Below are 72,089 nucleotides of genomic sequence, written 5' to 3' on the forward strand. Positions count from 1 at the left end.
TCCAAGAATATGTGTAAAATGGATTTAGCCGGACGGTAATCCGAATTAGGTTCAATTTAGCCTCGACCGGTAATTCGGATCCAAGCTCATTAGAGTAATTGTCGTTGTAGGGATTTAGCCTGACCGGTAGTCCCGACAATACTTACAAGTTTATATTACTGTGATTTAGCCTGACCGGTAATCCCATTGTAAGGATGAGGTTCATGGAGTGTGCTCTCTGATATGAAATGTGTAAGACCATGGCAACCTGTGTGTAAGACCATGGTTGAAAGATACCATGGCAACCTGATATGAGATGTGTAAGACCATGGTTGAAAGATACCATGGCAACCTAATATGAGATGTGTAAGACCATGGTTGAAAGATACCATGGCAACGTGACATGAAAAGAATAAGACTATGGTTGAAAGATACCATGGCAAAATGACAGAAAATGAGTAAGACCATAGTTGAAAGACACTATGGCATCACGTCAAAGATAAATAAGACCGTGGATGGGAGACGCTATAACATCTGTTGAACAATCAATATTCAGGTAAAATGTATCAGATGACGAATGGTTATATGAAATGGTTGTGTGAAATGTTTACAAGAACTGGTCATATGGAAATATATGTACAAAAGCGTTGTATGAAATAATTATGAAAATGGATAAACGAAATAAGTATAAGTACATGGAATATAATTTATGTTAAGTTTGATATAAGTTATTACCAGGATAAATATACATAAAATATATGGAAATGATGAAGCATAAAATATTGATATAATGAAATGAATGATATATGCTTGCGAAGAAACTGTAAGAGCGTGATATGTTTCATGACATGTACATATATGATTATCTTTGATATGTTGATACAAGGAATTTATGTAATTGAGACTATTATTAAACTCAAGTGCGACATGTCGAGAAAATAGATATATCAATGTTGAATTTATATGAGATATGTGCAAGTATACTAACAATGTTGTTGTTTGATGCTTATACAAGTGCCAAACTGTTGATTGAATGGTAATATATTTATTTTATATGATTCATTGAATCGGTAAGTATTTTAATTTTTTTTAGTGATCTGCAAATGGTAGTAATGGTCCGAAACCCTGTTCTGGCAGCGGATACGGGTTAGGGGTGTTACACACGCATTCATAGTCTATCATCTATTCAGAATTAAGGTATGCCACATTATGATTGACAGAAATTAATAAATTCATAAACAAATTTAGTCAATCACATCTATGTTTCTATCTTCTATGAGTCATCTATTTCGATACCCAACACAACGTATCTCCCCAATTAGACTTGATAGACGACATATTAGTTTTTTTGTCAAATTTTCAATCTCGATTTAACTGATGACATATTTAGATTATCTATTAATACAAGCAGTCTCTCCACATTACTATCCGACCACTTAATATTAGTTAAATGTTAGATAATCAGTAATTTAATCTTTGCTTTCATCTTGCTTTGTGTGCAAAAATCGTTGACGACAATATACAAATATACTAATGAAATTGATGCATATTTCATTAAACCAATTTATTCGAAAAACACAAATACATATGGACGAGAATACTACACCAAAGATATTAGATCCTAACAAGTGCAACGTGGTAGCGATCACTGCATTGTCTTAGATCCACAATTACGTGCAAGGTAAGCGTAATATACGCCACCAGGAGCGGCGGACCGTTTGGAATATGGAAGGAAATAAGCTTGCAAGTAGAGTTAGGGATATGATCATAATATGAAGGATCTCGAATTAGAAGTGTTGAATTTAATTACTGCTTGGTTTGGTGTGTTTTTTATCCAAATTTGCATGCATGCATCGTAAATAATATGTTTTTGCGGTTTATAATTTGTAACATTATATTCTCCTTTGTCTAGAGTGTAGTTCCACGGCCAGAGGCGGAGACTTGGTCCCGAATGATAAAATTTCAGTTTTAGTCCCTTTAAAATAATACAATTGTAACTGAAAATTTTAATGAAAATTTGTACTCTTAAATCCGATATAGAAAAAACAAATCATCCTATATTATCGAGTTGGATCTGCTAGGGTTATTTTACCATCCCATTCTCTCACCCTCCTTACAAGTTCTCAATTCCTCTTCCTCTTTCATTTTCTCACATTCTTTCCCATTTTTTTGTCGTTGATCGGACCAGACAATCAGAGCCGTTCATATTGTCAAATGATCGAAACAGACGCGAGACCATAACTCGGAAGCTCAACAACTCAGCTCCATCACCTCGCCAGACGGCCAAGTTTTTTACGGCAACCACACTGGGGGCAATGTTGCTTTTCTTGTCAGGGTTAACCTTTACTGGCACGGTTTTCGCTCTTGTCATGGCGACACCACTCATGGTGTTGTTCAGTCCGGTTCTCGTCCCAGCTGGGCTAGCCATCTTGCTTGTCACAACTGGGTTCTTGTTCTCAGGTGGGTGCGGCGTGGCGGCCATCACCGCGTTGTTGTGGATCCATAATTACGTTCAAGGTAAGCATAATACTCCGCCAGGAGCTGCGGACCATTTGGAATATGAAGGATCTCGATCTAAAAGTGTTGAATTTACTGTCTGGTTTGGTGTGTTTTTTTATCCAAATTTGCATGCATACACAGTAAATAATATGTTTATGGGGTTTATAATTTGTAACATTTCATGCTTTTCTCCGGTTCTCTTTTGTTGCTGATTAGATTCATTTTTGTTTTTATTTTTTTTAAATTACTACGTTTTGTCTTCCGCAACTGAGTGTAGTTCCACGTACACAGGCAGTGCCAGGAGCTTGGTCCAAATGGTAGAATTTCAGTTTTCGTTCCTTTACAAATAATATAATTATAAAATTATATTTTAGTCTCAGAATTCATATTTTAAGTCTTACCTCCTTAAAAAATATTGGTCAAATTCTACTATTATTCCCGTGTTATGCGTACATTATGAGTTTTATATTTTAATTTAGTCATTTTAGTTATTGTACTTTTTATTTGGTCAATTTTAGTTTTTATATTTTTAAATTTTGGAATTTTAGTCATGACCTAAATAGTAATAGTTGAATTCATTTGGCTAGATTTTATTATTAGTTCCTTACTATGTATAAAGTTATAAATTTAGTCAATGTTCTCTAATTTATATTTTTTAGAATTTTGAAAATTTAACCTTGATGTACATAAGGACCATTAAATTAATTAACTAATTTTTTCGTGAGTAATATATGGAAATAAAAAATTAGCATTACATTTTATGTGTGATAATATATCTGCCTGTTGCCATATAAGATTTTGAAAACAGAATTTAATAAATTTAACTGATAACATCTAGTTAGGATTTAAATTTCAGAACTTGAATAATCATATTAAATTATAGGGACTAAATCTACTAATATCATAGTTTAACCAAAAGTTCCCTGTAAACAGCTAAGTTCTACCGTCTACGAGCCAAAAACAAGGGGGGTTAGTTTCTACGGTCAACTTTCCAGCATTGAAGATCTAAAAGTTCGCTTTGGATACCGGTTCATGTTAAAACCGACACCAATCAAAATGCAGAAGTATAGGGTTGTGGACACGTGGACCACCTATTTGTTATTTTATTTTTGGACGGGAGGTTAGAGGTACTCATGGTATGATCCAATTGTAAAATATTTAGATGATTTTAAATTGGGTTCTATTTAAAAAGAAAATTTATTTTTTGTTCAAGTTTAATTTAATTTAAAAATAAATTTAACCCAACTTGACCCATTATTTATTTTATTTTTAGATTAATTTTATTTAAAAATAAATTTTAAAAATAAATATACTATAATAAATATTTTAGTATATTAAATATAAATTTTAAAAATATTTTGGATTAGATTATTTAATTTGATAATTTTTTTAGGTTTTAAATTATTAATTTAATTATTATTGAATTAATGATTTAATATAAATATTATTTAATATAAGTTTTATAACAAAATATATTGCTCAAACCAAAATAATATTATTCAAGGCCTGAAATTTTCGAAGGAGCCTTCCAACTTGAGGGGCGGATGGTTTGTTCCATCAGCAGTTATAGGTGAGGCCATCCGGCCCCTAAACCGCTGTTTGGTCAGAGATCTTTACTTCAATGAAATCTGGGCTTCAAAAGCCACACCCATTCGTGCACCACAACAGCTTTTTGAGTTTTTCTCAGTCTATTGCACCATTCATAGTCGTTGCAATTTGACATATTTCGTTTTTAAACAAATATATTTACAAATTAATTTATTATGTTGTGTATAATTCTGACAATGGAATAAAAAAGAATTATACTACTATCATGCGTTTGTTTTTGAGTTAATATTTGTTAGAGAATAAGGATAGATCTAACCTATTTAATTCTGTTTTTAAGTTTTTTTTCCCAACCCGGACAAAAGGTGATTCAGGATGACATTTAAATGGTCAAAACACACTAAATATTTATCGAAACCTTGATATTGATGTACATAACGATCAATATGATTCATATCGAAACTGTATCGACAATAATGATAAATATATTTATTTAATTTCAGTGCCGCAATAGCTATATTAATAAAAAAATATAATGATTTATTTGACTCTTTAATTTTATAATAGAAAAATATTTTTACCTCTATTTAAATTTTTTACCTTCAAAATGAATAAAAAATCAACATTTGTTAAAAAATATATTTAATTTTAACAAAATTAATTACTTACATGCATACAAATAGTCTACCACGTAGATGCTACATCAATAAAGTTAATAAAAGTTGTGATGATTTAATAAATAATGCAAGTTTAAGAGCTAAAACAAACAAAAAAATTAAATGGAAGGCTAAAATAATTCTTTTATAAAGTTAGAGGATCAAATAAATCATTATGCCTAAAAAAATTGCTTAAAAAACTTTACCTCAAAAATTATACTACATTTTATATACACAAACAAACCCTGGAGGCTATTTTACTAAATTGACCTAAAAAATTTTGATATTTATAAAAATGACCTAAGTTCAAAAACAATCACCAAAATAACCTGAAATGAATAGTAGAATGTGGTTTTGGCCTGTCAATGGCCGACACCAGGGTTTTTTTTTAAAAATCGTATCATACTGGTATACAAAAACACCAGTATTTAAAAAAAAAATTGGTGTTGGCCTGTCAATGGCCGGCACTAGTATTTAAAAAAAATTTTAAATTTTTTTTGGTGCTGGCCTGTCAATAGCTAGCACCAGAATACAAGTTTTTAAAAAATAAATTTTTGGTGCTGGCCTGTCAATGGCCTGCACCAGTATTAAAAAAAATTTCAAATTTTTTTGATGCTGGCCTATCAATGGCTGTCACCAGAATACAAGTTTTAAAAAATTTGGTCTTGCTACCAATTGCCAAAGACCAAAATACGAAGTTTTAAAAAAATTAGTCTTGGCTCACAATGGCCAAGACCAATATAAAAAAAATTCAAAATTTTTTTGTGCTGGTCTGTCAATGGCAGACACCAGAATATGAATTTAAAAAAAAAATTGGTGCTGGTCAATCAATGACCGACACCAGTATTAAAAAAAATTCAAAATTTTTTGGTGCTAGCCTATCAATGGCCATCACCAGAATACGAGTTTTAAAAAAAAATTGGTGCTAGCCTGACAATATACGGCACCAATATTAAAAAAAATTAATTTTTTTGTGCTGGTATGTCAATGGCCGGCACCAGAATACGAGTTTTTAAAAAGAAAATTTGGTGCTGGCCGTCAATGGCCGGCACCAGTATTAAAAAAAAGAATTCAATTTTTTTTTGTGCTGGCTTGTCAATGGCCGGCACCAGAATACGAGTTTTTTTAAAAAAAAAATTTGGTGCTGGCCTATCAATGATTCTTTGATGTTGACGGGAGGGTTCGGGATAGGTGTGTGCAACCGAACTGCCTCAAAACCCGACTTCCATCGTGCCACTCCACCATATGGAAATGAATCAACGGCAAATTTGACACGAACAACTGTTGCTGCTCGGTAACCCATGATGGTATGAGTGCCGCGATATGTTACTCATTATATGACATCCATATGAACTGCATAATATAAAGAACACGTTATATTTAATTTTTTCTTGTGCAATTATTGTATTTAAAAAAAAATTTTGGAATCGTATTTTACAGCATCCCCAGAATGAGTCTCTATCATCATACGGTACATAAGTACCGTGAATGATCGGTCGATTCCCGGTACAGCTGCCCATCTAAAAAAAAAAGAAGAAAATATTGTATTATTTTCAATATGAAAAAAACGAGTATACTAGAGTATACAATTAAAAAATAGATGGAAAATTTGAACTATATATTTACCTATTAACAAGTGGCCAGACATACAGTTGGTGGCTTACTGATGCTAGAAATGGCATTCGATATAATGCCCAAGACTGCAGTAGAAGGCAGCGACCGCCCATTGTTTTTTTAGACGGTTCTGTTGCTCAACAAAGCTCGCGGTATAAGCATGCCAACACTGCAGAGCCCCAATTAAATCTTCCGGCAAGCTCCAGATCTTCTAGTAAGGGGAGATACATTATTGAGACTTTATTTTTATTTACGCCCGGCATTAGTATCCCACCTATAAGTTGAAGAATAAACGCTCTCGCAACGTAAATAATGTCCATCTGTGTTGGACTGCTCGGAATATGTCAGAAGTTTTGTTTTAACCAAGTAAATTTAATATGTGTTAATCGTCATTCTTCGTCGTCCGGGGCACCCTTCCAAGTAACCGCTCGCAAGTGCCCCATGGATCGGGCACTCTTCCAAGCCCAGTCACTGTATTGCCGTTTACAGATAGCCCTTGTAACGCCTCCATGCCCGAAACCGTCACCGGAGTCAAGCTTGAGGTGTTACTAAACTTATCTTACCTTTTAAACAACTCTAAATCACTTATTTTAATTTTCGGAATAAACTGTTTTCTGCGTCATGGTTACTTAAAAATTCATTTCTCGAGTTTCAAAACTCGAAATTAAGATTCGTAAATTTTTCCTGAAACTAGACTCATATATATATCTATTAATTTTTTTCTAGAATTTTTTACTTAGCCAATTAGTACAGTTTATTAGTTAAAGTTATCCCTATTTTAGAATTTGACTACACTGGCCTCTACTTACTACGAACCACTTTTCTCTCTGTACAAAATTCATATGACTATACCGCTTGTTTCCATTAAAACTAGATTCAATAAGGATTCTAAACATATAAAGTACACCACCTAATTATTTTTGTAAAATTTATGGTGAATTTCTAAAGTTGGAACAGGGGATCCAGAAATCGCTCTGGTCCAGCATTATGAGACGATTGAACGGAAACATAGACACAATGTGGGCATGTTGATCGGTTGTGTCTGGTTGTTCGACACACAGTGCACAGTTTGGGTTCACCCGTCTCCCTGACATCCATGTCATTTCGAATTCTAGTCGATTGTGGTCGAACTTTAGGATGTCTGCGGAGACTACGGCCAAGCACCATCTCGAAAGCAAGCGGTGGAACTTCCCAGTTTGAGACATCGGGCATTACAGGAAATTCATTCCCCCATATACGTAATGTGCGTTCCAACGTGTAGATCTCGTCTATGAATTGTTCAACATTTAAGTTTGCTCTCGCACACGGTGCATGAACATGCGCACACGGATATCGACGAGTCTGAAATATTCCACACTCGCATCGTCTGTTTCGCAGATCAACTATGTAAGACCAAAGTGGAAGACCCGAACGACTACCGATGTACTATTGAACTCAAAAAGTCTCCAAGTCGTGCGAATACAATTCAACGTTCATTGTTTGTGCCCTTTGACTATTTACCGCCATGGCCTTTCGGATGGCCTCTACGTACATGTGCCTGGCCTCAATCTGCTTAGCTTGTCTCAACACCATCTTAGGCATCAATGTTGCTAACCTATAAAATGTTGCCGAGAACACAGCAGAAATCGGGAGATGGCGTGTGCGCCTCAATACAAAGTTGATCGCCTCTACCAAGTTGGACTTCATCTGCCCATATCGAAACCCCTCATCGTAACTTTGAGTCCATTGCCAGTTTTCCATGCTACCCAACCATGTCCGGAGATCTGTTGGTAAAGATGACATCTGAGATTCAAGCCTCGCGAACCTCTGCCTAAATCTTTGCGGTTCTAACTCACGAGCTGCATATTTAATTTGAAACTATCATTTTAAAAACAACAAAAAATTTGAAAAGTATTTTTTAAAATAAATACAAATAAATTTTTTTTTACCCATGTTCACGAGTTCTTTTTTCTAATCTTTATTTTTATAATCTCTATGAAAGTTTACCATGATGTGCCGGATGCAATAAACAGACCTCCACGGAACCCCCGATCGCCTTATTGCAGCAAGTAATCCTTTCGATCTATCTGATATAATGCAAATATTGTCTTCTCTGACAACGTGCATCAGTAAATTTGTGAGGAAAAATTCCTAATACTCGAAACATTTACGTTCTACGACGGTGAAAATGATCGGAAGTACATTTTGGTTATCGTCTTGTGCAACAACAATTAGGAGTATTTGGGTGAATTTGTCATACAACCATGTCCCATCCACCTGCACCATCGGCTTGTAGTGAAAGAAGGTCCTAACACACGGCTCGAACGTCTAAAATAATCGGTGAAAAACTTATTTTCCCAATTGTATCTCCCTGTCCAGGCCTTTATACGACAGTGTTTGTAAATTAGTCACTATCTCGGGCACATACTCTTGCATCCCGACTATCTACCCTTGAAGCTCGTTGTATGATGCATCCCAGTCACCATACAACTTTCGCATCGCCATTTGCTTTGCCCACCATGCCTTTCGGTACGTCACTTTATACTTGAATCGAGCTTGCATGTCCGCAAGAAAGACCGACACCTGAATGGTGGGCGATTATTTCACCAAAGAAATGATGCAGTTGCATATAGTTTTTGCATCTAACTTTCCATGGTCTTGTGACATACGAGCGAATGTGCATGTGTGTGGACCTTCTAGTTTCTTTATCATCCACATCTGCGTCCGCTGCATTAACGCAGCTCGGACACGCCATTTACAACCACTTGACGCTTTCTAACATTCTCCTACGTACAAAGACTGCGTCGACTTCGTTACTTTATAATCCATACCTAACTTCAAGCTAAGTTGTTTTATAGCATGTAAACAGTATTTTTTGTTATCGAATTGTTGTCCTACAAACAACTCTTCATCGCTGAATTCTTCATGCAGTACGTGAGCCGGCATAATATTTGTATATTTCGAGAACTCGGGTGTTAGAGCCGCATCAGGATCCATGTTGCTCATGAAAGACCTCAGATTATTTCTTATAACTATACCAGGGCCCGTGTTCCTTGCCGAATGGGGGTTTGCATTTTCACCCTCCACCGGCCCTTCCTTGTTTATGTTTTCAGGGATGTCATCCAAATCGGGGTCACTAAAATTATCATTTGGATCACGGTGGGACTGATTATCATTATCAGACTCTTCATCACCATCTTCTATGGTGGCCAACACCTCTGGATGGATCTCTAGATGAGGATGCGGATTTGGGATTGTTATATGAACATCCGCCGGTGTTTGGATTTTCGGGAGTTGGCATTGACCATCCAAAACTCGACTGATCTTCCCAGGAGATGTTAAAATCAAAATCAATTCTAGAGTGCTGGCTTGTTGGAATTATAACTTGAATAGGATTTGGTTAACTATCTCCGCAAACAACTCAATTGGGTTGGGATTTTTTATCTCAAGGGGGCAATAAATTGCTATCATTGTCCCTAGATCATCATCATCTTCAAGCTCCATTTCTGAGAACTTTAGCGGATCAGTTGAAATCGGAAATTTGTAAACAGTCTCAACATTTACTTTCCGCAATGGTTTGCTATCTTTGTACTGATTTTCCGTTTTAAATCCGACAACGAAACACGTCTGTTAAATCTCATTCTTATTTTTTTCCGACTTCGAAATACATAGCCTTCCTCAGTTGTATTTATCATTTTTCCATCAAAATGAACATAAACAAACAAAATTTGAGAATTCATCTTAAAAAAATTTCGCAATTTGAGAATTCATCTTAAAAAAATTTCGCTTTCTTATTAACAAAAAAAAAACTAAAAATTTTAAAGCAAACAAAAACTCAAATGAAAGAAAAAATACATATATATATTTGATAAATTTGGTGCCGGTCATTAGAAGACCAAAAAAAAAAAAATTAAAATACTGGTGCCGGCCATTGACAGGCTAGAAACAAAAAAAATTGAATTTTTTTTTTAATATTGGTGCAGGGCATTGATGAAGCCAAAGACAAAAAAAATTGATTTTTTAATATCGTGCCGACCATTAATCTGCCAAAGATAATTTTTTTTTAAAAACTCAGATTCGTGCTTACCATTGATAGGCTAGCATAAAAAAAATTTGATTTTTTTTTTTAATATCGGTGTCGCCATTGACAAAGCTAGCACCAAAAAATTTGAATTTTTTTAAAACTCAGATTCGGTGCTTACCATTGACAAGTCAAAGACAAAAAAATTTGAATATTTTTTTAATACTGGTGCCGACCATTGACAGGCCAGCACAAAAAAAAATTGAATTTTTTTTTTAAATACTGGTGTGGGCCATTGACAGGCCACCACCAATTTTTTTTTTAAATACTAGTATTTTTGTATACCAGTATGATACGATTTAAAAAAAATACCCTGGTGCTGGCCATTGACAGGCCAAAACTAAAAAAATCAATTTTTTAAAGCCTAACACAATCATTAGGCAATCATGGGTGCAAAATAAAAGTTGATGCCGGCCATTGACAAACCAAAATCCCATTCTACTATTCTTTTCAGGTCATTTTGGTGATTGTTTTTGAATCTAGATCATTTTTGTAAATATTAAATTTTTTTTGGTCAATTTAATAAAATAGCCAACCCTTGATCTTTGAACTTATATTTAACCGATATAAGTGAACTCTTAATACACCTCCCACTTGAAAATAAAGGCTTTACTTGAATACAAATCAAAAGGGTTATTTGAACCGAACATAAACGATGATTAAGGCAAAAATGGTTTGACATTCCCAAGAGTTGGTTCAGCTACATTTCTGAAAATTTGGTTACAGCAACGATTCTTCTTACATAAACAATTAACAAATGGTGGCAATCATACAATCATTACTTATACATCTTAAACGACAATGTCTCAAGATTGCTTGGCAACATTCTGGTCTCGTAGCAGATACGATGGCAGATAACTAGGAATAATCAATGCCGATACTAAACACAGCACGACAAAGGCTACGACCCACCATGCATAGTAAGGGATGCCCAACAACAGTTCATCGCAAACTGAAAAATAAAATCGAGCTTATTAGCATACTAAGCATAAGACATCTTATCTTGTGAATATGAAACTGGTGTTTGCATGAGAAGGATGGGTCAAAGGGGTATATAAACGAGTGCCGAAAGAGATGGAAACAAACAAGCAAATGCCAGAACAGGTTGCGTTTAATGATGCAGATGGCTTATTCAATATCATGTGGAAATGTTGTGAATCAGTAAAACGAAATGTCTAGGGAAGTACTGAAGAAGATTGAATCAGGTTCAGAATACAATGACAAGTTGCCGTGCGCATTGGCCTCACTTGTGAATTAATTGCAATGTGTTACTAGTCTCTAGGTGCGTGATATATCAGTGAATGGTATTTTCAAGCGGCGTGCAGCCATTTTATGTACTAGGTCCTACAACTGAAGCAGCTTATGATATCGTAGTAACATAACTAGCAAGGTGTCATAGCATATGAAAACCGAAACTACTCTCGGAATGGGTGGTAAATTTTTGAATTTATTCCGCTACTCACTACTGTGATGTTTTATCTCAACCAGTGCACTTTTCGTCTTCTTCAACCATATTCATTTTTCATCACAACCACCACCTATTATCGCATTTATTTCGGGATCTGCTTTATTTTTTTCCTTCCATCATTTTCATCAGATTATGTTAAAACAAATTTCTAACTTTTCCCCTAACCAATTTCAAAGAACCCTCTGCAGGATCAAAAGGGGCTAAAAGGAGCTAGGAAATAGTTGGCTTACCTATATTGAAGATGATGAACTCTCTTTCCTTTGTGTTGGGTATTGCCACAAAACCTTCGGGCTCCACAGTCACCAAAATGTGCAATCCGCCCTGAGCAAAACCGAGCTTCTTTAGCATTACTCTGTGTGTGTGTGTGTGTATGAAGAATCCACTTACAATCTTACATTAACGTAAAGGGTTAAATCACTTTTCGGGGCCTGAACTTGACAGCTTTTCTCACATTGGGGCTTGAACTTTCTTTTTGCTCAAGTTAGTCCTTGAAAACCCTCGAGTTTAGGCCCCAATGTGGGAGTAATTGCCAAGTTCAGGTCCCAATATGGGACAAATTGCCAAGTTTAGGGACTAACTTGGACAAAGAAAAAGGTTCAAGCCTCAATGTGGAATAGTTGTTTAGTTCAGGCTCTAATGTGAGAACAATTGCCCAAGTTCAAGGTCTAACTTGAACAAAAAATAAGTTTAAGCACCAATGCAGGAGAAGTTGCCAAGTTCAGACCCCAAATAGTGATTTAATCCTAATGTAAAACTAAAGTAGATTTACAGACTTCCGTAACTTTTTTTGTAGATTAATATCTTAACAATCCAATCATTGAATTTACCAATATAATTGTATTTGTCATATACTGCAGTTCTGAATTGGTTCGACATCTCTATCATATCGATCAAGAATACCGTCTTCAACATACATGATCAATGATCAATGATCAATGAGAATGGAACATGAAATATACCCATCGAACTCGTACAAAAAGTTACAGAAGCATATAAAACTACTTTAATTCTATATAATATTTCAAACATTGGAGACTAAATTTGCATCAAAAGAAAGTTCATCAGCATAGGCTAAAACCTGATCATTAATGGAGTCAAGATTATCAGTCTTGAATATCAACTTCTCTGTATTCAACAATCTTCTGTTCCTGTTTAACCCAGATTCTAAATCCCCTTTCTTCAGTTGCAAAGAAAAACTAGCGGGAATCTTTCAATAAAAAATCAAAGCTCAGCTTTTGAAACTGAAAACGCCAAAAATAGGCAAAATCATAGTAAAGAAATTACATACGGAAGCTGGATACGAGATCTTCACTTCGTACCAAGTTAATGATTTCAGATCTTGCAGTTTATAGACTCGAGAACCCATTTTAAGCGGCAAAGTTTCCGCCTTTAGCTCCTCTCCAACATTCAAAACGGCGCCGTCTAGCCTGCAAAAAAAGAAGAAGGGAAAACAGCGACATTCTTATCTTACAAGTGAAAAAAAGATCGAAGAAGTGATTGACACAAAAATTGATCATTTTTTTTAGGTTACTTGCATTTTCCCATGACTGAAGATTGAGCTGCTAACAATGAAGATGACAATATAGATTGGGATGAAGAAATTGAATTTAATTGAACGAAGCATTGTAGATAAGAAGAAAATTTGGCTCCTCAAGATCTAGAATCTGGCACACCAAAATCACAGGTAGGAAAAAAAATAAAAAAATTATAATTGAATTAATGCCAAGAAGCAAAAGCTTTCAGCTTTCAAGCCCGCCAACTATTCGTCAAAATGTGTAAAAGAAAAATTAAAAGAGCATGAATTGATTCCCCATTCGAAATGAATTAAAAAAAAGAAAACTCCCAAAACCCAATTATTTATGTAAAAATTTCATTAAGAGTTTATGAATTTGACAGTACTGACCGGAATCTGACACTCTGATCGATCTCAGTTTGAATCTCTGTTCCAGTCACCGCAGTGAAAATTCTATTTCATAATTTGATGAAAGGCGTATAGGTATGGCGTTTAGGCCTGTTAAAACAACATCGTTTTCTTCTGGGAGGAAGGCTGGACCTGTTATGCTAATTTATTTGGTCAAATTCTGCGGTTAGACCCTGTACTTTGAGCAAGTATTGTATTTAGTAACTATACTTTACTTGAATTAATTTTAGTCTTTATAATTTTCAAATTAGTCAAATTTAGTTCCTTTTACTTTTTCAATTTTAAAATTTGTCTTAACCGAATGATAGTAGTTAAATTTATTAAATTTTGCTGCTAGTCTTATATCATGTATAAAATTATAGATTTTGTCCATATATCGTTCTTAATTGATATATTTTTGAATTTCAAATTTCTAGTTACAATATAAATAGTAGTAAATCGACATGATATTACATATGTAATAATATGATTATTGTATCAAATTTTGAAAACAATAGAATTTGACTTAATGAGTTTAAGAACTAGGTTAATAGATGCCACATGTCCTTGTACTATTTGTAAATTTAAAATTTAGTCCATGTACTTTTTATTTTTAAGAATTTAGTCTTTTACTTTTCAAATTTTAAAATTCATGTGCAATCGTTAACACTATTAAAATTATTTTGCTAAATTCAGGTTTATTATAATTTCATTTTTTAGTTACATAGCTACCAAATGATTTTTTTTATTTTAAAATGTCACGACTATAAATTTAACCAAAAAATTAATAGCATTAACAATTAGACTCAATTTTAAAATCCCGAAATAAGACTAAATTCCTAAAATAAAAATATAAGAACTAAATTCAAAACTTTTGAAGAATGCAGGGATTTATGGCATATTTTAACATAATAGCTACCATTCTAAAATTACAAGGACTGAAATTACCAAAATAAAAAAGAGAGTAAATACACAACTTATACATAATACAGGGACTAATAGCAGAATTTAAACTATTTTATTTTCCCTTTATTGCTAACGAGAAAGTGAAAATATTAAACCTGAGAACCCCCGATAAACTAAAAATAGAACCCGCCTAAATCTGAAGCAAACAAAAAACCCTCCAAAACAGCAACTACTCGAAGAGTCCCCTCAAGGCAGCTGTCGTACGAGGAAGTTTAAAAAAAAAATGGTGCGTAATCGTTTGGTTCTTTAATCTTGTATTGACTGGTTTCGAGAGGAGTGATTTTTTTTTAAAAATTTTAAATTTACTTTGTTTTTTTCGTGTGTTTGTGTCTGTTTCAGTTCTCAATTGCAGCTATTAACGACACAGATTCCAGAGGCCAATGGGAACCCTTAGCTCCTACTAAAGAAGCCCAGGTATGCTCCTATTTCTTTTTCATAAGCGTGACATTGAATGCAATTAATTAGAGCAAAATTCTGTTCCAAATTTCATTTTTTTTTCACTTTGGCCTCTGTTTTGAATCTTATTTATGTTCATAATGTAATCTCAAGTTTGATAAAGCTAAGGAAAAAACAAGAAGTTGCTTTGCTGTTGTGATTCTGTGAATTATTTTTTGGGGTTGGTTGAACAATTTGAAGGCTTTGTTTTTTGGTTCCCTAAAGAATGAATTTAGGGTCCTTTTTTGTATTTCAAAGAATAAAATTAATTTCTTGAATCATTTGTTGCAGGAATTCCATCTTACACAAGCTTACCATGATGGGCTTCTCAAGTTACAGGCTAAAGACTATGAAAAGGCTCGCGAACTGTTAGAATCCGTTTTGAAAGATCCTCTTATTTCAAATGCTGAAGTATCTGTTTGTTCCATGAAATATATTTCAGCTGCAAATGCTTTAACATATAAATATATATTATATCCTTAAAATAATTATTCTTTTTTTCTAATTTATTCAGGTGGATAACAATACTACCGATGGTCATCTGTTACAACTCAAGTTAAGATCTATCTCATGGACTATATCTCACTTTGTTTTTAAGTAGTTTCCTTGCACAGTTTTGATCTTAGAATGCAAAGCACTACACCTAAAGTCATTGGCTTGAAGTTTTATGTAAATTGTGTCCTATAAATTTCTGTTAAGGTTTCATTTTATAATAGTGTTGATTAATTCAAGCGGTGCTCTGGTTTGATTAAATAAAATTTCTGTGATTTAGATTTATGTGCTAATTGTATGTTTCATTATGACATCTAAATCTAGTAAGCATAAATGTTAATGTATTTCATCTAGCTTTGTGCAGATTTTTGGTATTGAAGAACCTTGCCACTGTTTTTCTTCAACAAGGTTCAGGTCACTATGAGAGTGCTTTGCGTTGTTATCTTCAAGCTGTAGAGATTGATAACAAAGATTCGGTTGTCTGGAACCAGCTGGGGACTCTATCATGCTCAATGGGTTCATTGAGTATTTCACGTTGGGCTTTTGAGCAGGGACTTTTGTGCAGTCCTAATAATTGTGAGTATTTATATGCTTCAGTCGTATCCTGTGTTTGCTTCTCTTTTTGTGCTCTGTCTGCTCAACTTTCATGATGCATACAATCCATTTATATTGTGTGTCAGGGAATTGCATGGAGAAACTGTTGGAAGTTCTCATTGCCATTGGTGATGAAGTTGCATGCCTTTCTGTTGCAGAGTTGATTTTAAGGCATTGGCCATCACATTCTCGTGCTTTGCATGTCAAAAATACAATTGAGGAAACAGAATCAGCTCCTTTTGCTCCTAGAGGTATAGATAAGCTGGAACCTAAACATGTACGTCTTAAATTCCATGACAAGAGAAAAGCACCTGATGAGAATCTAGATGAAGGTACTGCACTCAAAAAGTTGAACCAGAACATAGAATTGCAAATTGCAGAAGCTTCCTGGGCAGCTCTCATTGATGGACTCCTGGGAATTTTACTTCCGCTAAATGGTTGTGGTTCTGAGGTCGGGACTGGAAAATTGCACAGATCTGGGGATGTCAGGTTAAGCATTCTCTTCCCTCCTTGTGCCGAAATTGTGATGGAGCCTGTGGAAAAGAAAGAACCTACTTTACCTCCTAGTGGTGAAGGCATGCCTCCCAATGATAATGCCTCTCAAAGAGCTAGTAACTCGAAAGAAAAAGAATCAAATCTTTTGGAAGAACAACCACAGGAGAGACGGAGTACTCGTCTTGAAAGTCTTAGGAGCCGTAAACCTGGCAAAGAAGAATTAGATTTTACTGCAGGTAAGGATTTGGCCAAGATTGTGCTTCAATTACTCGAACCTTTTGTCATCAGTAAACCAGACAGCAAAGATTCTGAAGATATTGATAATTGTTCTGTCTCATGTGCTGATCAAGCTAATTCCTTGGATATGGAAAGTAGAGATGTTGCTAATTTTGTAAGAGAAACTTCAAAAAATTATGGTGCTTACCATATTGGTCACTTGCTTTTGGAACATGCTGCAAGTAAAAGCCTTGTGTGTCGAGATGCGCATGTCAAATTCCTTGAGTTGGAGAAGCTTCTAAGGAATTGGGGGCAGGATAGGACTCCTGAATGTAGTCTTTTTCTCGCCGAGTTGTATTATGACATTGGGTCTTCTCCTTCCAATTCCAATGAATTCTTATCAGAGGCATCCTACCATCTTTGTAAAATAATTGAATCAGTAGCTTTAGATCATCCGTTTCATTCGACATTTGGGAATAAGAATTTCTCTTCATTTAAGAGCTTCCAAGGGACTGATGCAATATCACCTGATAGCTCCATTTGTGAAAGTTCACATTTAGATAGTTCCTTGTTATCCAACAAAAGTCCCTTCTGGGCTCGTTACTTCTGGTTGAGTGGAAAGTTATCTGTTCGGGATGGGAACAAGGCAAAAGCTTACGAGGAGTTCTGCATTTCCATGTCACTTTTGGCAAAGAATGAAAATGCAGACAATTCTTGTATGGTGCAGCTGCCACATTGTAAGATTTCTAAAGAGCTAACTGTTGAAAGGATTCTTCATGAAATTAATTTGTTAAAGGTTGATTTCTTGTTGGAGAAGACTCTAGGTGAGATGATTGAGAAAGAGGTGTACGTGGAATGTGTAACTTTGCTTGCTCCTCTTCTTTTTTCTGCCAATTCTTTATCACCTTCACTGGCATCTGACCCAAAGGGTGATGGTGTTACCCCTGTTGAACTATCAGCATTAGATATATTAATTAAAGCTTGTCAGAAGATAAAGCCAATGGATATGGAGGTGTATTTGACTAGTCACACACGAAAGCTTCAAATACTCATGGCACTAGCTGGAATGGGTGAATGTGTCGGTTTTGGTAAAGCCTTTCATCAGAAGTCGGTGTCAAAAATGCTTTCTGGTCCTGAGATGGTATCAGGTGACGGTACTAGCAAGCGCTGGAATGACTTGGTTACAGAGGAAGTCAAGGAGATTTTACAATGTGTTTCACAAGTGAAAAACTTCATTGATCAATCTGGAGAGTCTGTAAGTATTATTTTCCATGCAGAAATGCCTGATATAATGTTTGTGTAGCTTTAGTATTAGTTACTCTGGAATCCATGAACTTCAAGTAAGATCCATGAATGTGTTGCTAATAGGATTGAGGAGTGTATTCTTTATCAGAAACTTTAACCAACTTAACATGATCATAGTTCTTCAATATTTGAGAAATATATTTCTTCTGTTTTTGACTCATGGTTAATATTTAAAGTAGAATATTTCCTTTTACTTCCCTATACTGCATCTTGACTTCATGTTAGCTATGCTTGCAGAATGGCATTGGTTTAGTTAGCATCTTTAGTGACATTCAATCACTGCTTCTGGCAATCATGTACAGCATTGCAAACAATGTCCTTTGCAAGAAATCCTCTATGCAAGTAAATGCTGATCAACTGGAACAAAAGCAAAGTAATTGCTTCATTGATGCAGCCATTGCTTTCTGCAAGCTTCAACACCTTGACTCTTCAGTAACTGTTAAAATCCAGGTGAATTTTCCATTAGTTTTTATGAAGAAGAAATAGCAACTCGCTCAATTTTCTATTGATTGTTCTTTTTCTCACAGCATTTGTTTGCATATCTATATATGTTTAAATTCTGTTTGCTGTTTTCTTGTCTTAGGTTGAATTAATTGTAGCAACTCATGACTTGCTTGCTGAATATGGGCTTTGTTGTGCGGGTGAGGGAGGTGAAGGGGAGGAAGCAACATTTCTTAAATTTGCAATAAAGCATCTCTTGGCCTTGGATATGAAGCTAAAATCCAGTTTTAACTCTTCAAGCAGGGAGATAAGTCCAGATGACAGGCAGCCAAGCAATGATAATGATTTCAAAACATCAGAAAATGAAATAAGTTCAGATAAGAAAGTTGAGAGAATGTGTGGAACTCATAATTCTGAATCTATTACTTCAATGAAGGATGATATTGAAGGGATTACTTCTAAAGGAACTCTATCTTTTTCTGGCCAAGAGAAAGACAATGCAATAGCACTTCAAAAGCAATGTACTAATGTCGACAAAATCAATCTTGGAGAAAAATGTGGTCATCAGCTTGATGAAGGTGATGATGAGCTCAGCGAAGATGAAAAGGAGGAACTTGAGCTAATGATAGATAATGCTTTGGATCAGTGCTTTTTCTGCTTATATGGTCTTAATCTTAGATCTGACTCATCTTATGATGATGAACTGGCTGTGCACAAAAATACTAGTCGTGGTGATTATCAGACTAAAGAACAATGTGCCGATGTTTTCCAATATATTCTTCCTTCTGCAAAAGCTTCTTCTGTAAGTAGTTTTTCTTTCTTCACAAACTCATACAAACTGACACAAACTTGAATGCACTGGGGCCTATGCATGTGTATGCAAGAGGATCTATCTATATATATTAATTATTAAAGTTATTATCTAATTATGATTTAGGTGACATTAGCTCAGTTACATTATTTTATGTTTCAGAGAACTGGATTGGTCAAACTTCGCAGAGTGCTAAGAACCATACGTAAACACTTTCCTCAACCACCTGAAGAAATTTTGGCTGGAAACATAATAGATAAGTTTTTTGATGCTGATTTATGCGAGGAGGAACTTTCGGAGATGGCTGGATCTGAAGGTTATCTGGAGACTGTAACAAAGATGCTTTTTCCTGACGGAGGAAACCTCAAACAGTACAAGGCATCATTATTACGGAGGTTTGTATTTGTGTTGTTCTGATAGTATGCTTCTTTGTTTCTTTGTCAATTGTTAAATGTGTATGTTTTCACTTCACCGATATGCTATCTTTGCGTGTAATTATGGTTGCAGCTCTGAGCCATATTTGGATGTCTATAGCAATCTTTATTATTTCCTAGCACAGTCTGAAGAAATGAATGCAACTGATAAATGGCCTGGCTTTGTTCTCACCAAGGAAGGGGAAGAATTTGTTCAGCAAAATGCAAACCTCTTCAAATATGACCTGCTCTATAACCCCCTACGCTTTGAGAGTTGGCAACGTCTTGCAAATATTTATGACGAGGCAAGATTTATTTTTATGCCATCATTTTATTAGTGAATGATGCACAGACTGTTAAAACCTTACCATAATGTGGTTTTCTATATTTTCCTAGAATGGGATCAAATTGTTTACAAAATTCTCTTTGGCTTCTGTTAAGTAGGAGGTGGATTTGCTGCTAAATGATGGGAGTAAGCACATAAATGTATCAGGATGGAGGAAGAATATCACTTTGCCTCAGAGAGTTGAGACAAGTCGGAGGAGAAGCAGGCGCTGTCTATTAATAAGTCTGGCTTTGGCTAAGACATCAGAGCAGCAGGTAACTCTATGCCATTGATTCATATGCATCTTGGACAATGGTTTGGATTTTAGTTGTCATTCTTGGACATTTGACGTTTATATTCCTTATACTGGTGATCAAATGTCATTTCTCAAATTTGTACACCACACCACAATAGATCTTAACATGTGAGTTAGTAAGAAGGGATAGAAGAAGAATGGGTCCCATTGAAAGCATATTCACTACGTTATCACTTATTTTGTTTATTTTTTTGGGAGGTTCCTTGATACAAATAAAATGCTGTGGACATTTGTTTAGTATGAGGCATAATAGAGATCGACAGTCATAAAGAGAATATGTGAATTTTATTCTTGGTTTATATTTATATGTTTGCTTAATTTGTATCAATTTATTGCTAATTACTGTGTAACTTTGCATTATTCTAGTGTGAGATACATGAACTATTGGCATTAGTGTACTACGACAGCCTTCAGAATGTTGTTCCCTTCTATGATCAGCGATCACTTGTGCCCTCAAGGGATGCAGTTTGGAGGATATACTGTGAAAACTCCATGAGGCATTTCAAAAAAGCCTTAATGCACAAGTACTTCTGGTTTTCTGGATTCTTAATTTTCCACTTTCTATCTCACTTTTTATTTTTTCGAATTAACATCATAAGATGTCTACCTTCAGCTGACTCCATTATGTTATAGGCAGGACTGGTCACATGCATTCTACATAGGAAAACTCTGTGAAAAGCTTGGATACTCATATGAGACATCGTTGTCCTATTATGATAAAGCCATTGCTTTGAATCCATCAGCTGTTGATCCTTTCTACAGGATGCATGCTTCACGCTTGAAGTTACTCTGGGACTGTGGAAAACAAAATGTTGAAGTTTTAAAGGTTTCTTTAATCCCACTCCCTCCTTCCCTCTTCCAAGCAAGTAAAATTAAATTATTTGCCTTTCTTTCTCCGTTTTAACTTCTTTAACTTGAATCTCTCATGGTTTAATAGTTTACAGTTTTTTGTTTCTGGACTTGTACAAGTTGACAAGTTCACCAGATAATAGTTATCAACTGAACTCTCATTGATTGTGTTCTAGGTTCTCTCAACGTATTTTTTCAGTCAATCTTTGAAGGATGCTGCAATGGACATTATCAGCAAAATAACTCCTGAAACTTCACTTTTGGAAGAAGATAAAATGGACAAAACAGAGAAAAGGGAGGAGGTGTGGAACATGCTCTACAATGACTGTCTTTCCGCCCTGGAAATTTGTGTTGGAGGAGATCTGAAACATTTTCATAAGGCCAGATTTATGCTCGCCCAAGGATTATATAAAAAGGGGGGCAGAGGTGATTTGCAGAAGGCTAAAGACGAACTTTCTTTTTGCTTCAGATCATCTCGGTCATGCTTTACAATAAACATGTGGGAGATTGATGGCATGGTGAAAAAGGGAAAGTATGGCTGCAACCTATATTTTATGTTCCAAGCAATTAGATTGTCATTACCTAGATATTGAACCATTTCTCTGCTTTAATGGACCAGTCAAGTTTCATTGTTTACCATTTTCATTTTGGGGTGGGATGGGGGCGGGGAATGCTAAGAATCGGGATTCTTGATGGTTCAGATGATTTTCAATATGGTATCCTTTTAAGATGTTCATGTCTTTGATGTTGATAATACATTTAGCGACTTATTGGCTGTTATTATATGGATCTAATCTCTTTCATTATTGTATGTTCCTTTTTGGGGAAAAAAATCAGGCGCAAAGCACCAGGCTTAGCTGGGAACAAGAAGGCCCTTGAAGTAAACTTACCAGAGAGCTCTAGAAAGTTTATAACTTGCATCCGGAAATACTTGCTGTTTTATCTGAAATTATTGGAAGAAACTGGAGATATCTGTACTCTTGACCGGGCTTATGTCTCCCTCCGGTCTGATAAGCGGGTAACCATTCAATCCTTTAGAAACTTACTTTGATTTTGTCTGTCTTGTTCAGAACATAAATCTCCTATCGGCCAATGCATCTATTCTTAACAAGATTCAGGAGATAAACAGTTTCTAGTATCATTTCCTATTGGAGCCTGCCTATCCTCCCCCACATATACACGCATGCTCTTTAAGGATCGTGAAGAAAGGGGGGGGGGGGAGGGAATTAAAGAAGGGAATAAAGATCTATGTTTGCAGTTACATTGTTTAGGTGTAATCACTGCAAAAGTCATACCTTCGGTTAATACTATTTGTTATCTGATTTTTTTTGCACTCAGTTCTCCTTGTGCATTGAAGATCTTGTTCCAGTGGCACTTGGGAGGCACATCAAGGCTCTAGTTTTATCTATTAATCAAGTTGAGACTGCTGCTACTGATCCTGCATCTAGTTTTGAGCATCAACTAGAGAAGATATTTGGTTTGTTTATGGAACAGGGTACCTTATGGCCTGAGATCTGCTCTTTGCCTGAGATTAGAAGTCCAGAAATATCCGAAAGCAGTTTATATGGGTAAAGCATGTTTTCTGAGTGTGTTATTTACAAATTCTTAGAATTCATGGAATCTTTAGCATATAAGCTTTAGTATGTGATAATCAGGCAACCTGCACTGCCTGTCCTTCAACTGTAACATTACTAGTGTCTTTCCTTTTCATAAAATTCTAATAGTTGGTGAACTTGGCTCAGGTATCTTCACCAGTACATTGTGTCGCTGGAAAGAAATGGAAAACTGGAAACACTTGAAGCAATAAATGAGAGGATCCGGAAACGGTTCAAGAACCCAAAATTGTCAAATAGTAATTGTGCCAAAGTTTGCAGGCATGCCTCTAGTGCTTGGTATCGTTCTATTATAATTGGCTTGGCATCAATCACTCCGTTGCAATCTGGATTCTCGAATGAGGTTCAAACCCTTAGCCAACAAACAGATGGTGTCGTGGAAAGCAGTCAGCAGCTTTGTGTTGATCTGCAAACACATGAAATATGGAATTCGTTGTTCGAGGACTCAACTCATTTGGAAAGTCTCCAAGCAAAATGGAACCCAACATTGGCAAAAATTAATAATATTGTGATAAAGAAAGCTTCTGATGGAGATTTGGAGACTGCCAACTCTTTGCTTAGAAGTTCATATAATTTCTATCGCGAGAGCTCCTGTGTAATGCTCCCATCCAGTCTCAACCTTTCTTTAGTGCCATCTCGACTAGTAAAAGAAAAGCAATTTCCATTTAGCATGGAAGGGGTTGAACCTCTTGATCTAAGCAATCCAAGGAAGCTTTTGTTGTGGGCTTATACGCTGTTGTATGGCCGCTATGCCAGCATCTCGGTTGTTGTAAAATATTGTGAAGAAAATGCTAAGGTGTGAAAGTTTAGAAACTTTTTTAGATTGCTAGAGCACACAAGATCCTCTTTTTTCTTGGATAGTGCTTTGATTGTACTTGTAGTTCTTCTTCAAGAACGAAAAATGGTATAGGTTTAATGGATTTCACTTTTAAATATCTACTGAAATACAAAACAATTGTTAGCATGAGTAAAACTTACTGATTGGCCTTCTTTTGTTCCACAGTTGAAGATGAAAAGGGGAGCTGCAACTTCTTCAGCACCTCAAAATACGAACACTAGCATTGCTGCATCCAGCCATACAGGTTAACTCTACTACTTGAGCAATCGATTACTTTATTTATTATTTCTTTTCTTCAAATGGTTCGATGTCTAGTAGACCTATCACAGTTAGCATCCATGGGAATGCAGCTTTATTATCCAACAGTTCATTTGAATAGAAGAGATAAATAAACCCCATGTCTTCTTATCTTTATGTTTTACCATTTGAAAACTTGGAGACTACATTCCCCAACTCAATATAACCTCTGATGAACTTCCAGCTGCCAGTAGCGGCAAAGAAGCAGCAAGTCATGGTGGAGGCAGTGAAGCGGAAACAACTGTGGTGACATCGGGGCCACCTGTTGTAGTGTCTGAAAGTGATAGCAGACATTCTGCCAATCCACTTCCATCGTCGAGTGAGGGTCAAAGAAGCTTACTCGTGGCTCCACAGCTTCATCCCTGTAACAACAATGAAGGGGAAAGGGGAAGGAGCAGTGTTGGACACGAAGGAGATGATACTAACAAAGGCTGATTTTGTATAGTGGATTGATTGTTGTAAAAAAAGTGTCATACATTTGTTACAATTGAAACTAAACTGTACTTGGTTGAGTTTCATTATTATAATTGCAAAGAAAACGGAGGGGCAATGGTTTTGCTTAGTGAAATTTCTCAAAATTTAACTTCGTTACAAGTAGTATATGATAAGAAGATGGCACGTTCAATGAATACAAAATAATTTACTTATAAATATAACATGACATGTGATGAGGGTTCAAGACAAAATTATATAAAAAAGAATGTTTGGAGTTTAAAGTTAAAATTTTATACTAAAATAGTTTAAATTGAATTTTTAACTTTTAACATGGGTTAAAATATAGATTTTCTATTTAATAAGGAGATTAAAAGAATTAAATTAAATTATTAGTATTTAAGAGGAATTAAAATTATAATTGTACCACTGAAATATGATAACTTTTATATGTATGTTGTTAAATCTAATGATAAGTTCACCATAATACCATAATATATATATATATATATATATATATATATATATATATACAAATGATCTAAAAGAGATAGCGGCTAAAAATTGTGTTGGTATATAAAAAAAAAACTATGTAGAATGAATCCTTTTTATAATCATCGTTTTAATGCACTTAAATTTATGATTTTTTACACTAATAATAATGTTGTTACCAATCAAGTTAAAACTCAATTAACTTATTTGTTAAAATTTTAAATCTTATAAAGTGGTGGTTGTTATCACGACCACGCTTCTCAATAGCATCGTGTCCAAGGTAAGTTTAGGTTTATCTTCCCTTGAAAGTGAAATGATCTTAACAGTGCACTTAACACTTGTTTAACTAATTGTTTGTAAATCTTTAACAATTCAGTCTGAAATAGTATTTTTATTTAAGACGTGTACAGTGAAATGGATCATTTAGGCATGTTGGGTCAATAAAACCCTTTAAGAATAATATTTTGGGCCGAATAAAAAATTTAGGCTCAATATTTGCTTCTGGGCCTGAAACCCAAATTAACAAAAGCATTTCACAATTCATGGCGATAACATTGCAGATAAGAGTGGTAGTTACTGTTTCACTTTCTCCAATCCAATAACCAAAGGCATCACAACAATGGGGAGCAGAGCTCTGCTGATGCTCACAAACTTCAATTTTAAAGCCACTGTTTCTTCTTTTGGTTCTGCTTCAAACCCTTTTTTTCTTATTAAAAATAATCTCAGAATCCGAAATTTCTCCACCAAAACAAGGTCTTCTTTGCAGCCACCGGATTTGCCTGGCTTGGCTGAAACTGCTCGAATTTCACTCGCCCCAAATGAGGTTCTTTTTGCCCTATTTTTATTCACTTTCTCATTTATTTATTTATTTATTTTTTTGGCTGAAGTTGATTTCTTCAACCCTTTTTTCCTTTGGTTTCAGGTTGAAGAATTTGCTCCCAAAATTGGACAAGTAATAGACTGGTAATTTCTTTTTTTCAATTTAAGTCGAAATTGATATTCGATAAGTAATTTGGAGATGTCCCTACAAACTGGGTGCTGGGTCTTGGGTTTTTATTAATGATTTTTAGCTGTTATTATTTATCAGGTTTTCCCCATTATTCTTGTAAAGATAAAGCTTGTAGAAATACTTTATGGTTATTATGCTCCAAGTATTTACTTATAATCAACGATGTAATCGCCATTTATTAGCTCAGAGGATGTAATTCTCATCACATTACAACTTGAAGATTGGAAAAATAACAGATGAAATTTTCTTTTAAGTTTTGGGTTCTTTATTGCAGGTTTGGGCAACTTCAAGCTGTTGATCTTGACAATGTCGAGCCTGCTATTAGAGCAGGTACTTAGAACTCATTTATATAAATTGGTATTTCTTTCTTGTTTGTTGGTGTTGCTATTGCACTGTACATTTCTGATACGTGTTTGAAGGAGAACTAATCGAGCGTAATTGAGGCATTTATTGACATATCAATGAAAGGTAGTTTTTATACAGTTGCTTGGTTCAATCTTGGCAAAGGTGCAAACCATGCTTTAGGTCCTAGGACTCCTAATAGTCCAAGGCGCAAGGCACAAAAATTGTTCTTTCTCAAGCAAGATAAGGCATGTTTATATATGCACCATGTAAAGTAGATTTTATACGGTTGATTGATTGTCTGTTTTAGTTTTCATGCAGTATTCTTTCTTGTCCTAAACACTCTACAATCTACATGGTGGTCTAGTATTGTTTCCTATAAAAATGTAATAGTTGTAGTTAGGTATCTTAACAAAGCGGGGACTGACAATGTGGAGTGATAGATACAGTTTGTTCTAAATATTAAGCTCTAACAAGGTTTTTCGCCAACTCTATTCTAAATTATGATTTTGGTGCTTCTACTATGCTCAAAGCTGGGATTTACTTGCTATTAAACTATTTGGACTAACTAATCACATTATAGAAGTAGAAAAGTCATATTATGCCAAATTAAAGTCAATATTCCGGAACTTCTTCTTAAAATTACCCTTCTAACTCATGATGCTGATTTATTTTTCTGTGTTAGAAGGGTGTTGTTAAGAAAAATCCACATCATCATTTTAACCAGAATCGCTAACGGTGTTAAATATTTAGACTAACTAATGATATTATAAAAGAAAGGGTCCAAATCATGCCACATTCAAGTATAGTGACTATATCTGAAATTTGAGTTTAGTAGAGGGACTAAGAGCATAATTTGACCCCTGTAAAACTACTACGGATTGAATGTATAATTAATATGGAGTAATAGATGTGTCTTTTTCTAAATCTTAAGCTCTAACAAGCTTTTTGCCATTCTATTTATTCACAGACACTGAAGGTGATAATTTGCGTGAAGATGTCCCTCAAACATTTGAGAACAAGTGAGCACCTGCACTGTGGTTTCTGAGTTGTAAATTTCCACGGGGTTACTATCCAGTCATTTTAACTTTGGGTATGTTCTAAACAGGGAAGCGCTGATAGCGTCTGTTCCAAGTTATGAGGAGCCATATATCAAAGTTCCTAAAGTATTGAACAAGGAGTGACACTATTTGGGTACTATATTATACTCAGTTTGGTTCCCAAAGAATTGGATTTCATAAAAATGACCTCAGGTTATCAATTAGATTTGCTTCTCAGGAGCATGATTTCACCACATAATATTCATGCATTGATGTCTCTGTGCAGAACAAGTAGAGCCATTCATACACTTAAGAAAAAGGGAGCATCTTAATTTGCAAGAGAACATTTAGTACTATGAGGAGGGCAGGAAGGAAGCTTTCTCTTGTAACAAATGGATTTTGGGTTTTCCTGATGCTTTCAATGTAGGTGAGCATTTATTTCTGTTGTGTTTTATTTTGCAAGCAAACTGTTGAAATCAGTCATCTTAGGAAAGGAAACTTGATGGCATGTTGTCTCCCAGTTGAGGATTTAATGTAATAACTGGTTTAGTCATGGAGATGACTTTTTCGATCACTTCTTTTTATTTTTTGATAAAAGGTGGGGGAGGAGTTGTCCAATTGAACGTAGGTCGCAAGTCTTTTGCCACTGCACCACGAGCTCGATTGACAGCTCTTCATGATCTTGAATGTCATTATTATACTGGTTAGCTAGAGACTTATACCGGTGTAAAATTAACATGGTTTTACATACTTTCATAACTTCTTTTGAGGATTTATGTTTTAACAATCCAATTGTCACAATTCATGTTCCATTATTATAGGACATGTATGTCAAGGTTGGAGTAAAAAAAAATATTAACTATTTGTTTTATATAAAAAAAACTTTCATATGTTAAATATCTATTAATATAAACAATATTTTAGATCGATATGATAAAAATATCGGATTAATTCGAAATGATACATGTGTGGCAAGTACAATTATATTGATACATTCAATGATTAGATTGTTAAATTATCAATCATAAAAAAAGTTATGGAAGTATGTAAAGTCATATTAGTTTTACATAGATGTAAGTGGATCCCTCCCTATATAGCACCTTAACTCTCTTTGGCATTTCTGCTTCCTTCCAGCAATTATCATCAATCTTCTCCTCCTACAGTCTGACATTACTTTTGCATAAGAAACTTGGGACTTTGGAAAGCACCCATGTCAGGTGCTCAAAGGCAGCAGCCATTGTGTAGAAATAGTGGCATTGTCACCCTTTTCTGGTGATGACATAGGTGCCCAAAGTCCCGAGATTGCCTTCTACATCATAGTAAAACAGAAGACCTGTAGCTGGTTCTAGGTCTGGGTCTGGTAAAGACGCTTGTGAAGTGCAACCTACCAGTGGAATCGTGACCGACCGCTACAGCATGAAGCTCCAAATGCTGCTCAGCTGGGCAACAATAAGTTAACTATCATATATACTATCAGCATGTCTTTTGGTGTCAATATGTTTATGCAAGTATCCATCATTTACTTGTCACTTAACAGAGTATGCTGAAACCTGCACTTTTTCAGTAAGAACTTTCTCGGCATGCCATTATAGATTTAATGATCATTGAGAATCACAAGTTTAAAGCAACACAATTTGGTTAAAAGGGTCCCATGGTTTTAGAATGTGGTAACATATACACAAATAAATAAAATTCACTATGTACTTGTTTTTTAATTCAATAGGATAATTATCTTATTGAAAAACTTTACCAGTGAGATTAAGAAATTGTGAAATGCTTTAATAAAAAAGGCACCACATAGTAGCCCTCCATTATTAGTGTTGGTGTACACTACAATTATCTTTATCATATATGACCATGTCAATAGAGTTTTTAATTCCACAAATAAACTAAAATATATATTCTTTTTAAATACAACTTACGGATAACTTTATTTGTGTAATAAAATTTTCATTGTCAATGTAGATAATAATTATCCTATATATTATATGGTATATAGGATAATTATTCTCTACCCTTCAATTACAATTGGTTTCAAAATGTTATCACGTGTCTTTTTCTTTTGATTTTATAAAGACATATGATTGACATTTTAAATCCGCTTATTTCATTGGGAGTATATAGAATAATTCTCTTAATATATAGATATATGGATTATTACAAAATTAAAATAATGACCTGTGTTTCATTTATTTATTTTTTAAAATCTTTTAAGAGTTAATTGTATTAGTCATTTCTAAACTATGATCGTCATTTTAAAATGATTTTCAATTTTAAAATGTACTAATTACATCTTTAAATTATTGATATTATATCATTCCATTATTGAAAGCATCAATTTAACCATTAAATACCACATAAAATCTTATATGACATAATTTAAAGTGAAAATTTAAAAAAAATAAAATGTTAGCATAAATTTTAACATTGAAAACTAAAAGAAAAACAACTAAAATTTTTACAACATTCTTTTTTTTACTTCATTTTAAATCATATCACGTAAAATTTAGTGTTTCATCTAACAGTTAAATAATAAAATTTAGTAATAAAAGATCTTATTAATATAAAATTAGATAATTTAAAGATGGAATTAAAATGTTTTAAAATTTGAGCGAAATTCATTTTGTGCAATTAACCCAATTATTAATTATGTTGTGAGAGATGCATATGCATGCATGTACCAAAGGATTGTTGATTCGTAGTTGTTTGACAAGTGGGTGAGAATAGTAGTAATCATAATGATATAGGCCCCATTGATGTGAATAATGGACCTACATTTTTGTGAATGCAACAAAACAGAACCCCCCAAAATGCAATAACCCATTTTCAAATTCAAACCAATGAATTCCAGTTTTCTTTACTAACCCTAATAATTTGATGCCAATGCATTCAACTTAAAAATCCACCCAGCCTTTGTAATTCCATTTTAAAATAAAACCAAAATTCTGAACAGATGATAAATGGAGTGGGGCCTCTATAATTAATAGGGTGGGAAGTGCAAAGTAAACCAACTCACCCTTAGCTCTCTCCCATTTCCTTTACTTATGGATATTAAGGTATATTTAGGGTTTAGATCAAAAATATTAATTTTTAATTGACATAATGATAAATTTAATTTTAATATTTTTTATTTTGATATTTTGGCCTTTATTTGTTTGGGTAATTTTAGCCCTTAAACTTTAAAATTTAGCTAGATTATTTGTCTTTGGATAAAAATTGTTTGAAATGTTAAAATTTTAACGATATTGATGTGATTACTTACATGACAGTTCATATATAATTCATAAAAATTCAAAACATATTAATAAAAGATATTTTAAAATAAATATATTTCAAAAAATTCAAAAAACTTTTAAAAATTATCCAAGTTAGCATGAAGTATAAATAAAAAGCCATATGAACTATCACATCAATACCATTAAAATTTAATAAAAGCCATATGAACTATCACATCAATACCATTAAAATTTAACTGTTGAATTAGTTTTTGGTCCAAAAGTAATTAGTTTGACTAAATTTTAAAGGTTGAGAGTCAAAATGACCCCCAAAAAGAATAAAGCCAAAATGTCAAAATGAATAAATATTAAGAGCTAAATTTATCTTTATATCTTTTTAATTTAATCCATTTTTATGTTAAAAAGAAATGTTAAATAAATAGTTTTTCAAGCTAAATTAGAGGTCAAATTAGGTGTAAAATTATAAATTTACCCTTCATTTATATTAACTGTAAAATTTAAATATAATTTAAATATATAAATTAAATTTTACAAACAAATTATATTAATTACTCAAAAAGTATTTAAATTTTATATTTCACATTTGATATTATTAACAATGATTTATCATATTATATTTGTATTATAATCTAAGTTGAATATTTGTTAATACTAAAATAATAATAAGGCACCGCAGACATGCAATAATGTGAAAAAATGATACTTTATATTTGAGTCACTTATTCTATCGCTCATGAAATTATTATTGTACTATAATCTAAGTTGAATTAGATTTTAGAAATAATTAATAATAATTTCTTAAAATTATATCATAATATTTTAATAAATTTGAATATTATTTTAATTTTTACTTTATATCATAATATTATAAATAGATATTTTAACTTTTCACAATATTTTTTACAATAATATCGAACACTTAGAAAATTTTAAACTAAACATCTTAAAAACACCATACATTTTTCAGCAACAATGTTAAACTAACCCTAATTAACAGATGACAAAGATAATATCAATTTGACGGTTCCAATATGATTCGAATTTAGAAAAAAATAGTTTAGTTTTTCTTTTTAAAAATTTGATTTCAAAGTAGGATAGAGAGTTTTCATTAAAATTTCTAGGATAAGATTCTGATCATATCTGCGTCATTCACCTCACAGTAATTTATCAAAATATATTTTTTTCAATTTTATAACTAATTTTATATATTCTAATTACTTTTAAAAGTTTATAAAATTTTATCTATTATATATACTTGTTAATATAAAAATTATTTAATATTTGGGGAGAGTAGAGTTGACTTTTTTTTTTATTAGATTCAAGTATTGAAATTTTAAAGAAAATAAAATTTTATACATAAAACGAGATGCAAGGTATAAATACTAAATTAGAATTCGAGAGCAAAAATTACTTTGTTTCACTCTGTTATCATCTCTAATTTTAATAATTGCAATATGCATATAGTTTAGAGTAAATTTTTCGTCGGTTAAGTTAAAAAAATAAATTAATATTAATGTTAATGTAATTTATAATTAATTTGAAAAAGAAAAAAGAAGAGAAAAAGGTAAAGCTTTTCCAACTCCTAACTTGTATTCCGATTTTTGTGCATGTCCTACAAAATTTGTTTTGTTTTCTTTCTCCCTAGTTGCCTGAAAACCGACCAATTAAAAGAAAAGTTGTAATGAATTTCCCAATGCCCACAGTTATTAAACCTAAAACCAGCAATTTGCTATGTTTGTTCAATTGACAAATAGAAAAACGAAAGGGACTTGTTCAAGTAATTTCCTTTTCTCTTTTGCTTTTATATATTTGCACTTTTGGAGGAATTGCAGAAAACACGCTACCATGGAACGATTCCATTAGTTCACTGTTCGAGTCATTTGGCAAGAATCTTGATGTATTTTAAGTTTTAGATTTGAGTTTTGCAAATGGAAAAAATAACGTTAAGATAGTTTGTTCTCTTAGAAATATTTAACATTACTCGACTCCAAACAAGGGTTGAAATCAGGGATAAAATACAATTTTACAGACTAAATTAATATTTTATTATTTTGAGGTTCAAAACACAATTTTTCTATATATTAACTTAAAACCCTAATTTTGAATTTAATCGAGATTCAAAATAGCTACCAAATATCAAAAGTTAGATATTAAAAAAATTCATAAATTCCCAACTAAATTACGACTAAATCAACAACTTTAATTCGAAAAATCAATACAAATTCATCTCAAACTAATTAATGAATTCATACATAAATAGGATGAAATATTAAAAATTTAAAATCTTAAACTAAAGTTTGATTAGAAGTGAAAGAGATAGTAATTAGAGTAGAAACCTAACCCAACCCATGACTTTTGGTTCAACTTAATTGGCGGATTTGTCATTATCAATTACTCCAAATAAAAGGGTTCGAATAGAAACAACTTAGCATTAATTGAATATTTTTTAGCACATTATCTTCCAATAAAGTAAAAAGCTTTTTAAGATTCAAGCAAGTCATCCTAATCCAAAACCCATCTTTATTCCAATCAAATGCTTCCTCAACAATTAAAAACCTCATAATTTTGCCATTTAATAGATAATGTGAATTTATATTATAAATTTAGACATTTTAATTACCATATGTTATATGTTTTACTTTTTTTTCATATTAAATTTGAATGTTTATTATCCAAATCCAATAACGGATTTGATATTTCAATAAATAATTTATTTAATTCAAAATTTTAAAAATTAAATTTAGATTTTAAAATTATAAATATCCGATTCTTATAAAAGGTTTAGAAATAAATAAATAATAAATAGTGAATAACAGACTTTGCAATTGGATGTTTTATACAATACAAGTAGAGGCGAAGTCAAAAATTTCTTTAGAAGTCCGAAACTAAATAATAATTTTACGATAGTAAAAATATAATTTTACTATTTAAATAGTTATATCTTTATAAATTTTAAAGGATTAAATCAAATTTTTATCATTTTAAGAGAGTCAGTGCAATTTTATTTTTATTAATTTAAAATTAAAAAAATTAAATGATTTTAGGGGTTGGCAAGCTACACCCTTGAATGCAAGTGAAAATTTAATGAAAAGAAAAGGAAAACAAAAACTTAAAAGAAAAAAAAGCTAAAAATTATTATGATTGCATAAGATTCTATGTTTTAACAAGTATTGAACATTTTGTCCTCCAAAAGTAAACCAAGAATTGAACTTAATCATAGATTTTAAAATGCTGATAAGTGAATATTTTAAGTTATATTATAGTTATTGGCAAAACATGCATGATTAATATTTGAAGTAGATATAACAACTTACATAAAGAAAATAAATGGAAAAAATATATAGATAATAATTTAGATTGCTTTTAATGTAATTCAAAGGAAATTTAATCACTCTCAAATTTTATAAAAAAAATAGGACCTAAAATAAGAAGACGAAGACGAAGAGATTTGACGATGTGTGGTTCCATAGCAAGGGTTGGTTAACAGCTATGTACTTAATGGCATTACAACCACTCTCGAAGCTCAACTTTGGGGCGTCCTCAATGGCTTGCTCAATGGGATATCGGAAGCTAATTGTAGAGGTGGATAATTTAAGGGCTGTCAAAATGCTTAAGGGTACCTCCGGTTCTCCACCTCCTAGTTCTTTGGCTCGAGCGTTCATGGGGATGTTTAAACCTTAATGGCAAGTCAAAGTAGTTCACATCTGCCGGGCGGGGAATATTGTAACGGACAGGTTAGCTAGTTGGCCATGGAGCATGACATAGGTTTGCATATTGTTCATCAACCACCTATGGAGCTTTTGGCTGAAATACAGAAGGATAAAGAAGGGCGAGTCACCATGAGACACTGTAAACTTTAATTCTATGTTTCGATCTCTACTTTACTACCCAAAAAAAAATGCCAATTAAGTCTTAACTTGATTGGTATTGATAATTATTTCCATTTAAGGGTAAAGGTTAAATCATTAATTAGGACATGAACTTGACAACTATACCTATATTGGGGCTTCAAAGTTTTTTGGTCTAAGTTAGGCCTGAATTAGGCAACTATTTTCACATTAGGGCTTGAACATTTTATGGTCGAAGTTAGGCCTTAAATTTGACAATTATTCCCCCATTAGAACTTGAATTCGACAACCATTTTCACATTTGGACTTGAAATCTTTTTTTACCCAAGTTAATCATTGAAAAAACTTATTGTCAATCTATTTCAGATATGAATCCATCTGATTCAGAAGAAAAGAATTTGCACCATTATCTCAATTTCAATTCAAACATGGGTTTGACTCACACTCCATGTTCTGAGAAACATTTACCACTCGAAAAGTGGAAAAAAAAGGTCTTTGTCTAAAGAAAAGTGTTGAATTTGACAATTGTTTTTACATTAGAACTTAATAATTGTGCTTACATTGGAACTTGAAATTTAGGGTTTCAAAGAAATATCATAGATTAACTTAGACATAAAAAAAAGTCAATCCTCAACAAGAATAATTGTTAAATTTAGGGCCTAATTTGAACAAAAAAATTCAGAGACAAATGTGAGAAAAATTACAAAGTTCATGGCCTAAGTTGAACAAAAATAAATTTAAGACTCAATATGAGAATATTTGTCAAATTTAAACCTAAAATGATTTAACCCAAGAATATTATTTATAATTTTAATTGAATAAAACTAAAAAAATAACACATTTCATTTTTAATTCAAAATTTAATATTTTAGTTTTGTAAATTTCTCCTCCACTTGAAATTTTAATTAGGATAGTTAATTACAAAATCATGTAAATAAAAATATGAAAAATAATGAAAAGCAGGTATTAACTGCATGAACAAAACGACAAAGATGGGTCAGAGAGATCCCCTGTCCGAGCATCACATGCTACAAAACCCTTGTGGATAAATCTTCAATTAATTTTTTTAAAAAAAGAGGAAAATGAAAAATCAAGGAACAGAAAAAGCAGAGTCAAAGATCACGGAGATCTCGAGAAATCAAAATATCAGATCTAATAAAAGAGGATGCCACGTGTTCGAATCAAAGCGGGATTAGATGTCAGTGTCAGAAATTAAGCTCCCATAGGCCGCCACCTCTCTGTGACACCAACCACGTGTACTCTTCCCTTTGACTGGAGCGGCACATGTCACGCGATCTGTCTCACGTGTTGTTCGTACGGAATTCTGGGTAGATAAGGGGATAATTAATTATTTTTTTATTTCCTATTCGTACGGATCATGTGCTTGCTCGTTTTGTCGGTTTGCGAAATTTATCGAGAAATGAGTGCAATCACAGCCGTTTATTTCCACAGATTGAGGAGATGTGGATTCTAGTACCCAAGTGCAGTTGCAAAAACGATGCTGTTTTGGAGCTATTTCAATCAGTAATGTCCTCTTCGGCTGCAGTAGTCTCCGACATACTTGGGACTTTGGGACACAATCCCATTCAATTATAATTTTGTTCCAGTGCCACTTGCATGCGTTAAATCAGAATCAAACTTTATCGCCTAAGTTTCGGCCGCCACTTTGAATTTAGTCTACTGCAAAAACGCCTAACTTTATTAATGAAAGATTTACCCTTTTTAATAAAGTATTCAAAGTGTGGTGTTTAGAGCATTTGATATAGTCCTCGACAATTAAATGTATTATCTTATGTCAAAATTTTTTCTTTTGATTCTATGAAAAGTTTTGTAGATTTACGGAGTTTGAGTGCCTCGATTGATGGAGGAGATATATACTTGGAGGAGAGGCCGAATATTAATCATGGAGGATGCACGCAGAGATTTAAACCACTAACTAAGGTGGCTTATTTTTCTTGGGAGCATGGTACCGTAAATTTTGAGGGCTTTTTGTAAAGTTAGGAGACAAAACTCCAATATAAGACAATACCTTCAACTGTTAAGAGCAATGTCGACTATGTGATAAACAACACTTTGAAGACTTTTCCTGAAAATATCGATCCCCTTAGCACCCGTACTTTGCTTACGAATTTGTGTAATTTATTTAAGCGTCAAATTTGTTAAACATTAAATTTGTTATGTTTATGGGATTCTTTATTTATAAATACTAGAACTCTTCGCAACGTCAGCCGACAGTAAGTGACATCGTGATGAGGGAGGTTGGACGTCAAGACGAGTTCCCTGTTTTTGGCAAAAATGTACAATTTGGTACCTATTTCATAGTTTCCAACTACATTCATTCAACAAGTTCAACTTATCATTACTTTTACTTGATCCAAAACTTATCAAATTATACTAAACAAATTCAAGTATTCAATCCAACCTTTTAACAAGGCATTCAATCCAACCTTTTAACAAGACATTCAACACTTATACATCATTTAAACTTAACAATTCAATGTCATGAAACACATACCTACCAAGCTATCCAAATATCAATATATACCTATGCCATATCACATTAAATCATACTATTTCACTTCAAATTGCAAACACTTATGTACATTATATCCATTAATAGTTTATAGGCCTTTAACATGAACTAAATCATCCATACACCAATACATATCTCAAGCATGACAATGAAACATATCACTTTAACTAGGCATCAAATTAGCTCTTTTACTTATCTTATGCTATCAACATAAACATACCGAGTTAATAGGTTCATATATCAACTTCCCAAAAGCATCAAACATAACCAAAACATGCATGCATTGACCATGTTAGATGCCATGGCCAACATTCAAAAACAACAATTGCCAAAATCATCCCAAACCTTTCAATTCACTAAGACTTATATACATTAGGGTAACACATATACATGCAACAACCCTAAACTCAAAATGATCAAATAGCTATCGATTTGGTGATAGTGTGAGCTTAAAGACGATCTGACTTGATGAGTTCCGCAATATGACAATTTATAAGGAAAAGGGAAAAACAAATAAGGTAAGCATATAGGATACTTAATAAATTCATAGGTATTAAACAAAACTTACATTATTCTTACCAACATTTCTAAGTTATTTTAGCTTGGCACAATATTTGGCTAGACATGACAATAAAAATCATCATTATTATAAGCATTTTGATTAAAGTCAATAACATATGATATCACAAATACTCATTATGCCAATTGATGTCACATTAGATAACAATTTCAAGCTCATACTCAATCAAGGATATTATATTCACATACATATCAATGGCATTCCTCAAATCAACGTTTCTTGCACAATTCATTCAATAACTTACCATTTGAAAGTCAAATTCATTTAATCCCATTTCAATTTCTCAATTTTGTTTAAATTATGTCGCCCGATGAATCCTATTAAATAGACTTGGATACAAAGGTATCTACACCACACCAGTTGTTTGTCCGAGCAAATATATAAGCATGTCAAGTTGCACGTTCGGGCTAAACCTTTAGAACGACACATCAGGTTATTAATTCAAGCTAAACCTATATCACATATATCTAAAAATCTGCAACAAATGCTGGGCCTTGGTAACATTTGTAATCAATCTTGAACAAGTGCACACAAGACCCTATTGACATATCAATTGTATCTTAACATTTACTAAGTTCACACAGACATCTTTTACACATAAAAACATTACTTTTCAATTTAGTCCAACTCTAGCCTTACGAACAAATTCACAACTAATTAATCCATAATAAAACACATATACAAAATCAATTACATAATAACTTAAGTAAATAAATACCATATAAACTTACATGATCAAAACACCAATAAGTTGGTTCTTTAGGGACTATTCAACAATTTTTGCTTTTCCTCGATTATCTCCGATTTGATCTAATTCTTGATCTATACAATTATTTCATTCGATCCATCAATACCAACATTTATTCATTATGTCATGACACGAATGAACATATATAATCTTATTTTTTGATACCCCTAAAATTTTATATTTTATTCAATTTAGTCCCTAAATTCGAAATAACCATATCTTTCAATTTTGAGCCTCGATTTGAAAACCGTCTTCAATTACATACATTAGGGACCCTCTATTTCCTATTTATACCTAAATTTCAAAATAATTTTACATTTTATTCACTTTAGTCCGTATGTACAAAACTAATAATTAAACTTTATATAATCTAGTCATTTTCATAATCTAAGCTTAAAATCTATCAATTTAACACCAATTTCTTCAAGAAATAAACAATGAAAACTTTCAAAAAATTTAGCAGTGTTACAAATCAGTACATGGGCTAGCTAAATCAAGCTCCCATGACCTCAAAAATATAAAAATTATAAGAAAATGACTTAATTTGCTTACCAATTGAAGGACCGAATGTTTTTAGATTCAAAGAGTTTTTCTTTCTCTCAAATTCAGATTAAAGAAGAAAATGAATGAAAAATATGACTTCTTTACGTTATTGAAAAATATGACTTCTTTACGTTATTTTAACTTATAGAGTGGGATTAAGGACTAATTAATTTGATTAATTAAGCTAATCATACTTTAATTAGATTAATTAACCTATTTAATTAACAAAGGTGGAAGATGTCGTCATAAGTCACTAAATCATATTGAAAAATGGTTAATTTACCATTTTGAACATTTGACTAATTGCAATTTAAATCCCTAAGTCTTTAGCCAATTAAAAATCTTTAGCGATTAGGTTTTTACAATTTAGTCCTCGTGTCTAAATTAACTATTAATTAAAAAAAACCAGACCAAACTTTAATATACTGTTATACCAACCTTGTAAATATTCATATTTAATATTTACGGCTCGATTTATAAAAATGGGGTGTCAAAATCGTATTTTTTTTACATCATTAAAAATCAGACTGTTATAATGTCACATTGTCTTTGATGTGAGAGGGCTTATATAGGTTGATTTTGTGGGACACGTGACTATTTTTGGTTGGTTAGCTAGTTTCTTCCAAGATCTGTAATAGGTGGGCAATGTGATATCACTTAGATTACAGGAGATGTGGGTGACAAGTGATGATTGTTTTGCCGAAGTAGCATGGTTGTCGAAAGTGGTTGGCTTGCGTGTTCCCTAAGGCTTAGCGGTACAATACTAGTGGTGGAGCAATACAAACCAAGCCAAAGAGTCCTAGTGCTACAATGAAAGTTGTGAGTTAACAGAGTTTCCATGTGTAACAGTTTTAATGCTCAACGATTTTGTACAACACAATATCTAAACTTAAGATGTTAGTGTAAAAATATTAATACACATACAAAACATGTTAAATGTTAATGGTTGAATGTTAAAATTCTACTACGCTTTTAGTTATATTTATTTACATTTTATTTCATTTATAAAAAAAATGTTTATTTTGCATATTATTTAGAGTGTTTAAAGGGTTCATTTAGAGACGTTTGTTTATTTTTAATCTAAGTTAGGTTCTGAGTTTGACAATTGTTTTCACATTGAGCTTAAATTTTTTTTGTCCAAATTAATCCTTGAAAACCTTAGAGTAGGAACAATTATTGCCAAGTTCGTACCCTAAATAGGAACAAATTCCAAGTTCAAAGACTAACTTAGAAAAAAGAAAATTCAAACCTGAATGAGAGATACCAAATTCAAAGTCTAACTTAAACAAAAAATTCAAATCCAAAATAAAAAAAATTTACCAGATTTAAACACTAAATAATTATTTAACCTTTTTAATACTATTCATCTTTAGTGGCCAAAAGAAAATAAAATACTATTATTCATGTAACTTGTCTAATTATAAAGTAACTTTTTTTTAAGTATGATGGTTTTATGATATATGAAAAATATAACTACTTTTAAAAATAAAACCTACATGTAAAGGTTTTTTTTTTTCATCCACTTTATACGTGGGACAAATTCTAATTTTATTTTACTTTAATATCTTTCAATTTAATATTTAAAAGTTAATAACATGTTTTGCTTATAGATTTCGATTTGTTTTATTACTTTAGTGGTATATATAAAATTATTTATCTAAACTATAAATGTTTTAATTTATTAAAGTAAATAAACGCCAATCAATAAATTTATGATATATACATATTATCCAAATACAAATCTAGTCATTCGTTTTAATCTCAACATTACAATATTCATTCTGGACGAGCTTTAATTTGATTAATGTGAATTTGTTTGAGATATTTTGGGAATGGATGGATTGATCACTTCTTCAAATATTTTTAATATTGTTTAAATTGAGTTGTATCAGGATACTAATTTAAAGAAAATCATTAAATTAGTTGATTTGAGAATTGGTATGGGCCGGTTGAATTGAATGTTTTATTTTTAAAAATTTTAAAAATTTATTTAATTCAACTTATTCAATTATTGAAAATTAAACATTTTCTCATTTAGCTATGACACGTGGCAGAGGAACATGAAGCCAAATCATCCCCCATTTGCGCATGACGGCCCGTCTATGCATTCCATCAACGTGTCAATAGACTAATTAATCCACCGAAACCTGTTTATATCTTATTAGTATATGCGAAAACTCGAGATCAACCTTCAAAGTTACGAGTAATTTCATTAGAAACATCTTCAAAGTTTCTTTCAATTACAGTTAACAGAATTCAATCCGTTGAGTCGAGTGAGAAGATGACTGATGTTTTTTAAATTAAAATTTGAGCTTAAATTTTAGATATTATTACAACATTTTACGATAATCCTTAAACATTATATCTTTGAAAGTAGAGCATAAAACCTTTCAATCGTGATGAAATAATCAGCTATTGTTAAATTATTTTACATTATCACATCACCGATTTATAGAGTCGTGTTATCGTTTCTAAAAAGAATAAGATATGATTTTTCTACGAATAAGATATTTACATATAAGATATTATGCGTCTTTTTATCTCATTCTACCTTTTCTCTTATCCTCTTTCACCATCTCTTTTTACGACGGCCGGCCCTTTTATCTTTCGAAAGAAATTCGTCATTCACTTACGTCAATACTTTTCCGGATACGAAAACTAAAAGAACACTAAACTTGCGAAATTTTATACTTTTATTCCGCAATAAGCGACAAGTTCCCTTAAAAATAACCCCAAAGGGACCCCAAACAATCAGTTTTCGAATTCATACAAAGACAAAAAGAGTTGTGTCACCCGGCAGTGATAGCATTTTATCACAACCCAAGCACAAAGAGGTAAGCACAAATAATAATAATAAATAATAGTAAAATAGCAAAATGTCCCCGGAACCACTCAGAATCACGCCCACAGTAAAGATTTTACCTAATGACTTTCAAATCACCGACCAGAATAAACCCCTCACTTACATTAGTTTTACCATCACATCGGCCGTCCTTTTTACGATTAAATTAAGAAAGTGGATGAAAGGGATTATTTAACCGATCCATGTATTTATATTTTAAATATTTTAATGATGAAATTTTTAGATAATTATAGGGTTCTTAAAAATATACTCTATCATGATTAAATGTTTATTAGAGCATCAAATTGCTTTTATTTTTAAAATTGAGGAATTATGAATACTTTTAGGTATAAAAAAGCTGTCATATATTTTTATATTATATTAAAATAACAAATAGAAAAAAACTGACTTTATAATAATAATATTATTTTCTGTTAATAAAAGATTATTACTCGATTTTACAAACTAGATTGAAAATTGGAAACGTTTTTAATTTTGAAAAAAAACATGTTTTTATATTTTTTAGAGTGTTCTGGAAAACAAAAATTAAAAATATAAAAACCTATATGATAGATTTTAACTTGGATGGTGAAGTAAAAAAAAACAATTATATCAATATTGTTATTTACATGTAGGTTCAAAATCTTTTATTATTCTATTTAAAGGTTATATATCAACATTTTTTTATTTTTAAAATATAAAATTAATATATGTTTATTTTTTGGATTAGTTGGAAGAAAATGTTGATTTTAAAATTTAATTAAAAATAAACTGATTTTGGGGAGAGAAACAAAAAAACGCAGTAGGACTCGTTTTTATCATTCTTTTTTTGTTGGGTGTTGGAAATTTGTGGAGAAAAAATTATTTGTGTTTATGTTTAAGGGAGAAATTATGGTAGTTTTGAGGTATGTTTGAGTTGACACGGTGATGCGGTGGCGCTTAGATACCCACAAATTTCATTTCCCGTGTGAGGAGTGCACCATCACCTTAAAAGATGTCGCATTGCAACTCAAGCTCTCAGCTCATTGTGGTTATACGATCATTGGTTGAAGTATAACTAGGGCTCCCAGTTGACAGTGGTTATGCGGTCACGGATTCAAGTATAACTCAAGCCCTTAGTTAACGATGGTTATACGATAATGGGTTCAAGTTTCATGCCACCGGAAAAGGATGCTTTACAAACCCCATACATAAGTTTGTGATCATAACCATGGAGAAAAATGGGTTCACTAGTATAATCAATCTATTCTTTTTCTCCATCAAAGTAGTATCCTTAATATCATTGTCCAAAATCTGTGACAAAGTTGGGAGTAAGAATACTTTCAAGGAGAGGAGTAACTGTGACGGTGGAGAAAAGCTAAAACGTGACTCAAGGCAGCAACGATTGTTGTGATTAAAGAACTCATTAATAATTACAATTGTTGCCCCTCGACTCGCGTTTCAACTTTTTCTCCACCGTCACAGTCACTCCCCCCTAAAAGTCTTCTTGCCCCCATTTTTGACACAGGTTTTGGACAACGAGGTTAAGGATACTATTTTGATGGAATAAAAGAATAAGTTGATTATATTAGTGAGCCCCTTTTTTCCTCTATGATTATGATCTCAAACTCATATATAAGATTTATAGAACATTCTCTTCTGGTGGCATGAAATTTGATAACCACCATCAACTAGGGTTCGAGTAATACTTGAATCCATGACTACATAACCATCATCAACTAGGAGTCCTAATTATAGGCCCGAATTATACTTGAATCCGTGACCACATAACCACCGTCAACTGGGAGTCCTAGTTATACTTTAACCCATGACCGTATAGCTGCCTTGAACTAGAAGCTCAAGTTGCAATGCGACATCTTCTAAGGTGATGGTGCACTCTCTACATAATAAATGGAATGTATGGGTCTCCGAGCGGCACCGCATCACCGTAAAATCAAACTTGCCTTAAAACTATCACAAATTTTCCCTAGAATACAAACGCAAAATAAATCTCTCTCAAAATTTCAACACCCAATACAAAAAAAAAAATGGATGAAAACGCGTAGGATGTGCTTTCAGCCTCCCTACTACCACCTCAGCTGAAAACACGTTCTGTTGGACATATTTTTTATTTCTCTCCAAAATTGACATATTTTCCAGAAAAAGAAATAATCAATTTCCTAATAAAGTTATAATATCAATATTTTCTACTAAATTTCCCTTTATTTCTTAACCTTCTTTCTGAGTTCAAAAAATTGGTTTATAACATCATAATACTTTTGAAAATATCACTTTAATCATTATATAATGATTAACATGTTTGAATTAAAATAATATCAAATTAATAACTATTTAATATAATAATAAAGGGTAAATTAAACTAACAGTAACTCAACTTTGATGCAGCTGACAAAATAGTCACTCTGATTCCAATTCAGTCACTCAACTTTCAAAAAATAACAAATCAGTCACTAACGTTATAGAAAAGTGACAAATCAGTCACCTATTAACATTTTCCATTACAGGCCTAGCAGGACAGGTGACATGGCTAATTAACTAGCTGACGTGGCCAGTTAACTTGCCATGTTGGATGAGGCAAAGTTTCATTTCATTCACTCAATTTTTAAAAAATAACAAATTAGTCACTAACGTTATCGAAAAGTGACAAATCAGTCACCCATTAACATTTTTCGTTACAGGCTTAACGGGACAGGTGACGTGGCCAATTAAGTAGTTGACGTGGCTAATTAACTTGCATGTCGGACGAGGCAAATTTTAAATTCAGTCACTCAACTTTCAAAAAATAACAAATTAGTCACCAACGTTATCGAAAAGTAAGAAATCAATCACCCATTAACATCATTATCGAAAAGTTACAAAACAGTCACTTATTAACATTTTTCATTACAAGCTTAACGAGACAGGTGACGTGATCAGTAAACTAACTGATATGGCTAGTTAACTTACCACGTTAGACGAGGCAAAGTTGAGTGACTGTTTTTTTTATCCTTCTTTTTTTGTTTTTTAATAAATGGCCCAATATTTTTACTTTTTACGTAAATGACTCGATATGTTTATACTTCTTTTCCATCCTAACAATCTTGCCGCCGCTGCCTCCCTTACAACCATCTTTGGCATCACCATCGTTGACCTTTAAACCACCATCCTATCCTTTTTTTTTCTTTTTCAACCCCCCAATAGAGGAGCCACCACAATTGGGATCCGATTATCTTTTTCTGCTTCCCAAATCCATTAACTCTGAAAAAATCAGATCAAAATGGGATTGGAGACAATTTTGACACTATTAGTACCCACAACCAAATCAATGAGGAGAAAATCCTCCAAAGCAACATTCAAACGATTCAATAACTAAAACGACTCGATTTTTTAGAGATCTTCATGGGATATGATGATATAAACAAAAGGATCGTCGATTAAGCTAAACAACACTAACTCTATTGCTAACATTATCAGTTGCATAAAAAAAAAACAAGATAAACATCTAGACAAACCAAACAATCGACTGAACCCATGATTTTCAGGAACAAAAGAAGTGGTTCCTCCAAAGGGACAACCAAATGCCGACAACTGAAATTCTGGGTTGGGTCAGTGATTAGCAAGATCCCAAAGTCAAAATCGGACTGGGTATTGTAGCAAAGGAGGATGAGAGATAGATTAGAAAAAGAGAGTCGGGGATGGTCGACAACGAAAGTTGTGGTTGCGTCGAACTGGGTAATCTAGAAAGGATATATAAAATGGTATTTTGGGGTAATGAAAATGAGGAAGCCATGGTTCTCAGCTTTCTTCCTGAACAAAAAGAATTCATTCAAGGGTTTTATTTGTTTTTCTTTTTGGGTGTCTAGTTTTTTGAAAGTTAATAGGATTGATTTGTTATTTTTTGAAAGTTGAGTGATTGAATTGAAAGTCGAGTGACTATTGGTTAATTTACCCTTATATGTATTTTGGGTTCGAAATAGCGTGATGGCCGATTAAATGCCATGTCACTTTTTTGTTACATATATAACGAAAAATGATTAGTAGGACTGATTTGTTATATTTTTAAAATTTTAGTGACTGAATTAAAATTAGAGTGACTGTTTTGCCAACTGCATCAAAATTGAGTGACTGTTGGTGTAATTTACCCAATAATAGACACAAAATAAATAAATAAATAAAATCTCATATATCTTTTTTTTTTTTTGGGGGGGGAGTAGAGGTGATCATGGTAGGGCCGGGCGGGTTGAGCAGGCCCAAATAAAATTTTAGGCTCGTCTACTAGGCCTGCCCACCGACCAAATATGGGCCTAAAATTTTGCCCAAGCCCTACCGAAATAAAATTACTAAGTCCGAGCTTTGGCTGGCCCATATTAATTTTTTTTTCTTATTTCATTAAATAAAAAATTTAAAAATATAATAAATTAAATATATTTAAAACATAAAAATAAAAATTAAAACAAATAAAAATAATACTAAAACAATTCTTAAAACAATACACAAATTAATAATATAATAAAAAATAGTTATATTAAAATTTAAAATAATTAAAAATAAAATAAAAAATATATTAATATATAATTGGCCGGGCCCGCCAAAGATCTTACCCGAGGCCCGTCCGTTTTTTAAACGGGCCTCGTTTTTTTGCCCAAGCCCATTTTTCGGGCCTATATTTTTACCCAAACCCTCCCATTTTTCGAGCGGGTCTTCGGGCCGGGCCGGGCCGCCCAGCCCATGATCAGCTCTAGGGGGAGGTTAAATAAAGTCTTAAATACGACTATTATACATTTTTCCCACTCGACTCAAGTTAAATTTAATCTCAGTAATATATAAATTACAATATAAAATAACTCAACCATGATTAACGGGAAACAACTAGGGGTTAGAAAAGCAGTTTATATTAAAAGGGAACCGTCCTCTCCCAACAAGTTAGAATAGGAGAACGAAGGATGTCCAAAATATGATGATCAGAAAACCCATTACACGACCCTTCCCCACCGTCAATATCCCCGACTGGGAACCGTTAAATGATTCGGCGGATAACTTTCTGGCTGTCGGCTTTAACTGCAATGCACCCTGCAGCCCTTGTCCCGTAGAATACCTTACGGCGCTCCGCCGTTACCTCCCCTCGAACGATCTCGAGCCCGACACCCTTAGTGACGACTCCGACGTACACATCATCGATGCATTCTCGTGCGATCATTTCCGTATGTACGAGTTCAAGGTGAGGAGGTGTGCTCGTGGCAGGTCACATGACTGGACCGAGTGTCCGTACGCCCACCCTGGGGAGAAGGCTCGGCGGAGGGATCCGAGGAAGTTCCATTACTCTGGATCCGCTTGCCCGGATTTCCGCAAAGGAAACTGTAAAAAAGGCGATTCGTGTGAGTTCGCTCATGGCGTGTTTGAGTGTTGGCTCCACCCAACTCGTTACCGGACTCAGCCATGCAAGGACGGTACTTGTTGTAAACGGAGGGTTTGTTTTTTTGCTCACACGCCGGAGCAACTACGGGTCTTACCGCAGCAGAGTCCAAGAGGGAATGGGTCCGGGTCCGGGTCAAGTGATATGGATTACTTCGGCTCGCCTATCCGCTATCGTTTAGACTATGTTTCTTCACCAACTTCCATTTTGGCTTCGCCTCCAATATCCCCACCTTCTGACTCACCACCTACGTCGCCGAGCGGCTCATTTAACTCGGTAAGTGAACTCACCTCTTCCGTACGTAATCTACAGATTGGTAAAGCTAAAATGGGAACTACTTGTTCTCGGGGATCATGTTTTGTTTCTCCAAGGAGCTCCATGCTCCGACCTGGCTCTCCTCTCACTCCAACTCGTACACCGACTCGGTCCGGACTCAGTAAGTTTGAGCTCTGGGAAAGCAATAATGCGTTTGAGGAACCTGCAATGGAGAGAGTGGAATCCGGGAGAGACTTGAGGACAAGGATGTACGCTAAGCTGAGTGAGGAAAATTCTCTTGACCTCCTTGATCCTACCGGGTCGGGTCCTGATGTTGGGTGGGTATCGGAGTTGGTTGGATATTGATGGTGATTTTGATTTGGGTAATTTGCATTGTAAATAGAAGACGGCGAAAAAGTGATCGGAAAAAAAAAGTTTTATTTTGCGGTGGTGGTGCCACCGTTTTTTCTTTGTTAATTTTCTGGGGAAAACAAAAATGGAAAATCGCAACTCTTTGTATAGAGATTTGTTTGTCATTTTGTCTGGTATATTATCTCTGTACTTTCTTTAATCAATGTAATATATTTCTTCATCTTTTTTCTAAATTTGCTTTTCTTGGATTGCTGTTGGAAGGAAAACTATTTTCCGGTTAAACAAACATGATTTGGTGTTCAAGTTTATTTCTTTAATGCGAAATTTATGTCAATAATTTCTTAAATCTAGTTGTTAAATTTAATATTAATTTATTTCAATTATATTATAATAATAATATATTTGTTGAATTTTGAATTTAATAATAAAATAAAAGTATATGACGAATTTTGGCAGTTTAGGTGTATAATACATAAATAAATAGCATGAACGAATAGCGACATTTGACACTTGAATCAATCAATTAAACCAAAAATCATCACGAAATATTGTATTTAGGCTGTCGATCCAAGTTTAATCAGAGAAGATGAGCGGATATAAAACATAACATTGGTCACTGGAGTCATCCTCTTGGCCATTATTCAAAATAGGATTAAATATCATGCAAATTACTAAACAAGTATTAGTGAACCATTCTCGAGACATAACAGTACATATTTTGAGACCTATAATCTTTGGAACTATATTTTAGCATTCGCCAGACTTAAGTACAATATTAATGCATATTTTAGTTTGACTCAACTTAAAAATAAACTTAAAATTTAATTCAAACCCGTTTATATTTTCAAACGGTTAATTTATGTCCATTTTAAGTTTATACATATTATTTAAAATTATTTGTAAAATATTTATAATATTTTAAATTAATATTTAATAATTTTATATAATTTTCACTTATTAAAATTATATATATGCATATTAAAAAATTTAATGTCTATATTATAGTATTATATATTAATATAGATTTAATTTTTGTATATGTTATAAATTGCATAATATAATAGATTAGAAATTTAGAAATGAGTCGAGATGGAATTGGGCCTTGAATGTTCGAGATCGACCTATATTTTAAATGACCTTTTTTTTATCTAAGCTTATTTTTCAAGCCTAATATTTTTGTTCCAACTTTTCTCAAATTTCAGATAGGACTTTAGGCTTGGATAAGTAACCTGACCTATGAATAGGTCTACTTGCATGTCTTAAGACTTAGCCCCTATGTTTTAAGACATGCATACTATGTCTTTAGACATACACTTGGAAATGCATGTTTTAGGCAAACATGGTCTTTTTGTCTTGAGACAAAGCCTTAAAATATATAAAATTGGCATTTCAAGTCGTGCAATCACCTAAATATGTTAGACACTAAACTAATACAAATACCAACAAGTTATACATATCAAATGAAGTCCATACATATAATATCATGCTTAAAAACACATTAAATCAAAATCTGGAATCCAAAGTAAATGAAAGAGTCATATTTCCATATTCATAACATCAATTCTCATTTATACAATTGAAGTAATAACAACATAAGAGTTCGAAAGGCTTCAAGAATATATCAAAATACCGAATGATCAAACATCAAGGATCTCTAATACAAAAAAAAAAATCTTAAAAGACAAGTTTAGTGACCTAATTACATGCCACAACTACTAGAAAAGTCGAAAAACCATCACAACTCAATTGATTTTGCGGAGAACTCTTGGAACAATATTGCTCACCCATAAAAACTACACTCAAACTTCCTGTAACTTGCTCACAGAACAAAAATCTACATATTAAGCTTACCTCAAAGCTTAGTGGTCTATATCCGATTTACAACAAAACTTTATGGTAAAGCTAAATTGAAAGAATACTAGACATATATCAACTACATCATATAAACACCATAGAACATTTTACCAAAATCATTTAAAACATCATACATGGTAAGCGTACATAATAAGACTACATTACAATCATATACTACATGAAAACATTTTGCATATCTAGTCTTATCACACAACATTAACTAACATAATTATCTAATAATAAATTCTCATTCTAAATTAAATTAGCAATTCATTGTTAAAGTTAGCCCTAATTAACTGAACTTGGAAATGTACCGTGTATGCGGATATCCATCCGGTTCCTTGAAAACGAATAAATATGTAAATACATATAATGAATCTTTAGTACGTGTAAAACATAACTCATCCAACTTACACTCCACAAGTGCACAAAGTTCTATGTACAAATGTCTAGAGTGCATCAACCAAACCCATATGCACTCAAATATTTAAAGAGCTCTATATACCCTATGACATGCCAACTTTACTTGGTAACTTTCCAAAATAATTTAATCAGGGGCATCTTTAATGCCATAAGCATTCTCAACACAATCTAATAACCAAATACAACACAAAATCAGAGGTAACATTATTCCATATTTAATGATCCAAGCAACTACTCCAAGCAATCAATTTCTACGAGATCATATACTTCAACAGACATGCATACCATACTTACAATCAAACAACCAATTCTCCAATTAACAATTTAGCTAATAAAAATTTTAAATTAAATCTTAAGCGATCAATTGGCAAAAACACAATGTTTATAAAAAATTATAATGCACAAACCAAATCACTCCTTGACAACTTTTGCATTAGAGCTTTTAACCACCTCATCAACTTCAATTACACAACCAAAACAAAGAATCAAGTTATTTTAACAAGTATTAAACATCAAAAATCCTATATTAACAAAGAACAATGCAAACGATGAAGCGAGAACTAATTTCGCTTCCTAAGAACTTAACTTGGACCTCCCATAAACCCAATCTAATCTTCTCCAAATCTAAAACCTAATGATCAAATAATAATTTAAAACCTAAAACATACAATCTCCAATCTAAATCCAATAAAGAATTCTCAATTTGAAAAACTCTCTCTCTAGAATTTCAACCTAACTTTCAAGAACTCATCTTAATCGCTCTTTCTTTTTCAAGGCTTTTCTACATCACTAATACATTTTAGCCAATCAAGAATGGTGATTTCAAATATTGGTTTGTTGTGACCTAAAGCTTTTACATGTGGCATTTTTAGTGTGTCTATGTGATTGCTACGGCATCGATGTCATCTCAAGTAATGAGAATATAAAATTCTCTACAATTGGAATCCCTATCTACTTCCTCCCGTTATGTTTCGATTTCCCTTGTTTCCAATTGGAATTTTTTTTTACTCCTAACCATAAACCCTAAATCTTTACCAATATACTACTCAAATATACCATAAGAAAAAATCAATCATAAAACAAACTTCAAATGTTTGATTTCTAATATCATAAAACTAAAAATAAAAAGTATGAAACTAATGTACTAAAAATTTCCTTCAAATCACATTCCCATATTCTAATATCAAACAAAAAACATGAAGACTTACCACCACCAAACTTTAACAAAGTTTCCCTAAAAAAGTTTCTTTTCTTTTGAAAATGTGAAAAGCAAATAATAGTTTCGAAAATGCATCTAATCCCTATATTATAGAAGTCCTTATCCAAACATCGTCAAGTGTTTCAGAGGCTTTCTAATACACTATCATTGTGTTTAATGTAGTCATTTAAACTATTTCCATGACCATTTATAGCGCAGCATGTTACTCTTTAACAAATGAAAAGTTGTTTATTCTAATATTTAAACACTCTACATGTTCCATCTCCTAGATTTGCATATTTACTACTTCAATAGTCGCCACATACACATTTCACACACAACTTGAATCTCAAAATTCACATTTGGTAACCTTGCTAGAATCACACCCTACTAACTATATAAGGTTACTTTGTAGCCTCCCCACAGACTAGAGGCAACTTTTATGAATCTCCACCATGCTTGAAGGGCCCTTTTATAGCTAACTTACTAACCACCATAAAACACATTTCCAAACTCTTCTTGGAAGGACCTACTAAAGGGTCAACTCTTAGTCCTCTCTTTGTTACATATCCAACTTACAAGGTCGAATCATGTAGACTAAAAGGTTCTTAGAGGCAACACCTAACTATTTCATTACATCTAAACACATGTGTTGAAGGCTCACCATGACTCAACTCCTAAGCTTTTTAAGACATACACTTGTCCCAGGAGTATAAAAACAACCCCATGGTCAAATGAAGACAAGATACTTCTTTTCAACTAACTAGGTCTCACCAAATCTCTCTAAAGAAACTTTTAAAACTAGAAACATGTACCTTACAACTCTCCACACGACTATTGTATGGATCGTCTCCAACTACCAACATTCATACTTTGTATCAATAATAATTTATACTCTTTGATCTAAGCATTGTACTTTTAAATTTGACCATTTCTCATATGTTTTTTTCCCGCTAACTTAGGTATCAAAGAGCATATTGAAGCGCAAATTTCAACATCCTTATAACTTTATTTTCTTTTAATAATATTTTACCTAAGTATGTCTAACCTACTCGACTCCAAAATACATCAACCATCATCATGCATCGAGTTATATCCATTTATTGCATTATGTAGGTTTATTAATAATACTACAAACCAATTGTAATTTTCAATACAAAGGATATGAGGTGGTGCTTGGTGACAGTTCACATGTTGGTTGTGTAGAGAGCCATAAGATGTAAAGGAAATGAGGGTAAGGAGGACACTAGAAAAACAATGATATATTTTCATGTTCCCTTGTACGATGTTCTTTGAGTGGTTCCTATGCTACCAATTGCCTTTTAGATAGTAAGTTTGATAAGTCATGATGAACTTCAAACACTTGCCTTTAGTGGCTATGGAGAGTCTTGTCTTCATAGGTCAACTCGAGTAGCCTATTATAGGACCTTGCAAGGTCCACGAGGCAAGAGAGATGAAATAAACACCATTAATTATATAGTATGAATTATAATCTTCTGACAAGATTGATGTAATGGCCTAAATTCAAGGTTATCAGAATAGTGGTTTCGTAACCACAAATCTGATTTAAAGAGAATTTTATTTCAATATTTTTGCATGAAAATTGATATGATAGGAAAATCGTATGAAAATATTGATAGAAAAATTTTACCGATTTAGTGGTTAGTTAGAAAAAGAAATTATTGAAGAAATTGGGTAAAATAAGGTATCAGGACCTCTATCTTGTAAAACCGAGTCGAAAATAATTTTATAAATATTTATGAAATGTTAGTAATGTGGTATTAAAATTTCGTTAGGAAATTTTAATGTTTGGATAGTTAATTAAATGAAAAGGACTAAATTGTAAAAGGTGTAAAAGTGGATGGGATGGTTAAATAGCTTAAGTGTCTAATGAGAGAGGATTTAAAAGGCAATTAGACCCAAAATTTATTTGGACTGGACGGCAAGGGCATGAAATCAGCAGGAAAATTGATAAATTAAGGGCAAAATTAGAATATTACAAAATTAACTAAATTAAACTAGGATTAAATAGGAAATATCTAGATTTCTCTTCATTTCTCTTCAATTCCAGCAGCTAAAAACGCCACAGGAGGGTTCTCTAAGCTGGTATTCCATAATTTTTGCACCAAATCCAGAAGATTCAAATACGAAGCTAGATCGAGGAAAGGAAAAAGTTCAGGATTAGTAGATTTTTGTACACAAACAAGTATCAAGGTAAGTTCGTGTAACTTGAATTATATTCTTAAATGCTTGAAATGTATGTTATTGATATGAATATGATTTGAATGTTCATTGTATGAAAATTGATGAAACATTGATATATTTGATAAAAAAGGGGAAGAAATCCCGGTTGAATGAAAGGAAATTTCAATGGATCTCTGAAAATGAATTGACGGTAAAAAGGATCTAGCCCGGACGGGTGATCCTATCCTGATATAGCCCTTCCGAAGAATATGTGGAAAATGGGTTTAGCCCGGACGAGTAATCCGAATTAGGGTCTGAATTTAGCCTGGACTGGTAATTCATATCCAAGCTCATTAGAGTAATTGTCGTTGCAGGGGATTTAGCCTGGACTGGTAATCCCGCTGTAAGGATGAGGTTCGCGAGAGTGTGCTCTCTGAAATGGAAATGTGCGCACATGAATATGAATTGACGGACCCGGAAATGTACACTAAAAGTGTACCTCTGAAAATCCATCGAAAATTCCAAGAAATTCAACGGGATAAATATGAAAAAAAATATAAGGAAATGGAAATCATGTATTGATGAGCTCATCAATCATAGTATATATTATTGGTACATGGAAATTATTGTACTAACTTGAATGTTGAGTTTGTGCATGTTAGGGTAATAAAGCATTGAATGGATATATGAATGTTTATTGTATTGTATTGAAAATGTTAGGTAAGTATAATTCTTGTTACATGAGCTTACTAAGCACAAAGTGCTTACCTGCTTCATTTTCCCTGCTTTGTAGTGTTAAGAGCTCGAGGTCGGATTTGGTGAGACACATCACACTATCAACCTCGTGGATTTCGGTATATAAAGCAACTTTTTTTTGGAAATCAATGGCATGTATAAGCTAATAAAGTAAATGTTAACGTGAAATGAATGTAAAGTTAGCCATTAATATGGTTAACAAACCTGGTTTTAGGTATGTGATGACGTTATCTTATAAATATGCATGAATTTATCTTGAAAATATATTGAATTGTTTGGCTGATGTGAATTGGTCTCGATTTAATATTGCAGGGAAGGTTAGATATTTATAAAGGGGCTAGATTGAATATAAAATAAAATCGTAAACTCTGGTAATATCTCGTACCCTATTCTAACAATGAATACGGGTAGAGGGTATTACAATTCACTTGACAAAGTATACGGAAATTGACATAAAAAAATATAACACTAATAAATATTAAAAAATTATTTAATACATTATTAATGAAAATTTTAAACTTCAATGACAATTCAAAAAGTAATCCATTCCTTCAAAAAGTGTAAACAAAAACAAACACATGCCAATAATTTTTAATCTTGTAGAAATATATTAACAAAATAAATATTAATTATTATGGATGAAGAAAAACAAACCCTAAAATCGAGTCCTATATAAACCCCTATTGGAAGCTATTTTGATTCACTAAAGTCTTGATTTCCCTTAGGGTCCTTTTGAGTATATCTTCCATGGTGTGAGTAAACAAGGGGCTTAAAATATTTGAATTGATGGGGCACCCAATACAAAGAAATAAGATGAGGAATTCTATCCAAGTGATTAGATTGATGAGGTGGAGTCATTAGAAGTGATAAAAGGAGTCCTTATCTGCTGATGATGGTTTAGTTTATCTCTTCATCAAGAGCCACTTGTATGTGTATGAGATTAGTTAAATTAATCAAAATAATAATAAGTTGATGTGAAAGTTTAATGGGGGAGAGACAGGACATGGTCAACTGCACCCACTAATCTCTTTGGAATAAAATCTAGGGGACTGTTTCTGGTTTCTTCATACTCTTATTTCTTTATTTCTTTTTTATGATTAAAGAGGCCGACAAACAACGTGGACGATACTTCCAACATTTCTTTTCTTTTTCCTCATATTTTATATTAATTTAATCATAATTTATAACTTCAATTTATGTAACACATCACTATATCTTACATTATTTTTACAATATATTTGAAATTTAATATCCGTATTTTTATTTTAAAAATTTAATGTAGAAAATTTTTGTTAAATTTATTGGTTTAATTTTTAAGTTAAAAATTAATTTGGTATCCGTATATAACAAAAAAAAGAAGTTAAGGTATTAAATTATGTCAAGACTAAAGTATAGAAGTTTAAAATCTCAAATGTAAGAGAAATGTTAGAGTTATATAACTCGAATCTCGTTTGATCCATCTTGAAAAATACGAGGTGCAACTCACTTGTTAAAGAAATAAAATAAAGATGCAAAATTGGGGGTTGAAGGTCTAAGGGCCGAATCTTACCGCACAAGTTGAATCCATATAAAACTATACTTCTTTTATTAGACGAGTTGTTTAGCCCTTAAAAACTACGCGTAGCCGCAAACTTCTTGTATTGTTATTTTTTAACATTAGTGAATTTCTACTCCTCTACCCATGATTTTTTTTTCCAATAAGGGTTTTCGTCGTAAAATCTACACGTTCTTATTTTTCTTTCTTATTGCTTTGCGATCATTCCTATTATCATTATCGACGTATAGTATAACAAAAAGTATAGGATCAAAAATCTCAAAAAAAAAATAGAACCAATATTGTATCATGTAAAACAAAATTCATGACATATTAAATCAAAGTTGGTATATAATTTTAACATTTACTCCTTATTTAGTTTCTAGATTTCAATGGTTAGTTTGTTTTTCATTTTCGACTTTACTATTTTATCTCCATTAAATTTTGTTGCTGAGAACTCCTTGAATATTAATTGAGTTGATTCCTTTATATACACTCAACTTTAGGTTAATAAGATGATCATTCAATTCCTATCTGTTCTCGTTGACTCTTTACATTATTGTTGTTGTTGCTTATAACTTTGTTAACTATACCTATATTTGACTCCGCTCAATCTAATCCTAACTTATTATATATATTCAGCATCTCAATTACCCATTTCTTTTTCGAATAAAATAGATATTTTAGATTTTATTTAAAATATTTATATAGAATTTGCTATATTTATAATAGACATGATAAAATATCATGAAGATTTGTATATTAAGAGCCGGTTACATTTTGTTTTATCTACTCAATAAATAATAAATTAATCAATGTACATTGGATTAAAGAGTCATTCGATCCTTTTTGTTAAGAATTTCATTTATTTGTACTTTTAAAAATTGATGTGATTGACAAAATAACTAGACAGTGACATTTATCATGCCACATGTACCTCATGCTTAGATACAAAAATTAATTTTTAACAGCAGAAATAGATAGATTTTTTAATAAGACTTATTTGCTCTTGGATCTAATATACAGAGATTAATCTACTCATTTTTTTACAACCTAACTCATAGTATAAAGGTCTTTATAATACTTTTACTAATATATTTCATTTTTTTTTCTTTCAAATTATTACTTTCACTTAAATTTGTTTGTAATTTAAAATGGAAAAACCAAAGTTGCAAGCAAAAGGCTGAAAAAGAGAGAGAAAAGAGTTGCAATATAAAGGAGAAGAAACCCTCATGGAGGGACCAAAGTCTTTCCATTTTGGTGGAGTAGAGACCACGCACCTTTTTTTTTCTTTTTTTTTTTTGAAACTGTCTCAAAGTACCCTATTCCTCAACCCCATCATAAATAAATCCAATAAAGTGACCATTTTATTTCCCCACGAAAATATTTATAATAAATGTTATATTTGATTTTTATTGGCAGAAACAAATTTCTGGATATGAACTATGAGATGAGATTCTTTGAGATTTGGCTTAGATTTGAAGGCATTGGTGGATATGTATTCTCCAATACCAAAATCAGCCCACTGGGTCCACAATCTTTCATCAATTATAGATTTCAACCAATTTTCTTTTATTTTTGGAGCCATATTATTTATTAATAAAAGGTTACTACTACATGTATTCATGGGTAGAGTCAGGTTCAAAATTAAATTTTTTTATAAGCTCGACCTAATTTAAAAAAGTAAATTTGGACCCAGTCCACTCATATTTTTTTTAGATTAGTTTTTATTTAACAATATATTTTTGTAAATATGATATACTAATGCACTAAAAAACACTAAAATAAAAGCTTTCTAACACATTAAAAATATATTAAGAAGTATTTATATTAAAAACACTACCATAAATATAATAATTATTTTATTGTATTAAATATAATTTTTAAATTTATATTTTAAGTTGGGTAAATTATTTTTTTTTAGGTTTTTAGTAATGCGTTTAATTATTATTGGGTTTGTGATTTAATATAAATATAAATATATATAATTATTAACATTTAACATATATTATCAATATAATTATTTTTATAACATAACATATTCGGTCAAGCGGACTTAGGAAAAAAAAAATCTTACCCAAGGTTCGGTCAATATAAAAAACGGGTATTAAATTTTACTTAACCCGTTTTTCGAGTTTCATATTTCTTTTCCAAATCCTCCTGTTTTTAAACAGGTCTGAGTGGACGACCTGACCATGAACAGGTCTAGATGGAACTTAGGAAGATATAAAAGACGTTATCACCTCTTATTGGTTTAATTATTTAAAATTTTAAAAATTTATCATATTTTTTGAATAATTTTATTATAGATTCTGATAATATCTTCTTCATTTTTTTTTTTTTGCATAATGCTTAAAACTACTTATAACCTCTTTCTAACCCATAAATAGGAGGATAATACTTTTTAGCGCACTTGAACTTACATCCTCCTGCATTGACAATAATGCACATACAAATCGAGTTAAAACTCAATCAACAATATAATTTGTATATTGAAAAGTTATAAAAATATTAATTTTGATAGGGAAAGAAATATGACTACATCAAATATGAGATTCTAAGTTGGTTAAATAATGATTTTCGCCCTTGTACTAAATTCAACTTAAAGACAGGGGCGAAGCCAAGGGGGGCAGGCATGGGCCTCGGCCCCCCCTAAAATGTAAAATTGCATTTTAGGCTCTTAAATTTTTTAAAAAAATTTAAATTAGTAAAGGAAAAATTACACTTTGACCCCCCTAAAATTATAAAAATTCGATTTAATCCTTTACAAATTATAAAGATATAAACTATAAATAATTAAAATTTCATCTGGCCCCCTAAAAAATTTTTCTGACTTGGCCCCTACTTAAAGAGTTAGTCGGCAAATCTCAATTTGATATAATTTGTTCTTTCTATTAATTTGCTAAGTAATTTGTATACTCATGCAATACACAAGATAATCATACGTACCAATGTAATTATATTAAATTAATAATTGTATTTTAAAAAAATTAATTATTGCCTTACAATTTTATATTAAATAAAATCATAATAACACAAATAATTTTATTCCTTACTTTGCAAATACGATATTAAATTGATTATAAATAAATTTTAAAATCATTAAAATAAAAGGAGAATTGAAAAGTAATATTGTAACATGCAATAAATAATAAGGTTTTAATGAAATTAAAAAGCTGATGATATCATTGTTCCATGGTTTTTTTTTTGCCCTGCAATTTGTGAAAAATATTTCTATTATTATAATTTTAAAATTTCCATACTAAATTAGAACAATTTATATAAAATAATAATTTTAATGTACTGTTTAGCTTTGGAATCAATTATTTTGTTTAATGTACTATTTAAAAATAATAATTTTATTGTATTATTGTTTAATATAGATAATATATTATTCACTTAAATAAAATTATAATACATTAAATTGTTGCCATTTAAAAATAATAGATTAAAATTGTTTTTGGAATTTTTTAAAGAAAAAATGTTGAAACTAATTATTTTAGAAACTCAATGATTGCAATGTACTTTATTTATATAATCAAAATGGAAATGAGTAAAATAAAATTATTATCCATTAGAAATAATTTATTTTAGAACTAAATGAAAAATAAATAAATTGTTTTAAAACAGTGGGTCTCAACTATTAATTTAATATTATAGTTGTCATGTTTCCCCTTACAGATTATTGCATAATTAAAAATAAATTTAGCATATTTTAATGATTTTTAGAACTTGTTAATATGAAATAATTAATTTTGGATGTTTATTAACTTTAATTTATAATTTATGAATTATAATTAAGAATAATATATAATATTATGTGACCTTAAATAGGGTAATAATTAACGCTTTTATATTCGGAATTGGAGAAGTACAATATGAGATACGTTTCACATATTACAAAAAAATTAAGAGTAAACTATACAAATGGTCACTTAAATATGTCTATGTTCCTATTTTGGTCACCTGTTGTTAAATTGATAATGGAAAGTTCTTTTTAATTGGTATAATAATACATTTAATCCTCAATACTTACATATTCTATCAATTTGATCATAATTCTAAATAATTTAAAAAATTTAACCCTTCACATTTACTAATTCTACCAATTTAATCCTCAAACTTCCTAACAAAGCTTTCAACTTTTAAAACAAAGGCATTCCACAATTATAAATTTGTATAACCAAAAAAAGAAAAAGAAACTTCTCTCAACTAACCAGCCGTTATCCGAGCTAATTCTTGATACGAATGAGTTTATCTTGAAACTTTAGTTTCCTTCTCTTTTTTTCAAAATTCAAAAAGTGTAGAGACTAAAGTTGACCAATTCGAAAAGTACAATGACTAAAATTGATTAAATTAAAGTATATGTACTAAATCAACAATTTAAACAAAGTACAAGGTCTAATAATAGAATTTAACCATTTAAAAATAAAAATAAAACCTTTTAAATTTAAATGTAATTAAAATGGTTAAGTTATGACAATCAAAACAATTATTTCTCCACTAATTTATAATCTAAAATTAATTTAATTTAGGTGTTGTTGAATAATCTGAAAAAAAATCAAGTATTTAAAAATCAAACATTAAAAAATTAAGTATTGAATTTATGTTCTATTTTTTTAGTGTATCACTTAAAATGAGGTACCGAATATAATTAGATTATTTGATAAATATAAATTTTTATATGTTTATATTTTTTATTAAAAAATTCACATTATTTTAAATAAAGTTAAACTTTAAACGTAAATTAGTTAAAATATAATATGATATAAAAATAAAATAAAATATATAAAAATGATATAATGATAAAATAAAATAAAAATAATTGAAATGAGTTTTACATTAAGTGATAAGTAGTTATATACTCATATATTTTCACACTTTTTATAAAAAAAATCTATCTTTTGTTTTTATTATGAATTATCAAACAATTTTTTAAAATTAAATCAATAAAATATTAATTTTAAACTGATTTAATGTTATCAAACAACTTAATCTCATTACTTAAACTATTGAAAAAAAAGCCTTATCAATTAATTATCTAAAATTTGTTAATAGTATTAGTGGTTTAAATTAAAAAATTAAAAAAAAATCAAATTATATCATATTTATAAACCATAACATCAACCTTCATGTGGGATTGATTGTCATAGATTTTCAACTAATGAAATCTGGGAATGTAATGTGTGTTTTGGGCTGTAATAGTTTTAAACTGCACAATGGGCTCTCTTTTCTTATTGGGTTGGGTTAATTTTTTATCTCCTCAAGTTTTAGATGCTTCAACCATGGCTTGAGCTAGAGAGGAGATGATTTTCTTTAAAAATAGTAAGGTAAAAATATTTCTTTGTTACTCGATATTAAGTAATTTGGTCATTCTTAAAAAATTTGAAATAGTTTGACTCTATCAATTTTAAAAGTGAGCAATTAAGGGCAATTAATCATGATGTTAATATTTTTCATCAATTCTACATAAATTTGATAGATATAATAACAAGTTTAGCTTTCATAATTTACGCATCCTTTCAATTTGGTCATGATTTAACAAAATTTAGTCCGTAATTTTTCTGTAAATGTGTAAATGTTGAGGCTGAATTTGTTGATTTTTTTAGAATCAAGAGCAAATTAACAAAATATGTAAATATTGAGGGCTAAATTTGTTATTATTCCAATCAAAATTATGCACAATTAGCAAAAGACATTAATGTCGTGATAAATTGTCCTTAATTGCTCACTTTCAAAGTTAACTAAGATTGAATTGCTTCTATATTTTTTAGAAAGATTAATTTGCTCAATTTCAAAAGTGTAAGGGACCGGAGAGGTCTTTTTACCAAATAGTTAAGGATTTATTTATGAGGAATAGTTCACTTACTCTAGTGTAAAACTAAAATAATATTACACCTTTTCGTATTTTGAACAATTAATATTTTAATTATTATATTTCATATTCCATTTATATAGATAATGTATGTTAAATTTGACGTAAATTAAATATTTTTGCTTTTTTTTTTGTAAAGAACTTTTAATAGTTCAAAAATATTAATATATATACTATTTTAGCTCGATGTAATAGAGATGTTGGATCGATTAGAAAATTTACATGCATAACAAATATAATTATATCGATGAATTCAATAGTTAAATTGTTAAAATATTAATACAAAATATACGAAAAGGTATAAATCGGTATAAGTATATCCCTCCGTTTTATTTATTGAAAATTATTTGACACCCAAACCCTCAATTTCTTAAAACCTTTTTGAAAAAGAAGGAAAAATTGCTTAAATTTTTAACTCATTTAAATTATTCTTGTATCAGTAATTAAAAATAATGTAAAATTATATTTGTCCCTTCACAAAATTTTAATTTAGTTTTCGTAATTTTTTAATTCAATACAATAAATTTGGTAACACTTTTAATTACGCATCATTTATTACTTTTAATTTAACTTTTATAATTTTAATTAATTAAATGAATACTATTAATCGAATATTACACACGCAAGTATACGTATTGAGATAAATAGTATAAAAATATCGATCCCACAAAGAGTTTTTACTAATTATAACACTAATCACCAAATATTACTCTAATATCTATCCAAATAAATCGATAATATAATTTTCTCAAACTAAATCACATAAATAGAAATAAACAATGCAAATTAAATCGAAATAATCAATCAATAACAAAAACCTAGGATCACAATTTTTTCCGATATAGTAGCTAATTGTTCTATCTCCACTCAATTTATCCTAATAAAGTTAATTACAAATTTGGGGAACTAAAATTTCTTTTAACTCTTTTCTAAGCAATTAAAGTACTAATCTAGTCTAACTACTGAGCTATATCCCTATACTAATAAATTGATCGAGAAAAACTCCAATTATGGCTACCCAAGGCAATCAAATATATTCCCAGTGACAGAGCCAAGAGGGGGTTGGTAGGGGCCCCGACTCCCCCTAAAATAGAAAATGTTCCATTTAGGCATTTTATAATTTATAAAATTTAAAATTAGTAATAGTAAAATTTCACTTTGACCCCCAAAAAGTAATAAAAGTTTGATTTAATCATTTAAAATTATAAAGATAAAATGATGAAATTATATTTTTACTATCGTAAAAATATACAATTTAATCCCCACCTCCCAAAATATTTTCTAGACCTAAAATGAAAATTCTTATTCGACTTCTTTAAGTTTTGTCGATTAATAGTTGGCGCACCATTATCAATAATATATAAGAATGAATAAATAATCAAATCTCTATCAAGAATAAAAGAGATGAAAATAGAAAAATATTCAATTAATTTATTTTAAATATTACATACATTAAATATGTTATATATATTATATATTATTTAATTTTAATTTATAAAAATAAACACATTCATTTTAAATATGTTATATATTATATTATTTATTTTAATTTATAAAAAATAAAAAGTTTATTGAAAAAATATGGATTTTGAAAATTACATGTTTTAAAATGGATTAAATAAAATGTTAAATTCTACTATTAGTCCCTATACTTTGAGAAAGTTATGAATTTAATCATTGTATTTTAATTTGATCAATTTTAGTCGTTGTACTTTTCGAATTAGTCAAATTTAGTCATTGTACTTTTCAAAATTTGAAATTTTAGTCCTGAATCAAACAGTAGCAGTTAAATTTGTTTAGTTAAATTCAATTGTTAGTCTTATACTATGTGTGCAGTTGTAGATTTGACATATACTATCCAATTCGATCATTTTAAGTTATTATATTTTTTGAATTTTAAAAATTTAGTCTTGACGTAAATGGCAGCCGCTAATTCATTAACTGAATTTTAAATGAATAATATGTGAAAATAACAAGTGATGTGGTACTACACATATAATAATACATTTATCGACTTGAATATTTAAAAATAACATAGTTTAACATTAATTATGGTTTGGTAAAACTAAAATTTTAAATTTTAAAAATATAAAAACTAAAATTATCAAAAACCACAATTTTCATAAAATACCAAGCTAATAGTAGACTTTAACCAATAAAAAATTAACTCTTATGAAATTCAAATTGAGTTTATATTTTCAAATACAAATTCATTTATTTATATCCCAACAAAGAATTTAAAATATATTTTTATTTAAATTAAATTCAGATAAATAAAATAATTTTAATTTATAACCTATATATAAAAGAAAAGTCGAAAGGACCTTGATAGACACGTGTTTGATATTTATTTTCATTTATTGAAAATTGGTCAAATATCACTTTTGTCTCTCTACTTGACACATGTTCAATTTGTTTTTTCATTTTATAGAAATTGGTCCAACATCACTTTTGGTCCCTCTAGGTCTCTACTAAGTCTAAAATTAAGATTTATTCTTTATATACAATAATTTAATCCCTATTTTCTTATAATGCTTAGTCCAAATATTTAATATTATCCATTAGTCCGATAAAACTTTTGATGTGAATTAAAAAAAAAAAACTATTTCTAACCGAAAAAATTATTCTAGCATGATGAGTTGAATATGTCTTTTAAAAAATCCAGTCAATCACCAAAATTATTAATAGTGCTAATTATTCAGACTAATTAATGATATGGTTTTCTCCTCTTTTTTAGTCATTATAAGATAATGGTAAATTTGTTATTTGGATTTATGTACTATGCTCACATTTGATATTTAATCTCAACATGGCAAAATGGCGTTTTATCTATAAGTTATATAACAATGGTCAAGTTTCAATTTTAGCCCCTATACTACGCTCAACTTTTATAATGTTATTGATTAGTCCAAGAACTTTATTTTGATTAAAATGATGATGCAACTTTAAGCTGTTAACACCATTAAAATTATCTATTAAATTCATGTCCATTGTAATTTTTTTATTACATGGCTGTCATGTGAATATTTAAAAAAATAATCAAAATGTCACTCTAGCAAATTTAACAAAAAATTTAATGATGCTAATAATTAAAGTTAAATTTTTAAATTCAAAAGTAAATAGACTAAATTCTTAAAAATAAAAATATAATGACTAAATTCTAAATACACAAAATTATAAAACTTGAAATATATTTTAACCTATTTTATAATTTAATTAAAAATAATTAACTCAAAGGCAACAATGATAAACAGCCTTACTAATTATTAATAAAGATGATGTGGTTACATTCTTCTAGCATTTTCATTAAGGGAAGAGTAAACAAAAAGTTATTCATAATTCAAACTTTGTTTTTCTTCTCCATTGAGCAATATAATTCAAACTTAGTTATTTGTAGATCAAAGGTGTTGAAAGATCAAACTTAGTTTATGTCCCCATTTAATTATTTTAATAAAATATTATATGATACATTTTCTTGACCCTTTATTTGAAACATTTATTTAATTGTATATATATTATATTGGCAGTCAAAATTTTTAATTATATAAATAATATTAAGAATCTATGGTACCTTTCATTTTGATTAATTAGTTTTTTTAATATATGTTATATTTAAATTTTAATTGAATTTAGATTAAGAGTAAATGAGACATTAATTTAATTAGAAAATAATTGAAAATAATATTTTTTTATAAAGTAACAAATGTTGATACGAGTGTATTTTGTTTATATATATATATTATATAAATTCTATAAAAAATTCAGTTAAAATCCAAAATAAATCTCGAAAAACATTGCAAATAGTTAAATTTGAGATTTTCACATCTGCAAATTTACTAACTTCGTTTGAATGTCTTACATTACTAATATAGTATATTGAGACTAAAAGATTTACACATCACCAATGAGGCGAGTTATACTTCTTGTATGACATAGAAACAAAATTATAAAATATATGCGTATGTTAAATTTAATTTTTAAGATTTATATTTTTTTATCAATTTAGTTATTATTTTGTTTTTAAATTAAATTTGATTATTAATATTTTGAAAAAGAATCAAAATACTTTTTTATTATATAAAATACTAATTAAAATGTTAAAATTTTAAATACAACAGTTTGCATGGTAATTTACATGTACTCCATGTTAGTTTTTCTAATTTTTATGAACTTATTTATATTTATAATTTTAATTTTGATTTTGATTTTTTAAATAATTTTTAAATAATTTTTGAAGTAACATATAAGACAAATAATGTTATATTAGCAGGATGTCCAAAAAACTGCCATGTGAGTTGCCAAGCCAACAACATTAAAATTTTATGTTTTAGTCAACATTTCTATTACATAAAATGATTTGACTTTTTTTAAAAAAGGTAAACGGTCAAATTCAACAAAAAAAAAATCAAATTGACAAAATGTAAACGTTGAGAGCTAAATCTTCCAATTTAACCGCTAACCCATTTCGAAATTTTTTAATTGTAACTTAAGCTATTCCATTTTTAAAAAAGTAAATTTATTGAAAGACATAAATATACACACAAATTTTATTTGTAACCTAAGAATTTCTAAACTTCAAAATTTCTCATATTTTAACTTTTGAACATTTGAATTTTTGAAGTTACGAAGTTGTATTGAATGGCTTAGAGGTGACATTTTTATAGTGTTATAAATTATATAATATATAAAAATAATATAATATAAAACATTACAAATTTTTTAAAAAAAAAGAGTCGAGTTAGGTCAAGTTTGAACAAGTCTCCAAACTTAAGCGAATAACTAATCAAATTTATCAAGTACCCTATATATAGCTTACACTCAACAAAAACTATCCAAAAGTATGACTTCAACCCTCTCAAATCATCAATCCAAACGACTCTCCACATTATCCATAGTATAAATCGTTTCTATCTTACTAGTTATTCACACCCTTTATGATAGAAATCGCCCTCATTGTATTATCCAACATCATTTGTAACTTTAGTGTTACAACATATGTATCAACCAAAACATGAATTACTAAGGTGTTAATATAGATGTATAAAATACAACTAAATACTCAAATTATCAAATATAATTATTTTCTTTCATGTCAGCTTTCCACTTTCCATCTCTATTCCACCAAGTAAAAAATTCCAAAGCAACTTGAAAAAAAAAAACAATAGACACAGAAAGTGGAGATGTATTTAATATATATATATATATATATATATATAATATTTAATTTTAAATATTATACCAAACATATTTTATAATTTAAATTCAACAATTAATTTTTCAGTAATTAAATTTTTAACACTTAATTTTTAATTTATTAAACAGAATTTAACCTAACATAACAAAAAGTTTTATAATATAAATTATTAAATTTAACACTTATAAAATTTTGTATTAAAAATCTAGTACTTAATTTTTAAATTTATTAAACATAGCCTAACATAACAAATAATTTTATAATATAAATTCAAAATTTAAAATTTTATATTTAATTTTTAATTTATCAAACAATATTTAAAAATGCAATGAATAAACTTTTAATAAATATATTTTACATAAATATTTTACTTCCACTCATATTGTGGATGTGTCGTAATTCAATCTACATTATTTTTTATATGAAAACTTTTAATAATTTACGTAAAATAATTTAGTAATTATATTATTATTTTTATACTTAATTTATATATATTTTAACTAGGACTTATTAATCTCTATAGGACATAATAATATTTTTAACCATTCGGGGCAAGTTGGATTCAGTTTTTCTTTTCCGAAATTAGGGAAAATAATAAAAGAAAATTAAGCTGGAGAATAATTAATTAATTATGGACATCAACATTATTAGTTTATCCTCAATGATAGATTGAACTTTTACCTTTTTTGGGTAGAGAATGATTTGAGTGTGTCATTTAGGTGAATTTGTTCTTGTTTATTTAAGTACTTCTTTGAGAGTAAAAAGAGGTGTTAGGCAAAGATTGAAAGATGTATATTCCTTGAATTTCTCCTCTTATACATTTTAGTCAAAGAGGGATTTAATATGCATCCAACATTGACCAACATGTAGCTTTTTGAATCTGTATATTGCTTTCCATCCTTGTTTTTATTTAATATTCACACATTTAATATTAATACCTATCTCGAATTTTATAATTATCTATCTCTATCAATTTAAATCCCTCCTCATAAACCGTATATAATTCTCCATAAAAGTTTAAAACAAAACACCTACATAAAAACAATAATTTCGATTATTAAGATCTAAATTGATTTTCATAAAAACCTCATTTCAAAAACTTCTCTAAAAATACAGTGGATATGAAAGCAATTATTTCGATTGTTTATAGTCATAAATTTGGACAGTTAAATTTATGATGCAGCAGCAATAAATAAAATAATATGAAACATATTGCTACAAATTTGGACTATACATAGTGATTAACGTGATGGCCTGGCTGCTCTTAGTCACGAATTATGAATCATAAATTCGTCACATGATGTTTGGAGAAATTAAAACTCACAGATATACACTGTGCAGTCAAAACTCATGAAAGGTAAAAAGCTTTATGTAAAATACTAACAGCTGAGACTTAGACAAGCCAGCGTAAAATGCAGAAAAATATTGGACTAATTATGGTTTTAGTCCATTAACTGTTGAAATTTAAAATTTAGTATCTTTATTTTAATTTCATAAAATTTGATATTCTACTCTTATAATATTATTTATAAATTCAAATTAATAACACAATTAGCTATTGGTCTTCTTTAGTATTATTCAGTCACACAGTCAAAGCCATGTGAAAATTTAGTCAAACATGTTCAATTAATAATAAGTTTTGATCAAATTATACTATTAATTCCTATACCATGCATAAGTTGCAGTTTTAGGCTTCACTGCATTGTTTTGCTTATGTTCCATACAACATTTTACCATTAGTGAGAAAGCATAGCAAAGCATATACCTATGAGATTCCATCTCACCATGGTTGAGATGAAAACTTAAGAAAAATTTAATCCTAAACTGGTCATTTTTAATCTTTATATATATATATATATATATATATTAAAATTTCAATCCTCATCCATTTGTTAATTAGTTAAATTCTACTATTTCCAAAATCTTATATGACAAACATATTATTGCATCGGCAACAATATATCATTTTGCTATTTCCACATAATAATCACAAAAAGTCACACAATTTTAGTTAATAAATTTAGTGACTACTAGATTAAAATTTTAAAATTCGAAAAATATAAGAACTAAACTTGATCAAATTGGAGTACAGGACTAGCAACAAAATTTGATCCATGTATTTAACTTATTGTTTGAGTCAAGATTGAAATTACGAAATAAAAAAGAGAGTATATGGACTAAAACTAACCCATTTATGTGCAATGACTAAAAATGTAACTTATGCATTGTATAAAGAAGTTCATGTCACCATTTTAACCACAACAACAAATGTTATCATTAAACTAGATTTACTAATAATATTATAAAAGCAAAAGAATGAAAAAAATTGAATCTCAAAATTCAACCTAATAAAGAGGCTAAAAGAAGAAATAGACCAAAAATATTACTTTGCTCTCTAGAAATTGAAATTAAATAATAAAATCCTAGGTAGCTACTATAAAGTTTGCCACACCTACATATTTTTGCTATAAAGTTCCCATAAAACCCTCACCATGAATTGGGAATATACCTTTTCTAATTTTATTGGAGAAGTGGTAAATGTAAGTCCAACGTAATTATTAGGCTTAATTTGAGTAAAACCCTCATTGGGTCGATTTCTTTTCTACTAAAAATTAACCTATATTTTAAACATTAGGGTAAATTTCTCTTTTTTACTTTAGGGTTGGAATCAACGGCGGTTTTTCTTTTATCCAACTAATCAAAGATATATTATTGGTAAATTTCCCATGAGACCTGGTCATGGATCGAGTCATTCATCTAAGTCTAGAGGCTCGTTTGAAAAGTGAGAGATTTTGAGTAAAAATATAGACCTAAAAAATGGGCTTGGACAAAAAGTAAGGCTCATTTTCTAAACAGGTCAGTCCTTAGGTAGAACTTTTTTGGCCCGAGCCTGGGCCGAATCACATGCCTATACTTTTTTTTTATATTTTCAATTTATTGTGAAATATTTATTTTAATATTATTAGTGTATTTGATGTATTATATTTTTAAAATTTATTTTTATATAAATATAATCTAAAAAATTATTACGATCGAGTCGTGTTTGGATTTAACATTTTTAACATGGACCAAACTTAAGCAAAATTTTAAGCCTATTTTTCAGACTAGATCGAGCCCAGACCTAGAACGCAAGCATAAAATTCTACATCGGCAAAAGTAATTAAGGTCAAAAAATTTAATTAGAAGGGTAATTGAGCTATAAGATTATAATTAGTGACTTTGAACATGATTAACTTAGACATCATTACTAGATAAAAATTGTAGATTCATGTACTCATTATTTTATATAAAATTTTACCTATATCAATAATTTGTTTTATATTTTTTTACAAGTTTGTATTATGTTTATGTTATTTTCCATGTTTCAATTATTGTATAATATTTAAGTTATTTTTGTGTATTTAAAATATTATAATTTTGTATAACAATTTTTATACATTATAATTCTATAATTAGAGGATTATAAATTTATATATACATTTATATTTTGATTAATATAGATTTTGACAAGTTTCATATATATTATTATATTTGAATTATTTCAATTTTTCATTATATTTCATATATATATATATAATTTTTCAAATTATTTTTCATATTTTAGTATAATGAGTTTAGGCTGAGTTGAATATTAATTTTAATTAGGGATGGCTATATTATATTAATTTTATAAGATTAAATAGAATACATATTATAAATTTTATTAAAAATAAAATATTTAATTTTTTAGGAAAAACATAATTAAAATGTTATAAAGCTTTATAAAATGTTCAAAACATTCTAATTAAAATATATAAAATTAATTATAAAATTAAAAGAATAATATTTCAATAAACCTTTCGAGATGGAGTGGTGCGTGATTCATCTAAACCTAATCCTAACCCCAATTTAATTAACTAAAAATCAGTCCGTCCAATTTGAATTACTTTGTCCCCAAACCCTAACTTTAATTGGAGAAAAAAAAAGGTTACTAATAAATGAATCAGATCAAAACAGTCAACATAAGTGAACGTTGACTGGATCCTACGATCTTAACAGACAAGAAAGATGCAGAGAAGAAGAGGAAAAAAAAAAAAAGTTTAAAATCCGCCTATAGTCCTTGTACTTCTAAAAAATTAGAAATTTAGTTATTGTATTTGTACTTTTAAGAATTTAATTTCTCTATTTTTTCAGATTTTAAATTTTAAATTCAACTATTAACACTACTAAATTTGTTGTTATGATATTTTAAAATAAAAACTCATTTAATAGAATACAAAAACAATTGAACTTTAAATTTTAAAATATAAAAATTAAGGAACTAAATTTTATGAAATAAATGTACAGGGACTTATGATAATTTTAACCAAAAACCACAAAGTAAAAAAAATAATAGTAAAATTTTTATTCTCCAAATGGTTTTAAATATTTTAATAATTCATTATTATTTTATTAATGGATTAAATGTTTGGAAATAAAATTCCAAAGAAAATAGTCATACAAAGTCAAGTGGTATGCAAAGGAAAATAGGGAGGGGGAGGCAGCCACCAATATTATAAACCCCAAATTCACCATAAGAGGTGCCCACTGTCTCTTTTGAAACCCCCCCTTTGCGTGTCTCAATTCTCCTCTCTCTCTTTCTTTCTTTCTTTCCCTCTCAGTCTCTCTCTGAGTGTTTAATTTATTCTGTCTTTGGCCTGTCTTTTTTTTTGTTTGTTTGTTTTTTAAGGTCACACAGTAGTGGTAGTGAAGGAGCTAAGTAGGCATGGGGAGAGCTCCATGCTGTGACAAAGCTAACGTGAAGAGAGGCCCTTGGTCTCCTGAAGAAGACGCCACCCTCAAAAACTATGTTCAGAGCCATGGCACAGGTGGTAACTGGATCGCTTTGCCCCTTAAAGCTGGTATATCCATCAAACCCATTTCACCCAAATGAGGGTTTAAAAAGACTGTTTCATCGTTTTATTTACAATTTTTTGACTGTTAATAATTACCGTACTTTTTCTCCTGCAAGAAATTTAAAAAAAAAAAAGGGACTGGCCACTGTGTTTTGTCTCCTTGTTGCATGATCTTTGTTCAAAGTACTGTTTTCATGTCTGGGTATTTTATTCCTTTTTAGTCTCAGGTTCTATCCTGGTTTAACTTTTTTGATCATCAAAGAGAGAAAACAGTAAAAGATATGTAAAATTTGTTTTAATTGAAGCAGGCAGCTTCAACTCTTGGTTTTCACGTTTGTCTGTAAGAAAAACGTTGAAATGTTTTTTTTTTTTTTTGGTTCTTGTTTGTCTTTGTCATTCTTTTATA

At 30.8% G+C, this 72,089-nt stretch overlaps 6 protein-coding genes across 10 annotated transcripts in view; 5 read left to right on the plus strand and 1 right to left on the minus strand.

Annotated features, from left to right (window-relative positions):
* Window positions 1–2,294: 2,294 nt before the first annotated feature.
* On the plus strand, window positions 2,295–2,833 carry LOC128295462 (oleosin Ara h 15.0101-like). The gene is made up of 2 exons (XM_053031048.1): window positions 2,295–2,578; window positions 2,770–2,833. Exons 1-2 carry the CDS (start codon window positions 2,295–2,297, stop codon window positions 2,831–2,833), a joined length of 348 nt encoding a protein of 115 aa, XP_052887008.1.
* Window positions 2,834–10,986: 8,153 nt separating this feature from the next.
* LOC108471476 (uncharacterized) lies at window positions 10,987–13,879 on the minus strand. 3 transcript variants are annotated; one of them, XM_017773089.2, is made up of 6 exons: window positions 13,725–13,871; window positions 13,357–13,485; window positions 13,110–13,248; window positions 12,900–13,028; window positions 12,052–12,142; window positions 10,987–11,305 (listed from the first exon to the last, which is right to left on the minus strand). In XM_017773089.2, exons 2-6 carry the CDS (start codon window positions 13,443–13,445, stop codon window positions 11,160–11,162), a joined length of 594 nt encoding a protein of 197 aa, XP_017628578.1. In that variant the 5' UTR covers window positions 13,446–13,485; window positions 13,725–13,871; the 3' UTR covers window positions 10,987–11,159. The 3 variants fall into 3 exon arrangements, with proteins under 3 accessions (XP_017628578.1, XP_017628585.1, XP_052886834.1); XM_017773096.2 differs by lacking the exon at window positions 13,357–13,485 and having other exon boundaries at window positions 13,725–13,879; XM_053030874.1 differs by lacking the exon at window positions 10,987–11,305 and having other exon boundaries at window positions 12,074–12,724.
* Window positions 13,880–14,764: 885 nt separating this feature from the next.
* On the plus strand, window positions 14,765–24,689 carry LOC108453891 (calcineurin-binding protein 1). 3 transcript variants are annotated; one of them, XR_008285789.1, is made up of 19 exons: window positions 14,765–14,913; window positions 15,027–15,101; window positions 15,414–15,533; window positions 15,637–15,677; window positions 15,979–16,190; window positions 16,295–18,174; window positions 18,462–18,674; window positions 18,808–19,467; window positions 19,639–19,871; window positions 19,984–20,194; window positions 20,334–20,489; window positions 20,897–21,054; window positions 21,164–21,356; window positions 21,556–21,911; window positions 22,217–22,397; window positions 22,718–22,947; window positions 23,122–23,896; window positions 23,996–24,074; window positions 24,312–24,352. XR_008285789.1 is itself a non-coding variant. In XM_053030799.1 (19 exons), the coding sequence occupies exons 1-19, from the start codon at window positions 14,911–14,913 to the stop codon at window positions 24,560–24,562; spliced, it is 5,919 nt and encodes a 1,972-aa protein (XP_052886759.1). In that variant the 5' UTR covers window positions 14,765–14,910; the 3' UTR covers window positions 24,563–24,689. The 3 variants fall into 3 exon arrangements, 2 of the variants coding, with proteins under 2 accessions (XP_052886759.1, XP_052886760.1); XM_053030799.1 differs by having other exon boundaries at window positions 23,122–23,788; window positions 24,312–24,689; XM_053030800.1 differs by having other exon boundaries at window positions 23,122–23,587; window positions 24,312–24,689.
* A 915-nt stretch (window positions 24,690–25,604) lies between these two features.
* LOC108467199 (glutamyl-tRNA(Gln) amidotransferase subunit C, chloroplastic/mitochondrial) lies at window positions 25,605–28,016 on the plus strand. Its single transcript, XM_017767770.2, has 6 exons — window positions 25,605–25,874; window positions 25,974–26,014; window positions 26,335–26,390; window positions 27,373–27,424; window positions 27,511–27,596; window positions 27,729–28,016. The coding sequence occupies exons 1-5, from the start codon at window positions 25,671–25,673 to the stop codon at window positions 27,584–27,586; spliced, it is 429 nt and encodes a 142-aa protein (XP_017623259.1). The 5' UTR covers window positions 25,605–25,670; the 3' UTR covers window positions 27,587–27,596; window positions 27,729–28,016.
* Window positions 28,017–46,642: 18,626 nt separating this feature from the next.
* LOC108486352 (zinc finger CCCH domain-containing protein 23-like) lies at window positions 46,643–48,024 on the plus strand. Its single transcript, XM_017790418.2, has one exon. It carries the CDS (start codon window positions 46,706–46,708, stop codon window positions 47,783–47,785), a length of 1,080 nt encoding a protein of 359 aa, XP_017645907.1. The 5' UTR covers window positions 46,643–46,705; the 3' UTR covers window positions 47,786–48,024.
* Window positions 48,025–71,303: 23,279 nt separating this feature from the next.
* The window catches only part of LOC108481272 (transcription factor MYB36-like), a 1,847-nt gene continuing 1,061 nt past the window's right edge, over window positions 71,304–72,089 (plus strand). The window contains exon 1 of the mRNA XM_017784431.2: window positions 71,304–71,689. Coding sequence (XP_017639920.1) covers window positions 71,554–71,689 — 136 coding nt within the window. The 5' untranslated portion in view covers window positions 71,304–71,553. The remainder of the gene's footprint in view (window positions 71,690–72,089) is intronic.

Source organism: Gossypium arboreum, chromosome 7, assembly GCF_025698485.1.
Source record: "Gossypium arboreum isolate Shixiya-1 chromosome 7, ASM2569848v2, whole genome shotgun sequence".
Taxonomy (NCBI): domain Eukaryota; kingdom Viridiplantae; phylum Streptophyta; class Magnoliopsida; order Malvales; family Malvaceae; genus Gossypium; species Gossypium arboreum.

Excerpts from the sequence above, each read along its gene's own strand:
- LOC108486352 (XM_017790418.2), top strand. The coding sequence starts at position 46,706 with ATGATGATCAGAAAACCCATTACACGACCCTTCCCCACCGTCAATATC.
- LOC128295462 (XM_053031048.1), top strand. The coding sequence starts at position 2,295 with ATGTTGCTTTTCTTGTCAGGGTTAACCTTTACTGGCACGGTTTTCGCT. Across the intron at positions 2,579-2,769 it reads AGTGTTGAATTTACTGTCTG|GCAGTGCCAGGAGCTTGGTC; the intron begins GTTTGGTGTGTT and ends CCACGTACACAG.
- LOC108471476 (XM_017773089.2), bottom strand. The coding sequence starts at position 13,445 with ATGCTTCGTTCAATTAAATTCAATTTCTTCATCCCAATCTATATTGTC. Across the intron at positions 13,029-13,109 it reads AGATCTCGTATCCAGCTTCC|ATTCCCGCTAGTTTTTCTTT; the intron begins GTATGTAATTTC and ends TTTTATTGAAAG. Across the intron at positions 11,306-12,051 it reads GTTCATCATCTTCAATATAG|TTTGCGATGAACTGTTGTTG; the intron begins GTAAGCCAACTA and ends TTTATTTTTCAG.
- LOC108453891 (XM_053030799.1), top strand. Across the intron at positions 15,102-15,413 it reads CTCCTACTAAAGAAGCCCAG|GAATTCCATCTTACACAAGC; the intron begins GTATGCTCCTAT and ends CATTTGTTGCAG. Across the intron at positions 18,675-18,807 it reads CAGTAACTGTTAAAATCCAG|GTTGAATTAATTGTAGCAAC; the intron begins GTGAATTTTCCA and ends TTCTTGTCTTAG.
- LOC108467199 (XM_017767770.2), top strand. The coding sequence starts at position 25,671 with ATGGGGAGCAGAGCTCTGCTGATGCTCACAAACTTCAATTTTAAAGCC. Across the intron at positions 26,015-26,334 it reads ATTGGACAAGTAATAGACTG|GTTTGGGCAACTTCAAGCTG; the intron begins GTAATTTCTTTT and ends TCTTTATTGCAG. Across the intron at positions 26,391-27,372 it reads CGAGCCTGCTATTAGAGCAG|ACACTGAAGGTGATAATTTG; the intron begins GTACTTAGAACT and ends ATTTATTCACAG.